The 58,758-nt window shown below is 45.7% G+C and overlaps 2 protein-coding genes across 2 annotated transcripts; one reads left to right on the top strand and one right to left on the bottom strand.

Moving 5' to 3' along the window:
- Positions 1 to 8,285: 8,285 nt before the first annotated feature.
- Positions 8,286 to 16,943, bottom strand: bhmt (betaine-homocysteine methyltransferase). Its single transcript, XM_066646590.1, has 8 exons — positions 16,827 to 16,943; positions 14,747 to 14,879; positions 13,877 to 13,989; positions 12,501 to 12,692; positions 11,475 to 11,622; positions 11,126 to 11,308; positions 10,093 to 10,321; positions 8,286 to 9,495 (listed from the first exon to the last, which is right to left on the bottom strand). The coding sequence occupies exons 1-8, from the start codon at positions 16,845 to 16,847 to the stop codon at positions 9,315 to 9,317; spliced, it is 1,200 nt and encodes a 399-aa protein (XP_066502687.1). The 5' UTR covers positions 16,848 to 16,943; the 3' UTR covers positions 8,286 to 9,314.
- Positions 16,944 to 24,734: 7,791 nt separating this feature from the next.
- dmgdh (dimethylglycine dehydrogenase) lies at positions 24,735 to 58,317 on the top strand. The gene is made up of 16 exons (XM_066646680.1): positions 24,735 to 24,904; positions 27,483 to 27,654; positions 30,990 to 31,088; positions 32,501 to 32,665; positions 33,553 to 33,757; positions 41,482 to 41,730; positions 41,960 to 42,158; positions 42,423 to 42,592; positions 50,101 to 50,254; positions 51,330 to 51,495; positions 51,982 to 52,112; positions 53,151 to 53,368; positions 54,391 to 54,548; positions 55,045 to 55,104; positions 55,900 to 56,034; positions 56,510 to 58,317. Exons 1-16 carry the CDS (start codon positions 24,783 to 24,785, stop codon positions 56,720 to 56,722), a joined length of 2,616 nt encoding a protein of 871 aa, XP_066502777.1. The 5' UTR covers positions 24,735 to 24,782; the 3' UTR covers positions 56,723 to 58,317.
- Positions 58,318 to 58,758: the final 441 nt, after the last annotated feature.

Raw genomic sequence — 58,758 nt, 5'->3', positions numbered from 1 at the left:
TAAACATCAAAACTGGAATGATCTGTTTAAAATAAATGCCTTGATTCCTAGCACAATGAATGTAGTACATTCCAGAAAATTATGCATTGTTTTTGTGGAATACAATTAAAAGCGTAATGTTTGTTTAGGGGCGGCACGGTGGCACAGCAGGTAGGTGTCGCAGTCACACAGCTCCAGGGGCCTGGAGGTTGTGGGTTCAATTCCCGCTCCGGGTGACTGTCTGTGCGGAGTGTGGTGTGTTCTACCTGTGTCTGCGTGGGTTTCCTCCGGGTGACTGTCTGTGAGGAGTGTGGTGTGTTCTACCTGTGTCTGCGTGGGTTTCCTCCGGGTGACTGTCTGTGAGGAGTGTGGTGTGTTCTCTCTGTGTCTGCGTGGGTTTCCTCCGGGTGACTGTCTGTGAGGAGTGTTCTCCCTGTGTCTGCGTGGGTTTCCTCCGGGTGACTGTCTGTGAGGAGTGTGGTGTGTTCTCCCTGTGTCTGCGTGGGTTTCCTCCGGGTGCTCCGGTTTCCTCCCACAGTCCAAAAAACACACGTTGGTAGGTGGATTGGGGACTCAAATGTGTCAGTGTGAATGTGTGAGTATGTGTGTTGCCTTGTGAAGGACTGGCGCCCCCTCCAGGGTGTGTTCCTGCCTTGCGCCCAGTGATTCCAGGTAGGCTCTGGACCCACTGCAATCCTGAATTGGATAAGCACTTACAGATAATGAATGAATGTATGTTTTGTTAATTTGCTTGAAGCTTTATTTAACTACATACTGAAATGCAAATGAAATGTTTCCAATGTTTTGACTAAACAACAGTATTTTGTAAATAGAAACTCATTTAGAAGTCTGTAAACATGCCAGAAAGTTGGGAATAATGTGTGTTTTCCTATGTGTTACTAGACTTCCCAGTAAAAGACATTGCCATGATGGCAGCATGTGTCTCTCTAAAATCCCAGTACACCCTGATGGTAACTATGTCTTTCTTTGACCATCACCTACCCCTCCTCTCACTCCTATTCTTTCTCCTACCCCTCCCCTGATTTCCATCCTCTCTCACCTTTTCCCTCCTTCCTGCCTCACACCTCCTCTTCGCACTTACCCCACCTCTCATTCTTATACACACAGCTTGTGTAATCCACATAGACCAGCACTATCAATGGACTGGGATGACGTGGGGCAGCTGTTTGATTCTTCTCTTCCTGATGTGCTTTAGGAGACCGATCTGGACTCAAGGCAGTCAAGTCAAGCACAAGCATTCTCTGTCTATGAAGCCATGATGTTGTAGCACATGCAGAACGAGGCCTGGCATTGTCTCTTTAAATATAACCATGGACTTTCCAGAAAAAGACGTCACCTTGATGGCAGCATATGTCTCTCTTAAATCCCGATATTCGCTTCCGCATCAAAGGTACCTTCGCACAAAAGCAGGTCACCTTTGCCGTGGGCACTGATGCACTCCTTATACCATGAGAGATGTTAACTTTTTTTTAACCTTTCACTGCCTGGATTATCCCTCTCATTGTTGGTAAGGAGAACCAAACTGAATCTGCTTTTCCTGGAAAAAAAGCTCAAACATAGACTTGTCTGACTACAGCACGTATTTCTACTCTTTTTTTGGGTTTATCTGAGATAAGCTCAGGCTCAGAGAACTCGGCAGCCTTTGATATATTGCTTTCTTGTTGCGTAATAGGATTTCAGATGAGGTTTAACCCTATAGTTAACCATTTTATTGGAACATGAGGAGCAGAAGACACAACCAACTTCCAAGACTGAAATTTATAAGAGAGGAAAATTGGGATCTACAAAAAATGGGCGTGTGTATCTTATTAAAACGATGGTTCACCACTAAATAGATGGTAAAATCCACTACGTACACTCACAATAATAGTAGAAATCACCTTTGATGGTGTCCGAATACTCCTGCTGGACACCTGTTGCTCCATATGGTTTATGAGAAAAGCAGACAGGAGGGGGTTGGTGGTGGTGGTGGTGGGGTCTCTCAGTGGGATAAGGGGGGGCTGTAACTTTAGCTGAAAACCTGATGCCCTCTTCTATCCTAAGACTGATTATATTACAATACCACAGTCAGCTTTGTCCTATAGAGAACAGATTGAACACCCATCATCCATTAGGTGTATTTTGCGATATCCTCTAGTTTTACTTCATTGCAGGAGTACCCCACTGGTCAGGAGTCCATATGAAGCCTATTACACACTTGTTAATAAAGGCCTATTTAACCCCAGTCTAAAGGCCTATTTAACCCCCACCTGAGAACAGCAAAAGTATCCACTCCCTACAGTAAGTGAATACAGACACAGGTGTTCAATTACACATTCAGCTGTAATCATCTTAGAAAAGCACTGACCAGTAAAATGGAACCGATACACCACACCTTCAAGGTATTTACAGTTGTGTGCAAAAGTTTTTAACTGATTTATTGAAAGTTAACAGGTTTATGTGCTCAATAAAATTTTCGTTCAGGACGAGGTGGCACTACTTACAGGGAGTAATCACCCCAGGTCACTGTCTGTGAGGAGTGTGGTGTGTTCTCCCTCTCTCTGTGCCCACAGGTGTGAGTGTGTGTGACTGGGTGAGTGAGTGTGACTGGGTGAGTGAGTGAGATATCCCACAGGTGTGAGTGTGTGTGACTGGGTGAATGTGTGTGACTGGGTGAGTGAGTGAGATATCCCACAGGTGTGAGTGTGTGTGACTGGGGGAGTGTGTGAGATATCCCACAGGTGTGAGTGTGTGTGACTGGGTGAGTGTGTGTGACTGGGTGAGTGTGTGAGATCACCCACAGGTGTGAGTGAGTGTGACTGGATGAGTGTGTGTGACTGGGGGAGTGTGTGAGATATCCCACAGGTGTGAGTGTGTGTGACTGGGTGAGTGAGTGTGTGGGATCACCCACAGGTGTGAGTGAGTGTGACTGGATGAGTGTGTGTGACTGGGTGAGTGTGTGAGATTGTCCACAGATGTGAGTGTGTGTGACTGGGTGAGTGTGTGACATCGTCTACAGAGGTGTGAGTGTGTGTGACTGGATGAGTGAGTGAGATATCCCACAGGTGTGAGTGAGTGTGACTGGATGAGTGTGTGTGACTGAGTGAGTGTATGAGATCGCCCACAGGTGTGAGTGAGTGTGTGAGATCGCTCACAGGTGTGTGTGTGTGTGTGACTGAGTGAGTGAATGTGACTGGGTGAGTGTGTGTGACTGGGTGAGTGTATGAGATCATCCACAGGTGAGTGTGTGTGACTGGGTGAGTGTGTGAGGTTGTACACAGGTGTGAGTGTGTGTGACTGGGTGAGTGAGTGTGACTGGGTGAGTGTGTGAGATTGTCCACAGATGTGAGTGAGTGTGACTGGGTGAGTGAGTGTGACTGGATGAGTGTGTGTGACTGGGTGAGTGTGTGACATCGTCTACAGAGGTGTGAGTGTGTGTGACTGGGTGAGTGAGTGAGATATCCCACAGGTGTGAGTGTGTGTGACTGGGTGAATGTGTGTGACTGGGTAAGTGAGTGTGACTGAGTGAGTGTATGAGATCGCCCACAGGTGTGAGTGTGTGTGACTGGGTGAGTGTGTGAGATTGCCCACATGTGTGAGTGTGTGTGACTGGGTGAGTGAGTGAGATATCCCACAGGTGTGAGTGTGTGTGATTGGGTGAGTGTATGAGACCATCCACAGGTGAGTGTGTGAGGTTGTACACAGGTGTGAGTGTGTGTGACTGGGTGAGTGTATGAGATCGCCCACAGGTGTGAGATCGACCACAGGTGTGAGTGTGTGTGACTGGGTGAGTGTGTGAGATCGCCCACAGGTGTGAGTGTGTGTGACTGGGTGAGTGTATGAGATCGCCCACAGGTGTGAGATCGACCACAGGTGTGAGTGTGTGTGACTGGGTGAGTGTGTGAGATCGCCCACAGGTGTGAGTGTGTGTGACTGGGTGAGTGTGTGAGATCGCCCACAGGTGTGAGTGTGTGTGACTGGGTAAGTGAGTGTGACTGGGTGAGTGTGTGAGATCACCCACAGGTGTGAGTGTTTGTGACTGGGTGAGTGAGTGTGACTGGGTGTGTGTGTGAGATTGTCCACAAGTGTGTGTGTGTGTGACTGGGTGAGTGTGTGAGATTGTCCACAGGTGTGAGTGTGTGTGACTGGGTGAGTGAGTGTGACTGGGTGTGTGTGTGAGATTGTCCACAGGTGTGAGTGTGTGTGACTGGGTGAGTGTGTGAGATCGTCTACAGAGGTGTGAGTGTGTGTGACTGGATGAGTGAGTGAGATATCCCACAGGTGTGAGTGTGTGTGACTGGGTGAGTGTGTGAGATCGCCCACAGGTGTGAGTGTGTGTGACTGGGTGAGTGTGTGAGATCACACACAGGTGTGAGTGTTTGTGACTGGGTAAGTGAGTGAGACTGGGTGTGTGTGTGAGATTGTCCACAAGTGTGAGTGTGTGTGACTGGGTGAGTGTGTGAGATTGTCCACAGGTGTGAGTGTGTGTGACTGGGTGAGTGTGTGAGATCACCCACAGGTGTGAGTGTGTGTGACTGGGTGTGTGTGTGAGATTGTCCACAGGTGTGAGTGTGTGTGACTGGGTGAGTGTGTGTGACTGGGTGAGTGTGAGATCGTCTACAGAGGTGTGAGTGTGTGTGACTGGATGAGTGAGTGAGATATCCCACAGGTGTGTGTGTGTGTGACTGGGTGAATGTGTGTGATTGGGTAAGTGAGTGTGACTGAGTGAGTGTATGAGATATGAGATATCCCACAGGTGTGAGTGTGTGTGACTGGGTGAGTGTATGAGATCATCCACAGGTGAGTGTGTGTGACTGGGTGAGTGAGTGAGTGAGTGAGATATCCCACAGGTGTGAGTGTGTGTGACTGGGTGAGTGTGTGAGATCACCCACAGGTGTGAGTGTTTGTGACTGGGTAAGTGAGTGAGACTGGGTGTGTGTGTGAGATTGTCCACAGGTGTGAGTGTGTGTGACTGGGCGAGTGTGTGAGATCGCCCACAGGTGTGAGTGTGTGTGACTGGGTGAGTGTGTGTGACTGGGTGAGTGTGTGAGATCACCCACAGGTGTGAGTGTTTGTGACTGGGTGAGTGAGTGTGACTGGGTGTGTGTGTGAGATTGTCCACAAGTGTGAGTGTGTGTGACTGGGTGAGTGTGTGAGATTGTCCACAGGTGTGAGTGTGTGTGACTGGGTGAGTGTGTGAGATCGTCTACAAAGGTGTGACTGTGTGTGACTGGATGAGTGAGTGAGATATCCCACAGGTGTGTGTGTGTGTGTGACTGGGTGAATGTGTGTGATTGGGTAAGTGAGTGTGACTGAGTGAGTGTATGAGATCGCCCACAGGTGTGAGTGAGTGTGTGAGATCGCCCACAGGTGTGTGTGTGTGTGTGAGATCGCCCACAGGTGTGAGTGTGTGGGTGACTGAGTGAGTGAATGTGACTGGGTGAGTGTGTTTGACTGGGTGAGTGTATGAGATCATCCACAGGTGAGTGTGTGTGACTGGGTGAGTGTGTGAGATCGCCCACAGGTGTGAGTGTGTGTGACTGGGTGAGTGAGTGTGACTGGATGAGTGTGTGTGACTGGGTGAGTGTGTGAGATTGTCCACAGATGTGAGTGTGTGTGACTGGATGATTGTGTGTGACTGGGTGAGTGTGTGACATCGTCTACAGAGGTGTGAGTGTGTGTGACTGGGTGAGTGAGTGAGATATCCCACAGGTGTGAGTGTGTGTGACTGGGTGAGTGTGTGAGATATCCCACAGGTGTGAGTGTGTGTGACTGGGTGAGTGTGTGAGATCGCCCACAGGTGTGTGTGTGTGTGACTGGGTGAGTGAGTGAGATATCCCACAGGTGTGAGTGAGTGTGACTGGGTGAATGTGTGAGATCACCCACAGGTGTGAGTGTGTGTGACTGGGTGAGTGAGTGTGACTGGGTGTGTGTGTGAGATTGTCCACAGGTGTGAATGTGTGTGATTGGATGAGTGTGTGAGATCGTCTACAGAGGTGTGAGTGTGTGTGACTGGATGAGTGAGTGAGATATCCCACAGGTTTGTGTGTGTGACTGGGTGAATGTGTGTGACTGGGTAAGTGAGTGTGACTGGGTGAGTGTGTGAGATCGCCCACAGGTGTGAGTGTGTGTGACTGGGTGAGTGAGTGAGATATCCCACAGGTGTGAGTGTGTGTGACTGGGTGAGTGAGTGAGATATCCCACAGGTGTGAGTGTGTGTGACTGGGTGAGTGAGTGAGATATCCCACAGGTGAGAGTGTGTGTGACTGGGTGAATGTGTGAGATCACCCACAGGTGTGAGTGTTTGTGACTGGGTGAGTGAGTGTGACTGGGTGTGTGTGTGAGATTGTCCACAGGTGTGAGTGTGTGTGACTGGATGAGTGTGTGAGATCGTCTACAGAGGTGTGAGTGTGTGTGACTGGATGAGTGAGTGAGATATCCCACAGGTTTGTGTGTGAGACTGGGTGAATGTGTGTGACTGGGTAAGTGAGTGTGACTGGGTGAGTGTGTGAGATTGCCCACAGGTGTGAGTGTGTGTGACTGGGTGAGTGAGTGTGACTGGGTGAGTGTGTGAGATTGCCCACAGGTGTGAGTGTGTGTGACTGGGTGAGTGAGTGAGATATCCCACAGGTGTGAGTGTGTGTGACTGGGTGAGTGAGTGAGATATCCCACAGGTGTGAGTGTGTGTGACTGGGTGAGTGAGTGAGATATCCCACAGGTGTGAGTGTGTGTGACTGGGTGAGTGAGTGAGATATCCCACAGGTGTGAGTGTGTGTGACTGGGTGAGTGAGGGAGATATCCCACAGGTGTGAGTGTGTGACTGGGTGAGTGTATGAGATCATCCACAGGTGAGTGTGTGTGACTGGGTGAGTGAGTGAGATATCCCACAGGTGAGAGTGTGTGTGACTGGGTGAGATATCCCACAGGTGTGAGTGTGTGTGACTGGGTGAGTGAGTGAGATATCCCACAGGTGTGAGTGTGTGTGACTGGGTGAGTGTATGAGATCATCCACAGGTGTGAGTGTGTGTGACTGGGTGAGTGAGTGAGATATCCCACAGGTGTGAGTTTGTGTGACTGGGTGAGTGTGTGAGATCGCCCGCAGGTGTGAGTGTGTGACTGGGTGAGATCGCCCGCAGGTGTGAGTGTGTGTGACTGGGTGAGTGTATGAGATCATCCACAGGTGAGTGTGTGTGACTGGGTGAGTGAGTGAGATATCCCACAGGTGAGAGTGTGTGTGACTGGGTGAGTGAGTGAGATATCCCACAGGTGTGAGTGTGTGTGACTGGGTGAGTGTATGAGATCATCCACAGGTGTGAGTGTGTGTGACTGGGTGAGTGTGTGAGATCGCCCGCAGGTGTGAGTGTGTGACTGGGTGAGATCGCCCGCAGGTGTGAGTGTGTGTGACTGGGTGAGATCGCCCGCAGGTGTGAGTGTGTGTGACTGGGTGAGATCGCCCGCAGGTGTGAGTGTGTGTGACTGGGTGAGTGTATGAGATCATCCACAGGTGAGTGTGTGTGACTGGGTGAGTGAGTGAGATATCCCACAGGTGAGAGTGTGTGTGACTGGGTGAGATATCCCACAGGTGTGAGTGTGTGTGACTGGGTGAGTGAGTGAGATATCCCACAGGTGTGAGTGTGTGTGACTGGGTGAGTGTATGAGATCATCCACAGGTGTGAGTGTGTGTGACTGGGTGAGTGAGTGAGATATCCCACAGGTGTGAGTTTGTGTGACTGGGTGAGTGTGTGAGATCGCCCGCAGGTGTGAGTGTGTGACTGGGTGAGATCGCCCGCAGGTGTGAGTGTGTGTGACTGGGTGAGTGTATGAGATCATCCACAGGTGAGTGTGTGTGACTGGGTGAGTGAGTGAGATATCCCACAGGTGAGAGTGTGTGTGACTGGGTGAGTGAGTGAGATATCCCACAGGTGTGAGTGTGTGTGACTGGGTGAGTGTATGAGATCATCCACAGGTGTGAGTGTGTGTGACTGGGTGAGTGTGTGAGATCGCCCGCAGGTGTGAGTGTGTGACTGGGTGAGATCGCCCGCAGGTGTGAGTGTGTGTGACTGGGTGAGATCGCCCGCAGGTGTGAGTGTGTGTGACTGGGTGAGATCGCCCGCAGGTGTGAGTGTGTGTGACTGGGTGAGTGTATGAGATCATCCACAGGTGAGTGTGTGTGACTGGGTGAGTGAGTGAGATATCCCACAGGTGTGTGTGACTGGGTGAGATTGCCCACTGGGTGCGTGTGTCCCAAATGGTGCCGAACAGAGAAAGAGATACTCAAAAACTGTAAGCAGGGTCACAGATGTTACATTCAGACACTTTACTGAGGCAAAAAAAAAAACAAAAAAAAAAAAACAACAAAAGGAATTCAGTCACTTTAATGGACATCACTGTCTTAAAGCTGGAGTGTTCAAAAAGCCTGGAATGTGGCCTGGCTCCATTTGTGTTGAACTACTCCTGAGTAAATCAGAGGTCTCCTCACTGACAGCTCATCTCCAGCAGTCCACTGATCTGTGGCGCCATCTACAGGCGAAGATGGACAACGTCAGCTTCACTACAGACTCCAGAGATGTCCAGAGTGTCAGCACTGTTCTATAAAACTGAGACCACAGAGCAGAGATACAATAGGAATACACCATAAGATCTGCTGTCACACACACACACGTTCAAGCTACTGCACTGCAGCATGTGCAGGTATAAACTTGCAGACATAAACATAGTACTCAGTAATGTGGCTTTAGTGTCTTATGTTTATGTGTCAGCAGTTACAATGAAACGTGTGCATATGGGTGCATTTCTACGGTTCAATGCTTGCTTGAGAGAGCTGAGAAAAACATACTGACAGTTTGTTTCTATAAGAAATGGTCCTGGGTAATGCCAACAAAAACACTATCTTTTTAATTATATATGACACGTAACTCCAAAACAAATGGAGCAGGGATGAGGAGAAAGGGCAGCCTTTCTTCAATTCTGTCCCTTTCCCTCTCATACGCCCCATAGCCTTGGTACTAAAGGGGAACTCTACTGAAATTTCAAAATTATTCACTCATTACGATGTAAGCAAAATGGCCATAGAGTGTTTTATGTGAAAAGCTCAGTTCTAAAGAAACACCTGAAGTGTAACTCTTACACTATTATACTGATAGGAACCAGACATCTAAAGGGTTAATGTCGACGTCACAATGTCAAGTCAGGAAATTTCTTCACAATCAACCATTTCACACCAATCCTCTCCCTATAACTTTGTTCCCACCTCAAACACCGAATTGCACAGAAATTTTGAAATATCAGTGGATTTCCCCTTTAAGGTTGAGTGTCGAGGCCTGGTTTGTGACTCTTCAGATCTTGGCGTCGGCCTTGGCGAAGAGTGGGTTCAGCTGGTCTTTGGTGGTGGCTTCTTTCTGCTGCATGAGTTCAGAGTGGCCCTTGGTGACTCCCCAGCCGTCCGGAGTGGACATGGAGGGGCAGAGAGGACGGCCAGAGGCTGGCTTCATCTTCTCCCAGTAATCACGACGAGCCCTGGACAACATGAGAGATCACGTCAGAGCTTTCTCAGACTTTCTCTAGGGAGCAGTGTTAATTTAACTATTCACCAGAGTGTTAAGTTTGTTTGTTATATTTTCTCAAGTTACCTTCCATTTGTAGTCAGGGGCAGTAAATAGTAGTAAATCTCCAACACATCATTTCTAAAAGCCTACCCAGAATCACTGGGTGCAAGGCAGGAACACACCCTGCAGGGGGCGCCAGTCCTTCACAGGGCGACACGCACTCACATACGCACCTACGTACACTTTTGAGTCGCCAATCCACCTACCAACCTGTGTTTGACCGTGGGAGGAAACCCACGCAGACACGGGGAGCACACACACCACACTCCTCACAGACAGTCACCCGGAGGAAACCCACGCAGACACAGGGAGAACACACCACACTCCTCACAGAGTGACCTAGAGCAGGGCTTGAACCCACTCCCTACAGGGGTTAAAAAGTTTGGGGTACCATCATTCACACCGTCCATTTGAGGCCTTAAGCCCAAAACACTTGGGAACTGCTGCTTCATGGTGTGACCACAGCACTCTGCCGTGGTGTTGTGCTGTGTGGTCCATTCTCACTCACCTGGCTCTGACCCAGGGTTTGGTGTGCATCTCCAGGCCGCTTCCCCAGAGGCCGTGCTTCTTCGAGGCCTCAGGTAGGAAGCCTCGCTCCTCAGCCAGTTCCTCTGCCACAGCACGGATGTGGTACGGCTCAAACCCACAGCAGCCACCAATGTAGCGGATCCCTGCTTTGAACGCCTCCCTGGCGTACTGATGCATGTCCCAGCGGGACAGAACCCTAGGCTCCAGAGCTGCAGGTGTATGTCGGAGGGGTGGATGGTTAGAGAGGATTACAGGATTAAAGGCAAGTTCAATTCTGTATTCAAAAAACACCCGAAATCGGTCTATTGTGTTTACAAAGCCCCAGTGTCTGTAAATGAGTCAAAAAACAAACAGTCTCAGTCCGGTATGCTAGTCTCTCTCTCTGACTCTGCCTTTGCTCATAGAGGCATCTGGAGTGTTTCAGACAATGGAGAGAACTCCAAACATTGAAAAGCACAAACTGAGATGAGGATGAGGACACTGACTTATTTTTGTTGTTACGGATCACTTAAGGTGGAAATGTCTCCAAACTCAGAAGACCGCTAACTGCATTAGCGACAGTGCTACAAAACTAAACAACTGGAGTTACAAATGAGTGGGAACTCAGACACGTACAAACAGTCATTATTTTTCCTCAAACACACTGTTCCACCTTAAAATGTGTGGGGCTTAGAACTGTGTTTCCCCGCAATCTCAAATGTTCCCCTTTTAAGTGTGTGTCGTTGAATGAAGGAGGGACATGGCAGACTGCTCACGTTTAGCAGTCTAAAGATTGGACACTAGGGGGAGCAATTATCCACTGCTTTTAGTTCTATTTACATTTGTCTGTTAGACATTGTTTGCTAGGGTTTTTCACTTTTGAGAAACAAAGTAGAACCACTGACCTGAGTCTGGAGCCTAGAGGAAAAATAATGAAAATAATGAATGTGCACATTGTCCAGACATGGAGTGTACAGTGTTGGGTGGTGCAGGCTTGTGTGGAGAAGTCTGTGTGTGTGTGGGTTTATTTGTACCAAAGGGAAACTCTGGCAGGTCGATGAAGCCCTGGCAGCCACAGTCCGGTGTGTGATAAGCCAGTGGCTGCACCATGAAATGAGCCTTAAGCCCTGCTTTCTCCACAGCAGCCTTCATCATCGCCACAGTCTTCACACAGGTCATCGGGTCAAAGTGGCAGTTCACTCCCACGATCTGAGCGCCTGGGGAAATCAAGAGGATGGGGAGGTGTGAAGCACAAGGAGAAGAAAAACTTGTGAACATGTGGCGTATGTAGGTGTGGTGTAGCCTCATAAATGACGACCAATGACTTGTCATTGACAACACAATGTGAACAACAGGTTGTGTGAGTGAGAGAAAGCGTCTTACCAGCCTTGACGAGCCTCACTGCACAGTCTCCAGGGCTGACTCCATGCATATCTCCCAAGGGGCCGATGCACATGGTCGCAGCCACAGGTTTCCCAGTGGTCTTCAGCACCTGGACGGCCCACTCTGCCTCCTCCACGTGCTCAAAATACTGCGGCAAACACCACAACAACACTTAATTACCCACACACCAGCTAGATTCACCACAAACACACACTGGAGCAACACTTAACTACAACTAACACACACACCAGCCTCCTCCACCTGCAGCAAACACCAGCAGGACACTCATCTACAGCCAGCCCCCTCCTCAACCTGCCTAAAACACTGCAGCAAGCACCAGGGAAATACGACTACAGCTAATGCACACACATTAACGAAGAAGATTCTGTTGTGCTAAGAGTGTCTTTGGGAAACAAAGACTCAGAAATAAATAATTTATTTTCTCATGTTCAATTTCAGACATTATAAAGAATGCCTTGGGAAAGGAAAAGAGAGACAAAGTCATGGAAAAACCATGTAGAATTAAGTGGTAGTAAGTTCAAGGGCTTGGGCCTTGAATATATATTACTTTTCAGTGTTGAAATGATGGAAGAAATGTTGATAATCAAAAAAAATGACACGGATGATGTGACAAAGTAAAGTAGCATCTTCATCTTCGTCATCATGCACGTAAACCATTTCAGGGGCGTGTCAATTGTATTCAAGTAGGTCAGGAGGTTTGGAAACAATGGGCTACCGATAACAAGAGGTTTGAACTATGGAGAGGGGCAAGGAGGAGCCAGGTGATGAGGTGATGACCAGAGGGAAGTGTAGCCATGGTGAGTTTGTCTGAGATGGTCAGATTTAACTTAGATAACAGTAATTGTGCATTTCTCTGCCAGTCCATATTTAATGCAATGTAATGTCTTTGCCACAGTACTACACCTATTAATGCACACATGCACTGAAATAATAACCCCTTCAATAAAGACTCAGTATGTTTAAAACAGTGTAAGAGTAAGAACCGGTGTGGTGACACTCCCTCACCTCAGCGATCAGAAAGTCCACGTCCTTCTTGACGAAGACGTCAATTTGCTTCTTGAAGATGGCCTTCACATCCGACTCACTCTTACAGCTCAGGTATGACGGGGTCTGAGAGACTCCTCCCGCCACCAGGGCGTCGCCCTCGTTCGCCACTTGCCTCGCCAGGTCACACGCCGCCTCGTTAACCTGCTCACCCTGGGGTCACAGAGGATAGAAGTAATTAGACACACACAACATAAACAGAAATGTTCATTAGAAGATTGTACATCACAACACACTACACCAGGGTCAGTTGTGTGTATACAGAAATATGACCTTCAGTGCAGTAACAGTGGTTAGAGACTTGGTTCTAGAAAGTTGCCAATTCAATCCCCAGGACCGACAGGAACATCCATGGCTGAAGTGTGTGTGTACCTGCGGCATAGTGGCACGGCAGGTAGTGTCTGTCACAGCTCAAGGGACGTGGAGGTTGTGGGTTCCCACTCTAGGTGGCTGTCTGTGAGGAGTGTGGTGTGTTCTCCCTGTGTCTGTGTGGGTTTCCTCTGGGTGACTGTCTGTGAGGAGTGTGGTGTGTTCTCCCTGTGTCTGCGTGGGTTTCCTCCGGGTGACTGTCTGTGAGGAGTGTGGTGTATTCTCCCTGTGTCTGCGTGGGTTTCCTCCGGGTGACTGTCTGTGAGGAGTGTGGTGTGTTCTCTGTGTCTGCGTGGGTTTCCTCCGGGTGACTGTCTGAGGAGTGTGGTGTGTTCTCCCTGTGTCTGCGTGGGTTTCCTCCGGGTGACTGTTTGTGAGGGGTGTAGTGTGTTCTCCCTGTGTGGTGTGTTCTCCGGTTTACTCACACGCTCCAAAAACACACGTTGGTAGGTGGATTGGCGGTCCATAGGTGTGAGTGAATGTGTTTGTGTGTTCCTGCCCTGCACTCAATGATTCCGGGTAGGCTCCGGCCCCACCGTGACCCTGAACTGGATAATCGCTTGCAGACAATGAACAAATGAATGAATTGTCATTATTTAAAAAGCTATGGTTTTCTTTATGATTTTTCCTTTTCCTTGTGATAAATGTTTGAGTCTATTTTTAGCATTTTTCAACAACTATATACACTATAATATTCAGGTTGTTTTTGTTGCTGTGCTTTAAGCACACAATGTAAATGACATGGCTGTTTTGTACTGTGCATCTTTCAAATTTTAAAGCAGCACTTTGTAACTTTAGGGATTTGGACCTCTCTGGTGAAAATGTGTTACTGCATGCATTGTAGGTTAATTTTCTCCCTGACTTAATATTACTGCCTTTTCCAAAAGTAATTTAGAGCTGCTTTAAAGTTGCTGTGTGAGAGCAGAGGGATGTTTCTTATAACAGTAGAAGTGTTGAACTTGTCTTACAGTGAAGCCCACAGTGTTGCCTCTGTTCTCAAGTTTGTCGTCGCTGGCGTAGAAGGTGAAGGTCTGCATGACATTTGAACCCGCCCTCAGGAATTCCCTGTGCAGCTGTCGCACTGAGATGAGATGTGTATGAGATAGAGAAAGAAAGAGAGACAGAGACAGAGAGAAATGAATCTCCTAACAGCTGTTGCTGAGCTAGTAATACAGTTTGTGCTGATCCACACAGATTTACAGACCTTACACCCAAGACTCTAGCGTAATTTTGCTGAGACTTCAAGATCCAGAATTACAGGAAACATCTAAAAATTTGTAGACACCCCTTATAATTGTTGACTTCCACTATTTTAAACTGCAACAAGTTGTGTACGCTCTGGAACACAGTATTAGTTTCCTTCAAAATGTGACACTCCATGACGTCTTTTTGAACTACCACCAATTACAGCTTACTGCAGCTCAACAACACACAGCCAAGAGCAGTACAGCTGATTTCATACAGAATTTACAGAAGTCACAGCCCTCCATATAAACATCATTTTTAAATGGGATTCATGAAGCAGTGTTTGCTACGGCAGACACGTAGGGTCATATAAAGTTCAAAGCTGTATGTCGCATTGCAGGTGAAGCCATATGCAGCCAATAGGTGACCAGCGAGAGTGTCTTCTTCTCAGTTCCCTCCACCATTGAAATGATCTAGTTTTAGTTTTATTTTCAGATTTCACACATTCAGATCTGTAGCAAAGTAAATATCTCTGTTTACTACACAGAAACTTTGTCCACCTAGGTTTCTCCAGGAACTAGGCTGAGAACCCAGATCTAGGGTTCAGAGAGAGCGTTATACTATTCACAGGCATGTCGTTTGTCCAGACTTACCCGCCTCGGGATGTTCTGCTGCAGCCTCAGGTGTCCAGGGCCCCGCTTTGACATATCCCCTCTTCTCCAGAGCAAAGACAAAGCCTCCATCTCCAATAACAATCTCTCCTGCATTCAGACGCTCCAGAACTCCCTGTAGAGAAACATTGAAAAAACAGAAACAATGTATTTTTTGTATTTTATGTGTGAAATAATAATAATGCTTATAGTCAGTGTCATAAAACTTTGCAGAAGAAGGACAGAATGTCAGACATCAAACTTGAAATTATGAAAATTAAAGCAGGAATAAGTTTTACCAACAAAAATTACAAATGGTGTTTCTCTAACGCGGAAACTGATGAATCAAAAAAACTAAAAAGTCCCTGAATAAAGCCATTTATGCTCCACAGAGTGTTCCTGCCTTGCGCCCAATAATTCCAGGTAGGTTCTGGACCCACTGCGACCCTAAACTGGATAAGCGCTTACAGAAAATGAATGAAAAAAAAAAAAAAATTCCCTAAGACCTCCAGGCCATTAGGTGTCAGCATTGATTTACTGGTTTAAAAAAAAAAAAAAAAACTCATACATCCTTATTTTAATCCCAATTTATTTTTTTCTCATTATCTTCCAGTGTTGCTATGGAGACAATTAGCTTATCCAGGGCTAGTGCTTTTGTGCTAATTGCTGGCAGCTAAGCTACGTTTGCAAAATAAAACTACAATAAAGGCCATGTTTGTACCTAATAATTTAAAGTGTAGACCTCACTCCTGAAAAATCTAATTACAGCAGCACAATTTAAGGTGTACTTCATTTTCTTAAGGTGGACTCCTGAAGTTTGTAATATCTTGGTGGAGCAGGATGTTTAACTAGCAATGCTAGTTCAACAAAGGAACTTTCTGGAACCCTGAGCATGCCTTGAATTAGACCTACTTTAAATTTATACATTTAAAAATATTTTTAATACCATTATAGTAAGTGTGTGAGAGTGTGTGAATATTTAAAATAACTGTAAACACCAAAAATGATGGGTACTTTATATTTAATAAAGGTACATAGACAGAGTTTACATTCGTTTCATTTACCTTATTATTCATCAATATAATGTCTGTTTCTTGACGTTAGAAAATCACTGGAGCAAATGGCTCTCTTCTATTTTATTGTAATTTTTTTATATTTTGCATATCGTTGTTGTCTGTTCATTCCCATATTCTTTTTGTTATGTTTTGCGGTGTAAGTCTCAATTTTAATGAATTTCCATCCAAAAATATTCTTGTAAATTATTGCATACGTAAGCTCCATACGGCCAAATGTTCATGAACACCCACTAATTCAACATTTCTGAATAAATATGTAGTATTTAATATTAACTGGTAATTTGTTCTGTCTGTGCTGCTGTTACCGCCCCTAATCTTCTTGGAAAGCTTTAAACTAAGGGTTAGAAATCATTGCTGTGATCATGACATCATCAGGTACAGATGCTGGATGACTAGTTCTCCCACTCATCCCAAAAGATACCAAATGGTGCTCCATCATTCTCAAGAAAACAGTTCAAATTCTTCTCAGTCGAGACTTTAAAACTCTCTTAGTGCCTCATTAGAAACCTGCTCTAGAGCATTCAATATCAAGTCATACTTAAATAAGGTCTAGTTTTGTGTGTAATATTCAGCATCTGCAGCCACTGTGAGTGCACCTTTATGTTGCTGAATGCTCTCATCATAGAGGTCCACAAACAGGGATGAGTTAGAGTGGAGTTAATCATCCAGCTGCCACAGAAATGTAGGTGTCCACATACTTTTGGCCGTGGAAAGCAGATGAGTAGATGGGCTCAACAAATAGAAACAGACAAATCCATGGAAGAACCACGGTGTGTGGCTCCAGTGTATACTGAAACAGACTTTAACACTAAAGTACTACACACACACATCTGAAAATGTCTGAAGCACATGCAAAACACACACAGTGCAGTGTGGAAGAAGCCCCAGGAGCTGGACATAAGTTCATGTTACAGTCTTACAAACACTAGTTCAGTTACAAACTCCAGTTCAACTCTCAGTATATAGTTAATTACTGGTTGAGAATATAATAAAATGCAGTGTGTTACCCGTTTAACTCCTGGTGCCATGTTCGCTGAAGTTTGGACTGGGTCTCACTGAACTTTCTGATCCAGCTTTGCTCTGCACTGAAGAGAGGAGCAGGTCTGCCTCTTCCCTAAGCTTTTATACCCTTCTGAAGGAGGGGAGGGAGAGAGTGAGGTCCTGAAGGGGAACATGGGAGGGGCTGAAGGGGGTGTGGCTCCCTTCTCTCTGAGTTATGTAAGCAATCCTCCTGCTTATAATTTAGTCCTTTTTTTTTTCTTTTATCTGTCTGAATGTTGTGTGTGTGTGTGTGTGTGTGTGTGTGTTTATTTAGAAATGCGCTGACCAGGGTTGTGCAAACTTTAGTACACAGTTGCAGCCTTCCTCACAGGAATGAAATGCTGCTTTTCTGATGTAGATCTTGTCCCCTCCGCAGATCAGAATCAGTTTTCCGAAAACGTCTCATTGGAAATGACACATTGTGTTGGTCAACTATTGTCAAATGTCCTGCTCGGCTGATTTTTGAAGTGAAAGCAGCTGAAACTACGGATACTGGAGGCCTGTGCTAGCATTTCTCCTGCGGTGTTGCTATCAGTGTGTGAAGAGTGGGAGAAGAGGGTTGCGTTGACAATCCAACACAATGGGCAGCACCTTGAACACATTTTATAAGTGTCAAGTCAAGAGAGTTTTATTGTCAATTCTGCATATGTTTAGGACGTACAAAGGATTGAAATTACGTTACTCTCCACTCCAAGATGCAGAGACATTTAACAAAAAACAGACTAAAATCAACTAAGCTAAGTATATAAATATATGAAAGTGAACAAACAGAAGACAAGTGCAGGACGTACGATACCAGCAGCTCACTGATAGACATACAGGGGTTGGACAATGAAACTGAAACACCTGTCATTGTAGTGTGGGAGGTTTCATGGCTAAATTGGAGCAGCCTGGTGGACAATCTTCATTAACTCCACACTGCACCAGTAAGAGCAGAGTGTGAAGGGTTAATTAGCAGAGGATAAGAGCACAGTTTTGCTCAAAATATCACAATGCACACAACATTATGGGCGACACACCAGAGTTCACCTGCACCTACAGAGAGCCACAGTATCCATGGTAACACCATGTTACCACATGTCACAACATTAGCACACCACCAAGAAGAACGAAACACATCCAACACATTCACTGTGGACGCAAGAGGACGCTGTCTGAGAGGGATGTTCGGGTGCTGACCCGGATTGTATCCAAAAAACATAAAACCACGGCTGCCCAAATCACGGCAGAATTAAATGTGCACCTCAACTCACCTGTTTTCACCAGAACTGTCCGTCGGGAGCTCCACAGGGTCAATACACACGGCCGGGCTGCTGTAGCCAAACCTTTGGTCACTCACGCCAATGTTAAACGTCGGTTTCAATGGTGCAAGGAGCGCAAATCTTGGGCTGTGGACAATGTGAAACATGTATTGTTCTCTGATGAGTCCACCTTTACTGTTTTCCCCACATCCGGGAGAGTTACAGTGTGGAGAAGCCACAAAGAAGCTTACCACCCAGACTGTTGCATGCCCAGAGTGAAGCATGGGGGTGGATCAGTGATGGTTTGGGCTGCCGTATCATGGCATTCTTTTGGTCCAATACTTGTGCTAGATGGGTGCGTCACTGCCAAGGACTACCGAACTATTCTGGAGGACCATGTGCATCCAACGGTTCAAACACTGTGTCCTGAAGGCGGTGCCGTGTATCAGGACGACAATGCACCAATACACACAGCGAGACTGGTGAAAGACTGGTTTGATGAACATGAAAGTGAAGTTGAACATCTCCCATGGCCTGCACAGTCACCAGATCTAAATATTAATAATTTGATATTATAATAATAACTAAATAATAATTTGAGCCACTTTGGGGTGTTTTGGAGGAGCGAGTCAGGACACGTTTTCCTCCACCAGCATCACGTAGAGACCTGGCCACTATCCTGCAAGAAGAATGGCTTCAAATCCCTCTGACCACTGTGCAGGACTTGTGTATGTCATTCCCAAGACGAACTGACGCTGTATTGGCCACAAAAGGAGGCCCTACACCTTACTAATAAATTACTGTGGTCTAAAACCAGGTGTTTCACTTCCATTGTCCAACCCCTGTACATGAGACAATGGGACACTAATTGAAGACAATAACCTGATTTGGAGGTAGGATACTGGATGTACAAGGCAGAGTAGACAATAGTGCAAGATAATCGTATAACAATTAAGTGGTCAGAAACTTGTAAATAGCTCATGAAAGAATAAAGTTACGTTAAAACCAAGCACACCATTGTTTTTCTTGTTAACTTCCCAATAATGTGTCACATGATCCTCTTCCCATTGAAAAATCAAAAGTTGGATCCAAAATGGCTGACTTCAAAATGGGCACCATGGTCACCACCCATCTTGAAAAGTTTCCCCCCTCCCATATACTAATGTGCCACAAACAGGAAGTTAATATCACCAACCATTCCCATTGTATTAAGGTGTATCCATATAAATGGCCCACCCTGTACTTCTTCTAATTTCAAGCAGCATGGAGGTCACTGTCTGTGGAGAGTGTGGTGTGTTCTTCCTGAGTCTGTGTGGGTTTCCTCCAGGTGCGCTGGTGTCCTCCCATGGTCCAAACACACATGTCAGTAGGTGGACTGACTGTGTCCAATAGTCCACAGATGTGAGTGTGTGAAATTGTTTACAGGTGTTTGAATGACTGTGTCCGTGTGTGATTCCTTGTGATGAACTGGTGCCCACTGCCATGAACTAGATGAAGTAGCTGCAATAGATGACTGAATGAATAAATGTTAAATTCATTCATTATTTTATTCATTGTCAGCAACACTTATGCAGTTCAGGGTGGCGGTGGGTCCGGAGCCTACCCAGACACAGGGAGAACACACCACACTCCTCACAGACAGTCACCCGGAGGAAACCCACACAGACACAAGGAGAAAACAGCACACTCCTCACAGACAGTCACCCGGAGGAAACCCACACAGACACAAGGAGAAAACAGCACACTCCTCACAGACAGTCACCCGGAGGAAACCCACCCAGACACAGAGAGAACACACCACACTCCTCACAGACAGTCACCCGGAGGAAACCCACCCAGACACAGAGAGAACACACCACACTCCTCACAGACAGTCACCCGGAGGAAACCCACACAGACACAGAGAGAACACACCACAGGATTCAGTGTTTAATATGTGAACTGTCACTGTTGTGACATGGTTGACTGTACTCTTCAAAACCAGCAGTGACCTCCACCACTCTACACTCTCAGACACACTGTCATTGTGTGGGTACCTCACCTTCACCTTCATCTTCAGTACCTTTGGTAAGGGAACATAACTGCACCGTATTTTAAATTTGTGTTGATTTCATACGCCCCACTTAATCTCCAGGACTTGTATTATGTTGTTTTATTTGACACACTTCTATAATGAAAGATAACTGATATCCGCCTCTCTGTCTGGAGAAGAGAATGTAATGCACCTTTAGTCTCAGAGAGCAGTGTATTTATAACATTTAACTCTTCAGACATTCGCCACCACTTCGACAGTTCAGACGTGGTATGTTTCTATAGAACGAAGCATTTAATATGGGCCTACACACGCCCACTTTCTTTACATCTTCATGCTCTATTTCTCCACATACTTTCAGAGTAATCACATTCGTGATGTTTGGGAGTCTATGAGGTTGTTTGTCTTTTCGTGTTGTTCTCAGATTCGGCCGCTGCCTGATAATCCAATCAATAAATCTGTCCCAAAGGTCATCAGGAGGTGCTTTCGTTCACAACATTTTACCCTCTTGCATAATAAATGATAAAAGCTTTTTCCAAAAGCAGTGGTGATCAGCTGCAGATCTCTGAACCTGCATTTTAAACTGCAGCGTTAAGGCTATTTATAAATCCCTTTCATTGATTTCATTTCCAGTCAAAAGATAAAACATTTCATTTATGCTTCAACAGCCTTAAATTATCACTTACCTGTGCTTACTGTTATCTTACTTTTGATCACTTATTATATCACTTTTACAGATGGATTAAAGAAATGCGGTAACAGTGTCACCACAGGGAGTGTCACTGCCACAGCTCCAGGGTCTCGGGGTCCTGGGCTTGATCCTCGTCCACAGTCACTGTCTGTGAGGAGTGTGGTGTGTTCTCCCTGTGTCGGCATGGGTTTCCTCCGGATGACTATCTGTGAAGAGTGTGGTGTGTTCTCCCTGTGTCTGTGTGGGTTTCCTCCGGGTGACTGTCTGTGAGGAGTGTGGTGTGTTCTCCCTGTGTATGTGTGGGTTTCCTCCGTGTGACTGTCTGTGAGGAGTATGGTGTGTTCTCCCTGTGTCTGCGTGGGTTTCCTCCGGGTGACTGTCTGTGAGGAGTGTGGTGTGTTCTCCCTGTGTCTGTGTGGGTTTCCTCCGGGTGACTGTCTGCGAAGAGTGTGGTGTGTTCTCCCTGTGTCTGCGTGGGTTTCCTCCGGGTGACTCTCTGCGAAGAGTGTGGTGTGTTCTCTCTGTGTCTGCGTGGGTTTTCTCCGGGTGACTCTCTGCGAAGAGTGTGGTGTGTTCTCCCTGTGTCTGCGTGGGTTTCCTCCGGGTGACTGTCTGCGAAGAGTGTGGTGTGTTCTCTCTGTGTCTGCGTGGGTTTCCTCCGGGTGACTGTCTGTGAGGAGTGTGGTGTGTTCTCCCTGTGTCGGCGTGGGTTTCCTCCGGATGACTATCTGTGAAGAGTGTGGTGTGTTCTCCCTGTGTCTGAGTGGGTTTCCTCCGGATGACTATCTGTGAAGAGTGTGGTGTGTTCTCCCTGTGTCTGTGTTGGTTTCCTCCAGGTGACTGTCTGTGAGGAGTGTGGTGTGTTCTCCCTGTGTCCGCGTGGGTTTCCTCCGGGTGACTGTCTGTGAGGAGTGTGGTGTGTTCTCCCTGTGTCTGCGTGGGTTTCCTCCGGGTGACTGACTGTGAGGAGTGTGGTGTGTTCTCCCTGTGTCTGTGTAGGTATCCTCCGGGTGCTCTGGTTTCCTCGCACAGTCCGAAATCACCATATTGGTAGGTGGATAAGCTGTGTGCAACTGTCCACAAGTATGTGTGTGTGTGTGTGTGTGTGTGTGTGTGTGTGTGTGACTGGGTGATGGTGTTTAATGCCCTGTCATGGACTAGGTGCCTCAAGATTCTGGTTCGGATCTGGACCCTGGACAGAGCAGCTGACTGCATGGTCTTGTTTCACTGTGTATGGGATGGTGGGCTCCAGATCCCCAAAAAATATGGTCACAGTTGCTTGATTGTGCATACACAGCTTGTATAATCTCTACAGAAAAACATGAAAATAGTTGGGATGCTGTGGAGAAGCTGCACATGAGGTCACCATGCCCAGTGCGCGAGTCTGGGCTAAAGGGTTGTAAAGCCTCTGAATATTGTGCTGTTGGACAGTGAAACTGTTATTTGGACTGATACAATTCCATTCAGTACATCTGGGATGAGATGGAGTGATGTTTTTGATCCATAACTAATCATCTACCGTCAGCACCTGACCTCACAAATGCTCTAAAGGTTGACCATCATTAGCAAAGTGAGGACAAAATCCCTGTTAATAAATTGTGGGATGAGTAGTTGTCCGTACACATTTGGCCAAGCATTGTAGTTCATGAATGACTGACCCGAGCTCCTACAGCATGTGCCTTTCGAGCCAAGGGAGAGTTTGTACCACTGTTCGTGATTGAAGTAGTTGAACACACTTATGAATGCGAGAGGTGTAGCTTTAGTGTTGATGAGGCTCTCAGTCTTTAAAAACACACGGCAGGACATCGACTCACCTTCAAGTCAGAGTCATTTGTGCCTTGGTCAGCAGAGAGTAATCATTACAAACACAGCTGTCTGTGAGGGGCACACACACAATAAAAGCTTTCAGGTTAAACTTCAGCCGCACAGAAAGAACTGTCAGAACGCGTAGGTTTCTCATCAAATGAATGTGCTCGCAATGAAGTGTCCACATCTTCACAACAGCTACACAGCTCCAAAGCTAGTTCTGAAGTTGCATGCACAGAGAAATGCAAACCATTTATAATCTTTTCAACAAAGTCATTAGTTGTTAAAATGAGGTCATTCTGAGAGAGCGTGAGTGGGGTCGACAGCTCCATAACTCCCCTACACACACACACACACACCCCTGTCCTGCAGCAGCCTGTTCAAACTGGATCCCACACACTCCCACACCATCAGCCCCTTTACCCAGCTCTGGTTACTTGTTACATTCAGAAGAAGAACATACATTTAAAGAAGAGACATGGCACTGAGATCAGTTACGGCTCCCATCTGTGCTCAACCGAGTAAAAAAAAAACAGCCTTCACTCTTCAGTCACTCACTGATGGCTCAGGAAACCTCACACAGATTCTCCTAGAATTCCCCAAGAGAGACAGTCTGAGAAGAAACGGAGAAACGGAGACACGTCTGTCCAGACGTACAGCATCAGAACTGAGCGGGTTCTGAGCGCTGGTGAGAAATGCTGGAGCTGTCTGTAGTTCAGATGCAGACAAATAGGAATGTTATTATCTCAGCATTGGGCTCAGCATGAGAGATCACTGAGATCTCCACTAATGCTCAAGAAGGGACACAGGGAGATTCCTGGGCTTTTTCTCTCAGGAGAAACATCTGAGCATCAGGATCCAGCTAAACTCTCCAGCAGCTCTCCAAATGATGTGGGTTTTGTTCAGTGGTTATTATCTACAGTGATATATTCTAGAGAATCTGAGATAATAAGGAGACACTACAGCATATAGATAGATAGATAGATAGATAGATAGATAGATAGATAGATAGATAGATAGAGAGAAAGAGAGAGAGAGAAATAGAGATATAAATGGATTTGGCACCAAGTGCAACTGCTGTGAGGAGTGTGGTGTGTTCTCCCTGTGTCTGCGTGGGTTTCCTCCGGGTGACTGTCTGTGAGGAGTGTGGTGTGTTCTCCCTGTGTCTGCGTGGGTTTCCTCCGGGTGACTGTCTGTGAGGAGTGTGGTGTGTTCTCCCTGTGTCCGCGTGGGTTTCCTCCCACAGTCCAAAAACACATGTTGGTAGGTGGATTAGCGACTCCAAAGTGTCCGTAGGTCCGTGTGTGTCGCCCTGTGAAGGACTGGCGCCCCCTCCAGGGTTTGTTCCCGCCTTGCAGCCAGTGATTCTGGGTAGGCTCCGGATCCACCGCGACCCTGAACTGGATAAGTGTTACAGACAGTGGATGAATGTGTTTCTGCTACATTTTCATTAGTGATCTGTCTGTTCGTTTGTTTTAGTGACTTTTATTTTTATTTTTACATTTCATAGGTTATTAATAATTTAAGCACGTTTTAATCTGTTTTAGAGCTCAGTTTGGCAGCTCAGAAAGAAGAGTGACAAAAATGACACATAGCTTGTATACTCAGTATACTTTAAATGTAACTTAATATAATTTAAATTGCACATAAATACTGATATAGTACAAATGGGTGGTTCCAAAAGGAAATAAATACATCATTTCATCGGCACAATTTAAGTATATATATTTTCTCAAGGGTAGAATAGAAATAAACATAAAATATAAAGAACAGAAGGAAAATAACAAATAAATGGTGAAAAAGAAGTGAAAAAGCAAAAGCAGTATTCACTCGACAGAGTCTGTGAAGAACTGGGTCACGGTCATTTAAGCGTTAACTCAACCCCGAAGTCTGGACACCACTGTTTTAAAGTGTAACCCTGTGTTTCCCACCTGTTTTAAGGTAACTCAAGTTTCCTCCGCTCTGATTGGCAGGTGCTCGCATTTAAATACTTTGATTGGGCAGAACCACCAGCCAATCACAGCAAAATGGGCGGGGCCTTTGACGGAAAGCGGGTGGACGATCCAGCCTGCGTGTGGAGGCGTGTCTGAGTAGCTCAGGAGAGGAGTGTGGTGTTTGGAAGTTGGAGGAGAAAGGACCAGACCTTAGAAACATGTCCAGACTTTTAAACACAGTTAACACGAGGTTAAGGAGAGAGCTGAGCTTCTGGGGGAGACTGGGGAAGGCCACAGAGAGGACAGTGAGCTTCACAGTCCAGAGGAACACACAGGAGAGGTGAGGACAACACAGAGGCTATGGGAGTGAAGCTTGAGCTTGTCTTTGTTTGTCAGCTGCTCTTTATGCAAACATCTCTATGTCCAGGATTTTTAGAAATGTATCTACATGCACGTCCAAAAACAACTACCTGTGTACAACTTTTAAAGGGTGTATTGCATTACTCCAGGTCTTAACTGCTCCTTGGTGTATTTACACATCTCTGTCTGGGTCAGCGCCTAATTTGCATTGTTAACTGATAAAGCATCTTCTGAAGTGCAGGATCTCTGTGCTATCGTCACATGCTGCGTTGCAGAACAGCAGCTCCTCAACGTCTGATTGATTTATTGATGAATTAATAAGCTGAAGTATCTATATAAGGACTTATAACGACTTCCACAAACCTGATGACGGTTTGAGATGACCAATCAATATGAAATAATTAAAGGTCACTGACCTCTGTCACGCATTTTCTCTAATGATTCTTCTTCACATAATAAAACAGTCATTATACTGACACCCAGTGTCCTGGTTGTGTTAGGAATTCTAGACCAAACGAGTTTTAAACATGGCCACCTGTCTGTGTGATAGATAGATAGATTGATTGATTCAAATTCATAATTAGCATAATGCTAAGACAGGTGCAATAAACATGAATGTAGGAATATAAATTATAATATTATATTTTATAATATTTTATAATATAATTATAAAATATAAATGTGAATATGTCAAGCCAATATATATAAAGTAGAAATATATTTTGCATAACATTCATTCATTCATTGTCTGTAACCCTTATCCAATTCAGGGTTGTGGTGGGTCCGGAGTCTACCCAGAATCACTGGGCACAAGGCAGGAACACACCCTGGAGGGGGTGCCACTCCTTCACAGGGTGACACACACACACACACACACACACACACACTTTTTGAGTTGCCAATCCACCTACCAACGTGTGTTTTTTTTGGAACATGGGAGGAAACCTGAGCACCCGGAGGAAACCCACGCAGACACAGGGAGAACACACCACACTCCTCACAGACAGTCACCCGGAGGAAACCCACGCAGACACAGGGAGAACACACCACACTCCTCACAGACAGTCACCCGGAGGAAACCCCCGCAGACACAGGGAGAACACACCACACTCCTCACAGACAGTCACCCGGAGGAAACCCCCGCAGACACAGGGAGAACACACCACACTCCTCACAGACAGTCACCCGGAGGAAACCCACGCAGACACAGGGAGAACACACCACACTCCTCACAGACAGTCACCCGGAGTGGGACTCGAACTCACAACCTCCAGGACCCTGGAACTGTGTGACTGCGACACTAAACTATAAATATATTATAAATAATGTGAATAATGAGACATTATACATATGTAAATGATGAGCATAGCCTTTAACTTCACAGGGAGCGGTCATTCAAATTTACAGTCCACGGGGAGCCAGACCCACCCACTCGTCTGTGAGACTTTTATTAAGACATGGACACAGTTTGAGGGCTTTTTCGCTGATACCTTTAAAGCAAAACTCTAAAACCCACCACGTCTTTGCCGATCAACTGCATCTGAGGTCAGCAGTAAACAATGCTAATTTGATTTGCTACCAAACTATTCCTTTAATGAAGCTGCCAGCAGGTTCCTGGGAGGTTTGCAGGATTGTGATGGCAAGGCTGTAAGTATGTGCATGGTAATGAACAATTGTGAGACCTTGACAGTCAGTGACAGTGATTGGACGAGAGCTTGAGTTGAGCATTTACTTTTAGCCAAACTATTCCTTTAAATGAATACTCAGTGAAGATGTAGCAAACTGTGCATCTCATATTTGAGTGTCAAATTCTTTATAGTACGTGAACGAACCAGTATATGTTCCACAGAGCGGGTAGCACACACGGTGGTGGCCATGTTTAAAACATGTTGGGTCTAGAATGCCTGACACAAGGTGTCACACTAGGTGTCAGTATAATGACTGTTTTATTATGTGAAGAAGAATCATTAGAGAAAATGCGTGAGGGCACCTTTAAGCATGGTCCGGCGTTGCTGTGGTCAGGGAAATGTGTCATTGTGGCAGAGGTCAGTGACCTTTTAATTATTTAATATTGATTGGTCATCTCAAACCATCATCAGATTTATGGAAGCCGTTATAAGTCCTTATATAGGTACTTCAGCTTATTAATTCATCAATAAATCAATCAAACGTTGAGGAGCTTTTGTTCTGCAACACAATAGCACAGAGATCCTGCACTTCAGAAGACCCAGTGTTTCAAATAAGATGCAATGCACCTTAAAAAACTCATTATTCACCTACCGTAGGTAGCCAATGGTTGAAATGGTTGTACACACCTTGGACAGGACAACAGTCCATCACAGGGCATCACACACTTACCCAGTCACTCACTCACACACACACACACCTGTGGAGAGTTTCACACACACAGTCACTCACACACAATGATTATCCATTTGTGAGTGTTCTGGATCTCTCTCTCTTTCTCTCTGTATATATATATATTTATATTTTTCTTTATCTCTTCTATCTTCTATCATCTTCCCTTCTCTCTCTCTCTCTCTCTCTCTCTCTCTCAGGGATGGAGGTGTGGGAGTGCTGAGAAAGAGGCTGAAGGACTCTGCTGAGACGCTGATAATCGGAGGAGGATGTGTGGGTGTGAGTTTGGCGTATCATTTGGCCAAAGCGGGTCAGAAGGACGTGGTTCTTCTGGAGAAGTCAGAACTGACGGCTGGATCCACATGGCACGCTGTAGGTTTAACGCAGAGACTTAAAGATCCTCATTCTTAAAGAGCTAGATTGAAATAACTTGTGCATTGTTCACGCTGCAGGATGTGAACAGATCTGATGTCTTTCTTAACACTGCTCTTCGGATTGCGTTTCGTCTGCTCTGCTCTGCTCTGCTCAAAGGAAGAATGGGCTGTGAGCTGTCTGTCTGATCAAGGCCTTATGGAATGAAATCAGGCCTTTTCCTATTGGATTAAAAGCACCATCAAAACAGATCTACAAATGGCACAAAGGCAACAGTGCAGTTCACATGTCTTTAGGTTGTTGTCTCATCCAGAGCGACAGTTTACAAATATAAACACTGCATGTGGTAATAAGTCACTCAGGTGGTTTGATTCAACTTAATATTTTCAAGATCAAAATCTCTATTTTACATACATTCACGTGTTAAACACTTTAAGACAACGTCTGCACTACTTCAGTTCTACAGTGCGTGAAGATGTAAATCCTTATTGAATTTCACTTAGATAAAACTGACCAGTTGTTTTTGCATGTTTTGCATGAACAGGTGAGAGTGTCAGGGTTAACCAGTGAGGGAGAGAGAGAGAGAGGAGGGTGCTAGGGGAGGATTCAAAGAGAGAGAGAGAGAGTGAAAGTTTGACCCAGTTATTACTTCTTGGAAAACATTCCTCTCCCCTTCTGTGGACAGAAACTCTACCCTCGGAGCAGAAAACACCCACTGTTGTGTTACGCAATCTGACGGCAGGTTTATTGGCTGGTTAAATGTTTGCATCTATATTTCACAATTGGTGCCGTTCCTGTGAGTTTAGTGCAATTTCATTTCTTTGACCGTGATCATAGCCCAGCCTTGATTCACCAGCTTCTTAATCAGATTCACCCTTCCGCCCGGTAGGCACCAAAATGTGGCTGCTGCACCATCTGTGATGGACTGAAGGCACCAAAATGGAACATTTTCCAACATTTAATGTGGAAATCTTAATAATTTCAGCCATGTTTTAAGTTGTTACTCTGTCAAATCAAGTCTTGCAGTCTATGGTTGACCTGAAGTCACACTCTTCACCAGAGTCTGACCAAACAGCTACAGCTCTAATATGATCTTACAGGCGTTAGGACCCACTGGTCTTCTTTTGTTTCTAGTAGCAGTAATAGTAGTAGTAGTAGTAGTAGTAGTCGCACTACTAGTAGTAGTAGTAGTAGCAGTAATAGTAGCAATAGTAGTAGCAGCAGTAGTAGTAGCATTAGTCGCAATAGTAGTAGTAGTAGCAGTAGTAGTAGTAGTCACTATAGTAGTAGTAGTAGCAATAGTCGCAATAGTAGTAGTAGTAGTAGCAATAGCAGTAGTAACAATAGTAGTAGTAGTAGTTGCAATGGTAATAGTAGCAGTAGTAGTAGCAGTAGTAGCATTAGTCGCAATAGTAGTAGTAGCAGTAGCAGTAGTAGGAGTAGCAGTAGTAGGAGTAGCAGTAGTAGGAGTAGTAGTAGTAGCAATAGTAGTAGTAGCAATAGTAGTAGTAGTAGTAGTAGCATTAGTCACAATAACAATAAGCAACAGCAGTAGTAGCAATAGCAGTAGTAGTATTAGTCGCAATGGCAATAGTAGTAATAGTAGTAGTAGCAGTAGTAGTAGTAGTAGCAATAGTAGCAGTAATAGTTGTAGTAGTAGCATTAATCATTAGTCGCAATAGTAGCAGTAGCAATAGTAGTAGTAGCAATAGCAGCAGTAGTAGTAGCAATAGCAGTAGTAGCAATAGCAGTAGTAGTGGTATTAGCAATAGCAATAGCAGTAGTAGCAATAGCAGTAGTAGCAATAGTAGTAGTAGTAGTAGCAGTAGTAGCAATAGCAGTAGTAACAATAGTAGTAGTAGTAGTAGTTGCAATGGTAGTAGTAGCAGTAATAGTAGCAGTAGTAGTAGCAGTAGTAGCATTAATCGCAATAGTAGTAGTAGGAGTAGCAGTAGTAGGAGTAGCAGTAGTAGGAGTAGTAGTAGTAGCAATAGTAGTAGTAGCAATAGTAGTAGTAGCAATAGCAGCAGTAGTAGTAGCAATAGCAGTAGTAGTGGTATTAGCAATAGCAGTAGTAGTGGTATTAGCAATAGCAGTAGTAGCAATAGCAATAGTAGTGGTATTAGCAATAGTAGCAATAGCAGTAGTAGCAGCAATAGTAGCAGCAATTGCAGTAGCAGTAGTAGTAGTAGCAATAGCAGTAGTAGTAGTAATAGTAGCAGTAATAGTAGCAGTAGTACCAGTAGTAGCAATAGTAGTAGCAGTAGTAGTAGTAGCATTAGTCGCAATAGTAGTAGTAGCACTAATAGCAGTAGCAATAGTAGTAGTAGTAGTAGTAGCAGCATTAGTCGCAATAGTAGTAGTAGCAATAGTAGTAGTAATAGCAGTAATAGTAGCAGTAGTAGTAGTAGCATTAGTCGCAATAGTAGTAGTAGTAGCAATAGTAGTAGTAGTAGTAGAAGCATTAGTCGCAGTAGTAGTAGTAGTAGCATTAGTTGCAATAGTAATAGTAGCAGTAGCAGTAGTATTAGCAATAGTAGTAGTAGCAGTAATAGTAGTAGTAGTAGTAGCAATAGTAGTAGCAGTTGTAGTAGTAGTAGCAGTAGTATTAGTAGTAGCAGTATCATTAGTTGCAATAGTAATAGTAATAGTAGTAGTAGCAGTAGTAGTAGCAGTAATATTAGTAGTAGCAGTAGTAGCATTAGTAGTAGTGGTAGTAGTAGTAGTAGCAGTAGTAATAGCATTAGTCGCAATAGTAGTAGTAGTAGCAATAGTAGCAATAGCAGTAGTACTAGTAGTAGTAGCAGTAATAGTAGTAGCAGTAGCAGCAGCAGAAGTAGTAGCAGTAGTAGTAGCAATAGTAGCAGTAATAGTAGTAGTAGCAGTAGTAGCAATAGTAGTAGCAGTAGTAGTAGTAGTAGCAGAAGTAGTAGTAGCATTAGTCGTAGCAGTAGTAGTAGCATTAGTCGCAATAGTAGTAGTAGTAGTAGCAATAGCAGTAGTACTAATAGTAGTAGTAGTAGTAGTAGTAGTAGCAATAGTAGCAGTAGCAGCAGCAGAAGTAGTAGTAGTAGTAGCAGTAGCAACAGTAGTAGTAGTAGCAGTAGTAGCAATAGTAGTAGTAGCAGCAGCATTCATCAGCAAATTAGGTCAGTAATGTTGTAGAAAGTTTAAGCATGGCCCCTGTTGTTTTTAATTGTGATTTAATTGTTCCATCATGAGAACAGTTGCTGCTAATTCCATCCAGGATATTAACGATAGGGTGGGTAGGGTCTATAATAATACTGTAATCATAAAGTTGATGATGATGTTGTTGTTGTTGATTCCCTCCCCAGGCTGGCCTGACCACGTACTATCACCCAGGCATCAACCTGAAGAAGATTCACTACCATAGCATTAAGCTTTATGAGCAACTCGAGGCTGAGACCGGTCAGGTAATACATTCAGGAGTTAATATGAATTATACTGTGTCTCTGTTCAGTTAATTGAGGTTTATAGTACAATTGTGTGATGACTCACCTTTATTCACAAGTCAAGAAAGTGTTTTGGGAAGAGACTGACTGTGAATCTGAACTATAGTGTAAGAAGATTCCTTTCTGCTGATCAGCTGTTAGATGTTAGAAATGGAATAGTGAAGGCAGGAAATTACTGAAGGACTATAAACAGTACATAGTACCGTGTGCAGTTTGTATAAAATGATATAAAATGACAATAAATAAAATTGTCTGGATGTGTTAAATCAACAGCACGCTTGATTTAAGTATTTATTAACTGGTAAAACTAGCTAAAGGATGATAACTTCAAATACTATTGGACTGTCAGAAGGAGAGATGTGGAAAGGGTTAAACCCACACATTCACACACACAATACCACGCTTAATGGAATAATGTTATTGGATTTTATTCTAATATTAGGGCTTTTTTTGGAGAAAATAAACATTTACTGCTCAAATAACTTTTTAATAACAGTTTTCTCTGGTTTCTAAATAGAATATAAATATTTGCCCGGAGCAGATAAAAATACTGGTGTTTTTTTATTCATGTCCTTTCTTTTAGTGCTAATTATTTATTCATTCATTGATTCATTCATTCATTGTCTGTAACCGCTTATCCAGTTCTGGGTCATGGAATAAACCCACGCGGACACAGGGACAACACACCACACTCCTCACAGACAGTCACCTGGAGGAAACCCACGCAGACACAGGGAGAACACACCACACTCCTCACAGACAGTCACCCGGAGGAAACCCACGCAGACACAGGGAGAACACACCACACTCCTCACAGACAGTAACCCGGAGGAAACCCACACAGACACAGGGAGAACACACCACACTCCTCACAGACAGTCACCCGGAGGAAACCCCCGCAGACACAGGGAGAACACACCACACTCCTCACAGACAGTCACCCGGAGGAAACCCACACAGACACAGGGAGAACACACCACACTCCTCACAGACAGTCACCCGGAGGAAACCCACGCGGACACAGGGAGAACACACCACACTCCTCACAGACAGTCACCCGGAGGAAACCCACGCGGACACAGAGAGAACACACCACACTCCTCACAGACAGTCACCCGGAGGAAACCCACGCGGACACAGAGAGAACACACCACACTCCTCACAGACAGTCACACCACACTCCTCACAGACAGTCACCCGGACCATGTCCCTGGAGCTGTGTGCCACCAGTTGCCACCGTGCCGATCTTAGTTCTAGCTTAATTGTAGAAAACTTGTTATAGAAGTGTTGATATGTTTTGATATGCTTCCACCTGAACCTAAAGTGTCTCACAAGGTAAGGTCTGAATCTAAATGTCAATGTTGTTGATACAGGCGGTGGGCTTCCACCAGCCGGGCAGTGTGAGGATCGCCTCAACTCCGGCCAGAGTGGACGAGATGAAGTACCAGATGACCCGCACTCACTGGCACCCGACACAACAGTTCCTCATCGGACCAGAGACAGTCCACCAGCTCTTCCCCCTGCTCAACATAGACAAGGTCAGATCCAGGATAGAGCCTTAAAACACTCACTCACATGTGAAAAGAGGTCACTATGGTGGTACCATCAAGTGCACATTTCAGCACTAGTTGGTCAGGGAACATAATTGGACCATACTCTGTAACAATTGTAGATTTCAAAATCGTGTTGGTTTCATACGCTCTATTTCATCTCCGCTCCACCAAGGTGTTTATTTTTTCCAAATCCAGATCCCATTTTGCTCCAAGAAGAGGTGACAGTCAGTTGTAAAGGCGGCTTTAAGCAGAGAGAATTATTTTTAACCTTTGAGGACTGATTAACCCAGGCGCAGTCCTTCACTGTAAATGTTTTATAGGCTTGGCCTTGGCCAGGGAGGCGCACGTGTGTGTTTTCCCTGTGTGAACCTTTGCAGCGTTTATGTCAGAACCTGTGAAATAAGAGCTGTGAAATGAAATAACTTTTAAAAATCCTCCAAGCAGCTTTTGTGTTGTCCGAACCACTTCTGCAACTCCAAACTGTTGCCTTAAGAGAGAAAATCCAGCTGTTGGGCACATCCCAGTTCCAGGGGCAAACATATTAAAGTAAAGATTATAAATGACAGTGGAAATACAGGATTGATAAAAGGGCTCTTTGTTATTTCTGCTCATCACAGAGAGTGACACACTTCAATAATTTTGAAAAAAATTTGCTTTGTATTTGATGGGAAAGGGTTTCGAGCTGTTTTTACTTTGACTTGACTTCCTCATACACAGCCTGCTTTGGGATATCTACTAAAAAATTAATAACTTTTAATAATGCTTGTTGGCAGCACATTAAATAAATGAAGTGTGGTCTCTAACTTTTGCACAGTACAGGAAAATGAGTTTGTGTTTTATATGTTAACACTGCATCCCTCTCTCTGTCTCAGGTGCTGGCAGGGCTCTACACTCCTGGTGATGGCCACATTGACCCCTACTCTCTCACCATGGCTCTTGCTGCAGGAGCTCGTATGTTCGGTGCTCAGATCTACAGCCCCGCTCCTGTTACAGCTCTTTCTCCCACAGCCGACGGGAAGTGGGATGTCCAGACGCCTCATGGGACCATCCGGGCTAACCGCATCGTCAACACCGCAGGTCAGTTCAGACATATCAGCCATCAGAATTTTCAGTTCCACCTTAAATGGTTCTGCTGCTATACACTGGTTTCTAGGTTTTTTATAGAATTTTCAATTCCACCTTAAATGATTCTGCTGCTATACACTGGTTTCTAGGTTTTTTATAGAATTTTCAATTCCACCTTAAATGATTCTGCTGCTATACACTGGTTTCTAGGTTTTTTATAGAATTTTTTTATGTTAAATGCAATCCACACACGTCATTACTTTCCCAAACTAACATGAAAAATATGTTCCAAAATTAAAGGGAAAACTACTGTTACATTGTTTTCATGTTGCTTGGCCTCTTTATTGAAAAACAATGCATGCTGAATTTAAAAATATACAAAAATTACATGCTGAATTATTGTCGAAATTGAATACAGTCACCTCCAAAAACTGTATTGATTTACATCATGAGATACTTCAAAAATAAACGTCTCAATGCAATACACGTGATTTAATGATGATTTAATGTTGCTCTGTCTCTTACCAGAATAAATAATGTGTTGATTTCCATTTAAAGAATAAAATGCTGAATTCGTTTCAGAATTGAACTCAAACCACTGAAAAATACACCCCAACTGTACTGTATTCCACGGTGTGGCGCGGTGAACGTACATTTCAGCTGAGAGCAGTGCTCTATTCGTGCCACAATTGAAAAGCAATCACTGTCCAATCACAGTCCTCTACCGAAGTTGGGGTGTGGTTCTTCAAGGGTTCTAGACTGTGGAACATGGGTGCCAGTAGTATTTAGCGCAGACTGAATTGATGTTCATGTTCTTTTCTGACGTTATGACTGTATATTGTACCGATATCTGTACAGAACTCTTTCGTGTTTCTACCTGGTGATGGAAATTCAAATTTGTTTTTGTAAAGGCAGCAGCTCCTTGTGGCTTTGCTTAATCTTTACCTCATCAAAGAAATTTGCTGCTCTGAGCAATTACCCCAGACCTCCCTGGTTACAGCTTAGCCCTTAATCATTAATCTCTAGTGACAGGCCTGAGTGAGATTATGAATTCATACACTGAACGATCACTGGATTAGGAACAGCTACCTACTAGTCGATGGAGCTGAAACAATATACAGTGAGTGTAGATACAAGGTAGGTGTTCCTAATCCAGTGATAGTTCAGTATAATGACATACGCCCCATGGTTCATGTAACACATACACAGTCCAGGGTCAAACACGAAGTGACCGGAGAACAGGCTGCAGACACAGATGCAAACAAACAGACAAAGGTCAGTAAATGGAGGAACTGAAAAATCAACATTAACCCTGAGAGACCCCACTGCAGCCTGGATCATGCATTGATCAGCCATAACATTAGGACCGCCTGCTTTTTTCTGCATTCACTGTCCATTCTCTCTGCTCCACTGACCACACAGAAGCACTATGTAGATCTGTAGTTACACACTGTTGCTCTGCATACTTTATTATCTGCCATCCACCTTGTTACTCACTGGTCAGGAGGCCCACCGAGGTATGATTGCGGTGGTGGATCATGTTAGTGACACTGACATGATGGTGGTATGTTAGTGAGTGTTTTTAATAGAGTAATACAAATTAAATGCGCATGCTTTATACGTATGTTTTTAGTAGCTGACCCTGTTGGGCATTAACAGGTAAACCTGAGAGAAGGGCCACCTGATGTCAAACTGAAGTGGTGTGTTCTCTCTGTGTCTGCATGGGTTTTCTCCAGGTGACTGTCTGTGAGGAGTGTGTTGTGTTCTCCCTGTGTCTGCGTGGGTTTCCTCCGGGTGACTGTCTGTGAGGAGTGTGGTGTGTTCTCCCTGTGTCTGCATGGGTTTCCTCTGGGTGACTGTCTGTGAGGAGTGTGGTGTGTTCTCCCTGTGTCTGCATGGGTTTCCTCCGGGTGACTGTCTGTGAGGAGTGTGGTGTGTTCTCCCTGTGTCTGCATGGGTTTCCTCCGGGTGACTGTCTGTGAGGAGTGTGTTGTGTTCTCCCTGTGTCTGCGTGGGTTTCCTCCGGGTGACTGTCTGTGAGGAGTGTGGTGTGTTCTCCCTGTGTCTGCGTGGGTTTCCTCCTGGTGCTCCGGTTTCCTCCTGCGGTCCTAAAACACGTTGGTAGGTGGATTGGAGAATCAAAAGTGTCCTGTGAAGTACTGGCGCCCCCTCCAGGGTGTATTCCCACCTTGCGCCCAATGTTTCCAGGTAGGCTCTGGACCCACCGTGACCCTGAACTGGATAAGCGCTTACAGACAATGAATTAATTAATTAATCACTTATAGTGAGCATCTGAAACCCAGCCAACTACATAAAATGAAATAAGGAAGTCTTCTGTCATGTGCCTATGTCTGAAAACATGGGATAAAACCAGCTGTTCTGATTCTACTCTACTTCTGATGTCAAATACAGAGACTTTAGGATCGCTCCACCCCCTCATCTGAATCTGTCCAATCACAGAGCTGAGAGCGCAAAACAGACACAATGAGCGCAAAACGGCTAGAAACCAGAGCTTCTGCTCCTCGTTCCTCACTGCTATCTATGAGCAGTGTGATCACAGTTAGTGACAGTGCTCTCTGGAATCATAGTAAATTCCACCTTAAATCATCTGATACCATGAAAGTAATCACAGAGCCAAAATGCTACAAAATTAAACAGCTCAGGTTACAAATGAGTTTCTGTGGAAATTCATACAGTGAATAAAAACGTACAGACAAGTTAAACCACATTAAAAGCTGCAGATCTTCTGAATGTAAACAAAGGCGAGAGAACAGCAGTTCCCCAGAATCATTGACATTACCTTTAAAGACACCTCATTTAATTTAACACTAATACCAGATTTGAAAGTCAAGGGCATTATCAAGTCGTTTGTCTCATCTTTGCTGCTGTAACAGCCTCTACTCTTTAGGGAGGGTTTAAAACTAGAGGGCAGGGTATAGCTGTGAGGATTTGGTTGTATTCAGTCTTACCAGAACTTCAATGAAGACATGTTCAGGTGTTGGATGATTAGTTAAAACTCATTCAAAGATATTGGATGGAGCTCCTTCACTCCAGAGAACTTTCCTGGTCTGAAAGTCTTGATTATTATGTGGGGTATGAGGGTCATGGGGCTTTTGTCGGTGCTAACCCAATTCTGCTGTGGCATAACAAACTCCAGCCAAAGTTTTTTGCACACGTTCACATTCCTTTCCCTCTCTCGTTCAAGTCTTTTTTTTATGACACTCTGTAGAGAGTGGATGAGGTCAGGAGTGGCTTGGCTCTGCTGTTTCATAACCTCTGGCTCTCTGGATTCGTGCTGCCGCCTTCCTTCTCAGCCAATCAGCTCTCACCAGCAGCCAGTAGTGAACAGACATCGGCCAATAGCAGCTGCTCCCACACACCCTCCACATATTTTCTGCATGTTTTCCTTTCTTTACACTTTTCCCAGAAAAGAGCCGCACACAAGACTCAGCCGCCGGGATCTTTAACCCTTTCCTCTGCATGCTGGGTGCCTATCAGTTGCTTTTCCATGTTTTTTTTTTGTACTCTACTCTAGCCCTTGCACACTGCAGTGAGTACTGTAGCTTAATCAGTTCATTTCCAGTTTTGTCCTGCAGCTGAAACATAAAACGAGAGAAAACCCGGGGCCTGCCTCTCCTTCCGCCAATCACACGTCCCGTCAAACATCAAAGGTCAGGACCTCAGGAATGTCTGTTACATTGGGAAAGACAGATCTGGTTCAGCCTGAACCCCACTGACCCACAAAAACACCCTTTAGTCAACAAGCCGTCCCTCCTGCTGATATTAACCCTGTCCTCCCTCAGGTTCTGTGCTGATAGACACAGAGACGTCTGTAGCTCATTAAAGCTCCCAGAGCAGAGCTGAGACATGTGCACGTTCAAACGGGCCATACACCACTGGAGCTGGGTGTTCTCACTGTAGTTGGTTTCACGGAAGTGAACAATTGGAAATTCGGAAAAATGGCAGATAAGAATGGGACTTTTGAGGATCAGTGTGTTTTATTTATTTATTTATTTGTAGGTGCTTCATTTAGATCCTGTGTGTGTGTGTGTGTGTGTGTGTGCTCTTTACACACTCACTGTAGACCTCTCATCTCATCTAAATAGGATGTGTTAGAGCAGCTGCACATGAGCCTAAGGTCACTCTGCAATCATGTTTCTCCTGTAGGGCTTTAAGACCTCCAAGTGTTGTGTGTGTGTCTGTGTGCGCTGTGGAGCAGTGAAACTGTGTTTACCTTCCATTACCTTTGGGATTAGCCCCCCCTTAAACACCCCACTAATGCCTTGAAAATAACACCTCCACCTCCACACTTCAAATTACGTAAATAAAATAAAATGAAGATACAAGGTTTTGCTCCAGCCACCATTTAACATCCAGCTTTTTTTCTGAAATTCTACAAGATTTTGTTCCCTGTTTGCTGCTCCAGCCTAAGCTTAAGGCTTCAGACTAGATGCTGAAACATTGCTGGGAGGATTTGATGGCATTCAGCCATGGGAACATTAGTGAGGTCAGGGACTTGGTCCATGTTTAAGTTAGTTTGGATGTGTATGTAAGTGGACGTCAGAGACATACCTCTCTCTCTCTTTCTCTCTCTCTCTCTCTCTCTTTCTTTCTTTTTCTTTCTCTCTCTCTCTTTCTTTCTTTTTCTTTCTCTCTCTTTCTTTCTTTCTTTTTCTTTCTCTCTCTCTCTCCTCTCTCTCTTTCTTTCTTTCTTTTTCTTTCTCTCTCTCTCTCTCGCTTTCTTTCTTTCTCTCTCTCTCTTTCTCTCTCTCTCTCTCTCTTTTTCTCTCTTTCTTTCTCTCTCTCTTTCTTTCTCTCTCTCTCTCTCTAGCTCTCTCTCTCTCTCTCTCTCTCTCTCTCTGTGTGGAGTACAGAGGCATACAGAGCCCCTCAGTGCGGAGGTTGAAGCAGGTCATAGTGTTATATAACCTTAATATTGTAGCCCTAATTCAGCTAGATCTGAACTATATGTGTTCCTTTAGACTTTAATCTGGTCTGCTTTTAGTCTTCTGCCAAACACAACACATGCCTTCTCTAAACTTATTTCTCCCTCATTTCTACACAGAGCAGATCATTGTCCAATATCCCCCACACTTCTCTGGATGAAGGAGCACAGGTTTTATTACTAATAATGTTACACAAATCTCTGTGGAAGTTAAATTTCTTTTGTTTAAGCAGTTGACATCCGCAGGTTGTTGTTTGTTCTTTTTTTGCTGGACCCCTGAGCAGGGCAATTTACAAGAGGCTTTTGCTGTTTGAGCCTGACTCTAACTCCAGGGTTAGCTTTCAGAGAGCACAAGGCATGACTCATTCTCATGAACTGATTCTTTGCATAGTGTTAGTTGAATTCATTCATTCATTATCTGTAACCCTTATCCAGTTCAGGGTCACGGTGGGTGCAGTGCCTACCTGGAATCATTGGGCGCAAGGCGGGAATACACCCTGGAGGGGGCGCCAGTCCTTCACAGGGCAACACACACACACACACACACACTCTCATGCCTACGGACACTTTTGAGTCACCAATCCACCCACCAACGTGTATTTTTGGACTGTAGGAGGAAACCGGAGCACCCGGAGGAACCCACGCAGACACAGGTAGAACACACCACACTTCTCACAGACAGTCACCCGGAGGAAACCCACGCAGACACAGGGAGAACACACCACACTCCTCACAGACAGTCACCCGGAGGAAACCCATGCAGACACAGGGAGAACACACCACACTCCTCACAGACAGTCACCCGGAGGAAACCCACGCAGACACAGAGAGAACACACCACACTCCTCACAGACAGTCACCCGGAGGAAACCCACGCAGACACAGGGAGAACACACCACACTCCTCACAGACAGTCACCCGGAGGAAACCCACGCAGACACAGAGAGAACACACCACACTCCTCACAGACAGTCACCCAGAGCGGAACTCAAATCCGCAACTTCCAGGACCCTAGAGCAGTGTGACTGTGACACTTCCTGCTACGTCACCATGCCGCCCTCATTCATTCATTTCTTCAGCTTCAACTTTTCTGGGAAGGCTTTACACCATTGGAACATTGCTAGGATGATTTGATGGCATTCAGCCACATAAATTACTGGGGTTGTATGATTAATTCTGGACCATATACTACTTCAACTCATCCCAAAGCTGTTTGATGAGGCTCTATCACTTCAGAGAATACAGTTCCACTGCTTTATGTCTTCCTAACCCATGCTCGGCACTGAGGATTTCCACTTAGGCTCATGTGTAGCTGCTCTAGCACATTTTATTTCTATAGACCAAGCCCTTATTATAGAGATTATACAAGGAGTAGGAGATTTGACCCTCATTGTTCCCAGTGGGTTCCCCCTGAAGTAGAGGAGTTTACTCCTTCTTGCTCTCGTGGGAGGCGGTCGCATTTTCTCCCTCTCCGCTCCTTATCTCTCCTGCTCGCGTCTCTGGTCTTGTCTTGTCTACCCGGGGTCTCTCTAACGCCGCTCTTCGAATTACAATTAGAAATGGAATTGATCAGCTGGTCTCTCAACGCTATTGACACCATCTTCTCAAGAAGAAGTTTGGGCACGGGGGAGCCCTCCTGTCCTGATGGAACGACGCTGGCTGGATATGCCATGGATGGATGGGAGAAGTGGCGCGTGGTATGTCCGGCGCCTCTCTCCATTGAGGACATAGAAGATGTATACCTATTTGGATTTATGATCATGGGATTTCTGCTGATTGGATTAGGTGGTGCCCTGGTTTATCGGAAAATTAGAAGAGTTGAGTCAGTTGTAAACAGCCCAAAGAAACTGACCAACATTATTGATGGGATGGGCAGAGCCGTTGGCGCACAGACTGGGACTGTGAGTAGAAGCTTGGATTCCATCAAGGAGCAACTAACGGCTTTGAACGCCAAGATCGATCGTCTGGAAGACCAGTGAAAAATTGGAACTTTGAATCAGAGGGACTATAGCAAAAAATTCAGCTCACATCTCTGATTCTAACAAGCTGAACTTTATCTGTTTTGGCTGCCCCTGCTATCAGTGGCCTTGGCTGCTGATAGTCTCAACTCCTCCAGAAGGAACGGTCGTCATGGAGATCTGCTGCACCTCCCTTGTCTGAGCTGGGGCTCAAGGACACGTGACCGCTACTACATCTGGACATTTTCACGAACTGATCCTGGTCCCCCCCCATTCCCCGTTGAACACGCCTCCTACTGCTTTTTGTCTACGTCACTGAAACTACATGTGTGTATTGCTTTGTGTGCTAAAGGTGTTGTTTTTTTTCAAGATCACACACTGTGCTTCTTAGGCACAGTTTGGGACCTTCATTTTTTTTACCACCACTTCCCCAATGTTAATCTAGCTGTTTCTTCTAACTATACGATGGCGCGGGTAACCTGCTGCGGTCGCGTCTGTTGCACACACCTAACCCCTGTTTATGTGAGTGTACAGACGGAAGCTAATTTCGCTACAATGTTGTACTTGTATAACTTTGTATGTGACAATAAAGATCTATCTATCTATCTATCTATCTATCTATCTACTCCTTATACATGTGTTTTGGACTGTGTATTAAGCTGTGGAGCAGTGGAACTGTGTTCTGTGGAGTGATGGTACTACTTCCAGTGCATTTGTGATAAGTTACAGTGGCATTTGTGATCCAGGACTAATCCTCCAACATCGAGCCCTAACATCCATCTATACTGATATTTCACAGCTTCTTCTCTAACTGTGATCTGATTCGCCGGCAGGATTCTGGGCTCGAGAGCTGGGGCAGATGATTGGCTTCGAGCACCCCACCATCCCCGTCCATCACCAGTACGTGGTCACAGCCACGGTTCCTGAGGTCAAAGCCTTGGAGAAGGAGCTGCCGGTCATCCGTGACCTGGAGGGGTCATACTACCTCAGACAGGAGAGAGACGGCCTGCTGTTCGGACCTTACGAGAGGGAGGAGAAGATGGTGCTGCAGGACTCCTGGGTCAGAGACGGGGTTCCTCCAGGTGCAGAAGGAAACCTTTATCACAGCCACTTATTTTGACGTGCAGTGTAAATATGTAAAGAGCATTTTTAAAAATTATCAGTGGAATGTCCATTTATGAGGTTAATTTAAGTAAATATTAAGCACTAATTAACTGCATATTTACTAAGGATTATGGCTTGTGTGTGTGTGTGTTTGTGTGTGTGTATGTGTTTGTGTGTGTGTGTGTGCCTATGCCATCGTTTTAAAAGGTTTTGGGAAGGAGCTGTTTGAATCTGATCTGGACCGAATCATGGAGCATGTGGAGATGGCGATGGACATGGTTCCCGTCCTCAAGCACGCAGACATCATCAACATTGTATCTGGACCAATCACATACACTCCAGACCTGCTGCCCATGGTCGGACCGCACCAGGGAGTCCGCAACTACTGGACAGCCATCGGCTTTGGGTAAACAGTCCATACACACTCTACACGGGGTGTATGATCCTAGGCAAGGCAAGGTTTTAATAGAGCAACTATCTTACACAATGGTAATTCAAATCCTTTACAGAGACAAGAGGGACAGTAACTTCATAAAGAATAAGAATTAAAAGCAATAAATGTAGTGAAGGGCGGCACTGTGGCGCAGCAGGTAGTGTCTCAGTCACACAGCTCCAGGGACCTGGGGCCAAGCCTGCAGTATGCGACTGACTGATATTGTTGTTATTGCAGGTATGGTATAATTCATGCTGGTGGTGTGGGGAAGTTCCTCAGCGATTGGATTGTGAGTGGTGAGCCCCCTTATGATCTGATTGAATGCGACCCCAACCGCTATGGGAAGTGGACCACTGTGCCATACTTGTGCGCCAAGGCCAGAGAGTCGTACGGCTTCAATAACGTTGGTAAGAAACCAACTGTTTACAACAAATGGGTTTGACAGCACAGTGATGCTCGGCCGCTGCGTGTGGGGAGTGGGGTGTTTCCTCCGGATGCTCCTGTTTCCTCCCGTAGTCCAAACACACATCAGGTGTGTGTGTGTGTTAGTGACTGGGTGAGTGTGTGAAACTGTTCAGAGGAGTGAGTGACTGGGTGAGTGTGTGTGAAACTGCCCAGAGGTGTGAGTGACTGGGTGAGTGTGTGAAACTGTCCAGAGGTGTGAGTGACTGGGTGAGTGATTGGGTGAGTGTGTGAAACTGCCCAGAGGTTTGAGTGACAGAGTGAGTGTGTGAAACTGTCCAGAGGTGTGAGTGACTGGGTGAGTGTGTGAAACTGTCCAGAGATATGAGTGACTGGGTGAGTGATTGGGAGAGTGTGTGAAACTGTCCAGAGGTTTGAGTGACAGAGTGAGTGTGTGAAACTGCCCAGAGGTGTGAGTGACTGTGTGAGTGTGTGAAACTGTCCAGAGGTTTGAGTGACTGGGTGAGTGTGTGAAACTGTCCAAAGGTGTGAGTGACTGGGTGAGTGTGTGAAACTGTCCAGAAGTGTGAGTGACTGGGTGAGTGTGTGAAACTGTCCAAAGGTGTGAGTGACTGGGTGAGTGTGTGAAACTGTCCAGAGGTTTGAGTGACTGGGTGAGTGTGTGAAACTGTCCAGAGATGTGAGTGACTGGGTGAGTGATTAGGTGAGTGTGTGAAACTGTCCAGAGGTGTGAGTGTGTGTGAAACTGTCCAGAGGTTTGAGTGAAAGAGTGAGTGTGTGAAACTGTTCAGAGGTGTGAGTGACTGGGTGAGTGATTGGGTGAGTGTGTGTGAAACTGCCCAGAGGTGTGAGTGACTGGGTGAGTGATTTGGTGAGTGTGTGTGAAACTGCCCAGAGGTGTGAGTGACTGGGTGAGTGTGTGAAACTGTCTAGAGGTTTGAGTGACAGAGTGAGTGTGTGAAAGTGTTCAGAGATGTGAGTGACTGGGTGAGTGATTGGGTGAGTGTGTGTGAAACTGCCCAGAGGTGTGAGTGACTGGGTGAGTGTGTGAAACTGTCCAGAGGTGTGAGTGACTGGGTGAGTGTGTGAAACTGTCCAGAGGTTTGAGTCACAGAGTGAGTGTGTGAAACTGTTCAGAGGTGTGAGTGACTGGGTGAGTGTGTGAAACTGTCCAGAGGTTTGAGTGACTGGGTGAGTGTGTGAAACTTTCCAGAGGTTTGAGTGACAGAGTGAGTGTGTGAAACTGTCCAGAGGTGTGAGTGACTGGGTGAGTGTGTGAAACTGTCCAGAGGTGTGAGTGACTGGGTGAGTGATTGGGTGAGTGTGTGTGAAACTGCCCAGAGGTTTGAGTGACAGAGTGAGTGTGTGAAACTGTCCAGAGGTGTGAGTGTGTGAAACTGTCCAGAGATGTGAGTGACTGGGTGAGTGATTGGGTGAGTGTGTGAAACTGCCCAGAGGTTTGAGTGACAGAGTGAGTGTGTGAAACTGTCCAGAGAGGTGAGTGACTGGGTGAGTGACTGGGTGGGTGATTGGGTGAGTGTGTGTTGAACTGCCCAGAGGTGTGAGTGACTAGGTGAGTGTGTGAAACTGTCCAGAGATGTGAGTGACTGGGTGAGTGATTGGGTGAGTGTGTGAAACTGCCCAGAGGTTTGAGTGACAGAGTGAGTGTGTAAAACTGTCCAGAGAGGTGAGTGACTGGGTGAGTGACTGGGTGAGTGACTGGGTGGGTGATTGGGTGAGTGTGTGTTAAACTGCCCAGAGGTGTGAGTGACAGGGTGAGTGTGTGAAACTGTCCAGAGGTGTGAGTGACTGGGTGAGTGTGTGAAACTGCCCAGAGGTGTGAGTGACTGGGTGAGTGTGTGAAACTGTCCAGAGATGTGAGTGACTGGGTGAGTGATTGGGTGAGTGTGTGAAACTGCCAGGACGTTTGAGTGACAGAGTTAGTGTGTGAAACTGTCCAGAGGTGTGAGTGTGTGTGAAACTGCCAGGAGGTTTGAGTGACAGAGTGAGTGTGTGAAACTGTCCAGAGGTGTGAGTGACAGGGTGAGTGTGTGAAACTGTCCAGAGGTTTGAGTGACAGAGTGAGTGTGTGAAACTGTCCAGAGGTTTGAGTGACAGAGTGAGTGTGTGAAACTGTCCAGAGGTGTGAGTGACTGGGTGAGTGTGTGAAACTGTCCAAAGGTGTGAGTGACTGGGTGAGTGTGTGAAACTGTCCAGAGGTTTGAGTGACTGGGTGAGTGTGTGAAACTGTCCAGAGGTTTGAGTGACAGAGTGAGTGTGTGAAACTGCCCAGAGGTTTGAGTGACAGAGTGAGTGTGTGAAACTGTCCAGAGGTGTGAGTGACAGGGTGAGTGTGTGAAACTGTCCAGAGGTTTGAGTGACAGAGTGAGTGTGTGAAACTGTCCAGAGGTGTGAGTGACAGGGTGAGTGTGTGAAACTGCCCAGAGGTGTGAGTGACTGGGTGAGTGTGTGAAACTGCCCAGAGGTGTGAGTGACTGTGTGAGTGTGTGAAACTGTCCAGAGGTTTGAGTGACAGAGTGAGTGTGTGAAACTGTCCAGAGGTGTGAGTGACTGGGTGAGTGTGTGAAACTGTCCAAAGGTGTGAGTGACTGGGTGAGTGTGTGAAACTGTCCAGAGGTTTGAGTGACTGGGTGAGTGTGTGAAACTGTCCAGAGATGTGAGTGACTGGGTGAGTGATTAGGTGAGTGTGTGAAACTGTCCAGAGGTGTGAGTGTGTGTGAAACTGTCCAGAGGTTTGAGTGAAAGAGTGAGTGTGTGAAACTGTTCAGAGGTGTGAGTGACTGGGTGAGTGATTGGGTGAGTGTGTGTGAAACTGCCCAGAGGTGTGAGTGACTGGGTGAGTGATTTGGTGAGTGTGTGTGAAACTGCCCAGAGGTGTGAGTGACTGGGTGAGTGTGTAAAACTGTCCAGAGATGTGAGTGACTAGGTGAGTGATTGGGTGAGTGTGTGTGAAACTGCCCAGAGGTGTGAGTGACTGGGTGAGTGTGTGAAACTGTCCAGAGGTGTGAGTGACTGGGTGAGTGTGTGAAACTGTCCAGAGGTTTGAGTCACAGAGTGAGTGTGTGAAACTGTTCAGAGGTGTGAGTGACTGGGTGAGTGTGTGAAACTGTCCAGAGGTGTGAGTGACTGGGTGAGTGATTGGGTGAGTGTGTGTGAAACTGCCCAGAGGTTTGAGTGACAGAGTGAGTGTGTGAAACTGTCCAGAGGTGTGAGTGACTGGGTGAGTGTGTGAAACTGTCCAGAGATGTGAGTGACTGGGTGAGTGATTGGGTGAGTGTGTGAAACTGCCCAGAGGTTTGAGTGACAGAGTGAGTGTGTGAAACTGTCCAGAGAGGTGAGTGACTGGGTGAGTGACTGGGTGGGTGATTGGGTGAGTGTGTGTTAAACTGCCCAGAGGTGTGAGTGACTAGGTGAGTGTGTGAAACTGTCCAGAGATGTGAGTGACTGGGTGAGTGATTGGGTGAGTGTGTGAAACTGCCCAGAGGTTTGAGTGACAGAGTGAGTGTGTGAAACTGTCCAGAGGTGTGAGTGACTGTGTGAGTGTGTGAAACTGTCCAGAGATATGAGTGACTGGGTGAGTGATTGGGAGAGTGTGTGAAACTGTCCAGAGGTTTGAGTGACAGAGTGAGTGTGTGAAACTGCCCAGAGGTGTGAGTGACTGTGTGAGTGTGTGAAACTGTCCAGAGGTTTGAGTGACTGGGTGAGTGTGTGAAACTGTCCAAAGGTGTGAGTGACTGGGTGAGTGTGTGAAACTGCCCAGAGGTGTGAGTGACTGTGTGAGTGTGTGAAACTGTCCAGAGGTGTGAGTGACTGGGTGAGTGTGTGAAACTGTCCAAAGGTGTGAGTGACTGGGTGAGTGTGTGAAACTGTCCAGAGGTGTGAGCGACTGGGTGAGTGATTGGGTGAGTGTGTGTGAAACTGCCCAGAGGTTTGAGTGACAGAGTGAGTGTGTGAAACTGTCCAGAGGTGTGAGTGACTGGGTGAGTGTGTGAAACTGTCCAGAGATGTGAGTGACTGGGTGAGTGATTGGGTGAGTGTGTGAAACTGCCCAGAGGTTTGAGTGACAGAGTGAGTGTGTGAAACTGTCCAGAGAGGTGAGTGACTGGGTGGGTGATTGGGTGAGTGTGTGTTAAACTGCCCAGAGGTGTGAGTGACTAGGTGAGTGTGTGAAACTGTCCAGAGATGTGAGTGACTGGGTGAGTGTGTGTGAAACTGCCCAGAGGTTTGAGTGACAGAGTGAGTGTGTGAAACTGTCCAGAGGTTTGAGTGACAGAGTGAGTGTGTGAAACTGCCCAGAGGTTTGAGTGACAGAGTGAGTGTGTGAAACTGTCCAGAGGTTTGAGTGACAGAGTGAGTGTGTGAAACTGCCCAGAGGTTTGAGTGACAGAGTGAGTGTGTGAAACTGTCCAGAGAGGTGAGTGACTGGGTGAGTGACTGGGTGAGTGACTGGGTGGGTGATTGGGTGAGTGTGTGTTAAACTGCCCAGAGGTGTGAGTGACTGGGTGAGTGTGTGAAACTGTCCAGAGGTGTGAGTGACTGGGTGAGTGTGTGAAACTGCCCAGAGGTGTGAGTGACTGGGTGAGTGTGTGAAACTGTCCAGAGATGTGAGTGTGTGTGAAACTGCCAGGAGGTTTGAGTGACAGAGTGAGTGTGTGAAACTGTCCAGAGGTGTGAGTGACAGGGTGAGTGTGTGAAACTGTCTAGAGGTGTGAGTGTGTGTGAAACTGTCCAGAGGTTTGAGTGACAGAGTGAGTGTGTGAAACTGTTCAGAGGTTTGAGTGAAAGAGTGAGTGTGTGAAACTGTTCAGAGATGTGAGTGACAGGGTGAGTGATTGGGTGAGTGTGTGTGAAACTGCCCAGAGGTGTGAGTGACTGGGTGAGTGTGTGAAACTGCCCAGAGGTGTGTGTGACTGTGTGAGTGTGTGAAACTGTCCAGAGGTTTGAGTGACAGAGTGAGTGTGTGAAACTGTCCAGAGGTGTGAGTGACTGGGTGAGTGTGTGAAACTGTCCAAAGGTGTGAGTGACTGGGTGAGTGTGTGAAACTGTCCAGAGGTTTGAGTGACTGGGTGAGTGTGTGAAACTGTCCAGAGATGTGAGTGACTGGGTGAGTGATTAGGTGAGTGTGTGAAACTGTCCAGAGGTGTGAGTGTGTGTGAAACTGTCCAGAGGTTTGAGTGAAAGAGTGAGTGTGTGAAACTGTTCAGAGGTGTGAGTGACTGGGTGAGTGATTGGGTGAGTGTGTGTTAAACTGCCCAGAGGTGTGAGTGACTGGGTGAGTGTGTAAAACTGTCCAGAGGTGTGAGTGACTGGGTGAGTGTGTGAAACTGCCCAGAGGTGTGAGTGACTGGGTGAGTGTGTGAAACTGTCCAGAGATGTGAGTGACTGGGTGAGTGATTGGGTGAGTGTGTGAAACTGCCAGGACGTTTGAGTGACAGAGTGAGTGTGTGAAACTGTCCAGAGGTGTGAGTGTGTGTGAAACTGCCAGGAGGTTTGAGTGACAGAGTGAGTGTGTGAAACTGTCCAGAGGTGTGAGTGACAGGGTGAGTGTGTGAAACTGTCTAGAGGTGTGAGTGTGTGTGAAACTGTCCAGAGGTTTGAGTGACAGAGTGAGTGTGTGAAACTGTTCAGAGGTTTGAGTGAAAGAGTTAGTGTGTGAAACTGTTCAGAGGTTTGAGTGACAGAGTGAGTGTGTGAAAGTGTTCAGAGATGTGAGTGACTGGGTGAGTGATTGGGTGAGTGTGTGTGAAACTGCCCAGAGGTGTGAGTGACTGGGTGAGTGTGTGAAACTGTCCAGAGGTGTGAGTGACTGGGTGAGTGTGTGAAACTGTCCAGAGGTTTGAGTCACAGAGTGAGTGTGTGAAACTGTTCAGAGGTGTGAGTGACTGGGTGAGTGTGTGAAACTGTCCAGAGGTTTGAGTGACTGGGTGAGTGTGTGAAACTTTCCAGAGGTTTGAGTGACAGAGTGAGTGTGTGAAACTGTCCAGAGGTGTGAGTGACTGGGTGAGTGTGTGAAACTGTCCAGAGGTGTGAGTGACTGGGTGAGTGATTGGGTGAGTGTGTGTGAAACTGCCCAGAGGTTTGAGTGACAGAGTGAGTGTGTGAAACTGTCCAGAGGTGTGAGTGACTGGGTGAGTGTGTGAAACTGTCCAGAGATGTGAGTGACTGGGTGAGTGATTGGGTGAGTGTGTGAAACTGCCCAGAGGTTTGAGTGACAGAGTGAGTGTGTGAAACTGTCCAGAGAGGTGAGTGACTGGGCGAGTGACTGGGTGGGTGATTGGGTGAGTGTGTGTTAAACTGCCCAGAGGTGTGAGTGACTAGGTGAGTGTATGAAACTGTCCAGAGATGTGAGTGACTGGGTGAGTGATTGGGTGAGTGTGTGAAACTGCCCAGAGGTTTGAGTGACAGAGTGAGTGTGTGAAACTGTCCAGAGAGGTGAGTGACTGGGTGAGTGACTGGGTGGGTGATTGGGTGAGTGTGTGTTAAACTGCCCAGAGGTGTGAGTGACTGGGTGAGTGTGTAAAACTGTCCAGAGGTGTGAGTGACTGGGTGAGTGTGTGAAACTGCCCAGAGGTGTGAGTGACTGGGTGAGTGTGTGAAACTGTCCAGAGATGTGAGTGACTGGGTGAGTGATTGGGTGAGTGTGTGAAACTGCCAGGACGTTTGAGTGACAGAGTGAGTGTGTGAAACTGTCCAGAGGTGTGAGTGTGTGTGAAACTGCCAGGAGGTTTGAGTGACAGAGTGAGTGTGTGAAACTGTCCAGAGGTGTGAGTGACAGGGTGAGTGTGTGAAACTGTCTAGAGGTGTGAGTGTGTGTGAAACTGTCCAGAGGTTTGAGTGACAGAGTGAGTGTGTGAAACTGTTCAGAGGTTTGAGTGAAAGAGTGAGTGTGTGAAACTGTTCAGAGATGTGAGTGACAGGGTGAGTGATTGGGTGAGTGTGTGTGAAACTGCCCAGAGGTGTGAGTGACTGGGTGAGTGTGTGAAACTGCCCAGAGGTGTGAGTGACTGTGTGAGTGTGTGAAACTGTTCAGAGGTTTGAGTGAAAGAGTGAGTGTGTGAAACTGTTCAGAGATGTGAGTGACAGGGTGAGTGATTGGGTGAGTGTGTGTGAAACTGCCCAGAGGTGTGAGTGACTGGGTGAGTGTGTGAAACTGCCCAGAGGTGTGAGTGACTGTGTGAGTGTGTGAAACTGTCCAGAGGTTTGAGTGACAGAGTGAGTGTGTGAAACTGTTCAGAGGTTTGAGTGAAAGAGTGAGTGTGTGAAACTGCCCAGAGGTGTGAGTGACTGGGTGAGTGTGTGAAACTGCCCAGAGGTGTGTAAGTGAGTGACTTTGCCATTTAATGGCCATTTTAATGATTGAATGAATGAACAATGAATCTGTAACTATATCAAATTATTTAGTAGTATGTTTTGGTGATGATAAATACACTACTAAATTCTCTCTCTCTCTCTCTCTCTCTCTCTCTCTCAGTGGGTTACCCTAAAGAGGAGCGTTTTGCTGGACGTCCCACCAGCAGAGTGAGTGGACTGTATGATCTTCTGAAGGAGAAATGCTCCATGGGATTCCACGCCGGCTGGGAGCAGCCCCACTACTTTCACAAACCTGGAGACGAAGTGGGCTACCGGTAAAATACACATCCAGCACAGAGGAAGGGTCCTTGGGCAAAAGGAAACTCTACAACACGGGACATTCTGTATAACTACAGTACCTGCAGATGAACATGAATATGGTAACAGGGAAGAGCTGGAATGGTGTTAACGATCCACAACTATTCCCCCAACATCACACCTGACCTCACTGTTTATGAGACTCACACAGAAACGAAATCCTCACAGCTGTGTTTCAGCATATACGCCCACCAAAAAGATACTGGGGCTTCTTTTGAGTGTGTGTGTGTGTGTGTGTGTGTGTGAGAGAGAGAGAGAACTCCTTAGTTTTCTAGGAAATTAAGTGCAAGCTGGCAGACTCTGTTTTGCTCCCCTGCTGCAAAGAACTCTCTGTCTCTCTCTCTCTCTCTCTCACTCACTCACTCACTCACTCACTCACTCACTCTCTCTTTCTCTCTCTCTCTCTCTTTCTCTCTCTCTCACACACACACACACACACACAACCTGTTTTTCTCACTCCATCTCCCTTTTTCTTTTTATCTCCCCGTTTCTCTCACTGTTTCTTCCTCTCTGCTTCTCTTTGTTTCCTTCACTATATATACATCCATTTTTCTCTTATAGTCTTGTTTTCTCTCTTTCTCTGACACTCTGTGTGTGTGTGTGTGTGTGTGTGTGTGTAGCAGGGTTTCTCGGCTTGTTGTGTTTGGTGCTGAAACCGCTGTAGGTTTGAAGCTCCACACTTAGTCGCTGTGATCTGCTGCAAAGTCTAATAATCACACTCCATTCACTCACAATTTAGATGTCAGAACATTCCAGCTGTGAGGATTTGATTGCATTCAGCAGTGAGAGCATTACTAATGTTAGCTCCTGCTGTTGGATGGTTGTTTCAGGATCACAAACACCACTCAGACACACCCCAAAGGTACCGCATGGCACTTCGTGATCACAGAGAACGCAGTTCCACTGTTCCATATATTTACACCCCTCTGGTTTACACTAGAAAGACTGCCTGGACACTTCTGCACATAGTGCAGCCTCCTCCACGGAACCCATCCTTTCCTCATTTGAGGCATTTGATCCTCTTTGTTTTAGGCCCAGTTTTAAAAGGACAAACTGGTTTGGGCCGGTGGGACGCGAGTGTAAACTGGTGATGGAGAAAGTGGGAGTCATTGACCTGTCTCCTTTTGGGAAGTTCATAGTCAAAGGGAAGGATTCGCACGTGCTGCTGGACCGACTGTTCGCCAACACCCTGCCCAAGGTGAGAGAAAGGAGAGGCAGATGGGCCTTTTCCAAGCAATGTACAGATGTTAGATTTACCCTGACACGCAACACCCCCAACCAACAAAGCCCTAATGGAAATGACGAGAAAGAAAACGTCAATTTTAAATGTTGCTACAACAAAAACAGTCCCATAGGAAACAAACAGGCACACATCCCCGAGGGGCCTCAACAGCAGCTCCCGTTTTCAGACCGTCTCTGAGGCAGGGACTAGGAGAGATATACTTTCCCAGTTCCTATGAATAGATCAGGGCCACAGGCTTGGGTTTAGAAGCTGAAACCAGTTGTGGTTAGCGTCTTGTTTTCTCCTATGGTTCTTACTATAGCATGTGTTTATTCATAATCACTGCCTTCAGAGTTGTGGCTGTTGTTGTTTGAACAAGTCTCGGTTTAGACTCCTGAAATGAGCCGAAGCAGGTTTAGATTTTGGTTTCCTAATGTTTCTCTGATTGTTCCCTGCTGTCAGGTGGGTCTGACCAACATCAGTCACATGTTGACCCGGAGGGGGTGTGTTTATGCTGAGGTCACCATTACCCAGCTGGCACCTGGGGAGTTCTTGCTCATCACTGGCTCGGGATCAGAACTGCACGATCTTAGGTTAGTCTCGTGTGTGTGTGTGTGTGTGTGTGTGTGTGTGTGGACATGTGCATGTTTATTTAACCTTTTAATGTTTTATAAATCCAAACTTAAAACACTTTATCTCAGGATAGTAACTTTTTATTATTATTATTATTATTATTAATATTATTGATATTTATGTTTTACATCAAAACAAACATGGCATTGTACAACTTTACAGTAAATTACAGGAGAAGAGTAAATCATAATTGAAACCAAATATACACTAACCCTTACCCTTTAAGATTGAATGATAAATGAAGTCCCTTCAATATGAGTGTGTAAACAGATTCACACACACACACACACACCCAGTTGGTGCTTCTTGGCCTGTGGTTGTAAATAGAGTGAGTCGCGTGTTCCAGTGTGTGTCAACAAGACCCTATTTTAGATCTCCGGAGTGTGAAGCCTGGACTAGCTGTTTTTCTAGCTTTCCTCCTCCCTTCCACCAATCAGAAAACAGCACGCTGCACACCATTCTGCTCAGATGTTAACTCCATACTTGAGCTTAGGCTGACCCCTAGTGGACAGACCTAAGAACATTTAAGTCCAGTGGAGTGTTGCTTAGTTAATGATTCATTATCAGATATCAGAACAGTGCAAGTAGTCTCTCTCTCTCTCTCTCACTCTGTCTGTCTCACTCTGTGTCTCTCTCTCTCTGTGTCTCTCTCTCACTCTGTCTCTCGCTCTCTCTGTCTCTCGCTCTCTCTCTCTTTCTCTGTCTGTCTCTCTTTCTCTCTGTCTCTCGCTCTCTCTCTTTCTCTGTCTGTCTGTCTCTCTCTCTCTCTCTGTCTCTTTCTCTGTCTGTCTCTCGCTCTCTCTCTGTCTCTCGCTCTCTCTGTCTCTCGCTCTCTCTCTGTCTGTCTCTCTCGCTCTCGTTCTTGCTCTTTCTCGCTCTCTCTCTCTCACTCTCTCTCCCCTTCTCTCTCTGTCTCTCACTCTCTCTCTTGCACGCTCTTTCTCTCTCTTTTTCTCTCTCTCTCTTGCTCTCTCTGTCTCTCTCTCTCTCTCTCTCAGGTGGATAGAGACAGAGGCAGCGGATGGAGGGTATGATGTGGAGATCTCCAATATCACGGACAGTATCGGGGTCTTGGGAGTGGCTGGTCCAAACTCACGTAAAGTTCTTCAGAAACTGACCAATGAGGACCTGAGCGACAGCGCCTTTAAATTCCTTCACTGTAAATCTATCAGTCTCGCCGGCATCCAGCTCAGGGCCATACGCATATCTTACACAGGTATGGGCATGGGGGTTTCTCACCCATGTGATGGCCTACTTCCTCACACTGCTGCCTTCTGGGAAAAGCATGTAGAAAATATAGGAATATTCTGTAACATACAGCTTAACTTTATTAGTATGTGCAGTTGTATCATGGGGACATCATTGGTCTGCTTGTGCTACCATGGACCCCCGCACTGAATTCTGAGGAACTCCTGACACTCGGACACCCCCAAGCTGGAGATTCAAGAACCTCCAACTCAGAGGAACCGCTCATACTCGCAGAGTGGGATACAGACTGAGTTGGTTCAACATTGGGAACCAGAGCAAAGCAAGCTGTCAGTTTGGTGGTCTCTCAGAACTGTGTTTCCTTGTTGTGCAGGTTATGAGGCATTCCCCTTCCTTAAAGGAACACAGTGTAATATTTTTACCTTATAATTACACCTTCAAAATCACTATAATGCTTCACTGACCTGTAATTGAGCCTCTGTTATTGCTACTCAGGGCTCAGTATTGAAATTCTGGAGGAAGGTAGGAACCGTCGCCCTCCCCCCTCCCCCGTGGTTTCAGGGCAGTGCTGAAACTGTAAATTACACTCTTCAACAGTAGAGGGAGCCCAGGAGCTAAAATACCAAATCCTACCTAGCGCTGCTTTAAGGTAAAGAGATGTCCATCGTCAGGGGTTCCCAACTCTTGAGTATCTGAGTCCTGGGGGTTGGGTCTGTGATAGGGCAGTCTCTGATGTCCGGTGATAACCTGGTAACACTCTGATCATTCATAAAGCTTCATGTGGTTATGACCACTACATAAGCCTTTCATCACAACTGACATAAGCATCTATATTTTTGTTATATCTTTATTGTTGTGGAATGTTGTTGTTCACATGTGTCAGACATCACACAGGCTGCTTTAGAAAAAAGTATTCTAAAGTATTACCAATGCTGGGTTTTAAATAACACCCCAGGCTTTTTCGGTTGTGCAGAATGTGTGCAGAATGAGGATTAATCATGACTCTATCTCTGTCCTTGTGTGTGCTCTAAGGGGAGCTGGGCTGGGAGCTGTATGTGGACATGCCGCAGTTGTCTGAGGTGTATGAGGCCGTGATGAAGGCTGGTCAGGAGGAGGGCATTGATAACTTCGGCACCTACGCCATGTCTTCTCTCAGACTGGAGAAAGGCTTCAGGGGCTGGGGGGCTGAGGTCAGACACACACACACACACACACACACACAGCGAGAACTGACTATATATGAAACTGTCCCAGATGTTGCCAGGTAAATTTGTTTGAAAATGACCTATATTTGGGATCACGTTTATGATGCAATAATAAATTAGATTGAAATATTACAATAACATGTATTTAAGACGTTTTGAGTATTTTGGGATCGAAAGAATGATATGACACTGCAATTCAAATAATGTTTACAGTGTGCTGCCCCGGGATTGGACCTTCACAAGTGTAAATGTCCAGATGTTCAGTGATTTAAAGCCATAATTTCATAATCATATACAGCTCTGTTCATTATTCCAGCCACATCGATCACTGAGTATATCTACAATCATTCAGCTTGGCTATATTCGATTGAAACTATATTTCAAACCTTTGAGGAGTGGTGCGGACACTATGCACAGCCACATCAAGGACTGACATTAATTTTGCTGAATCTGACCTTTCTCAACATGTGGTTGTCTGTAGATGAACTGTGACACCAATCCTCTGGAGGCTGGTCTGGATTACTTCATCAAACTTAACAAGGTAGCTGTCTTTTTAATGCTTGTTTTCTATTGTTACCATATTATACAGCAGGGCGACACTGTGGTGCAGCAGGTTAGGGTCGCAGTCACACAGCTCGAGGGACCTGGAGGTTGTGGGTTCGAGTCCCGCTCCGGGTGGCTGTCTGTGAGGAGTGTGGTGTGTTCCCCCTGTGTCTGCGTGGGTTTCCTCCGGGTGACTGTCTGTGAGGAGTGTGGTGTGTTCTCCCTGTGTCCGCGTGGGTTTCCTCTCGGTGACTGTCTGTGAGGAGTGTGGTGTGTTCTCCCTGTGTCTGTGTGGGTTTCCTCTTGGTGACTGTCTGTGAGGAGTGTGGTGTGTTCTCCCTGTGTCTGCGTGGGTTTCCTCCGGGTAACTGTCTGTGAGGAGTGTGGTGTGTTCTGCCTGTGTCTGCGTGGGTTTCCTCCGGGTGACTGTCTGTGAGGAGTGTGGTGTGTTCTCCCTGTGTCTGCGTGGGTAAGACTGGCTCCTCCTCCAGGGTGTGTTCCCGCCTTGTGCTCAATGATTCCAGGTAGACTCTGGACCCACCACAACCCTGAACTGGAGAAGGGTTACAGACAATGAATGAATCATTAATATTATATATTTATAGCGTCATTGTTACAACAAAAGTGTAGTAAGGGTCAAATCTGTGTGACCTGACAATTTTGCAGCTTTAATATTAAGACTAAAGACCAAAATTTCAGATTCTTATTCTGTCAAATTCAGTAATAATTTAAAAATCCACTCAGTGTTTTAAGGCACCCTGTGTGTGTGTGTGTGTGTGTGTGTCTGTGTCAGTCTGCAGATTTCATAGGGAAGAAGGCTCTACAGGAGATCAAGGCTCAGGGACTAAAGAGAAAACTGGCATACCTCACTGTGTACACGGACGACATCGACCCCGAGGGCAATGAGACCATCTGGCACGAGGGCAAGGTAAAGTCTATCATTTAGCCTTAACCATTCTCACTATGAGGTCCACCACATGTCCAACGATTTGAGGCCACCACCTGTAATTTTAAGATGAGCCCATTGTAGACACAGTATAATCTCCATAGAAAAATATTGACTTTCAGAATGAGATGCTCCTGAAGCAGCTGCATGATCCTTAGGTCAGTGTGCCCAATGCCAAGAGTTGGCTAGAGGGATATAGAGCTGTGGAACAATGGAGCTGCATCCTCTCGATCAATGGAGCTCCATCCTGTAGTTCTGGGATGATTTGTGGTGTGATCCAGAACTGATAATGCAGTATCAGTACTACATCTCATCTCAGGTTTAAATGGCTGAATGCAACAAAATCCCCACAGCAATGTCCCAGAAGAGTTTTTAGGAGTGCTTATTGTATCTGACGGTGTGTAGTCTGAGTTTATTGGACTAGAAATCCAAACTGGATGTTGTTTTCTCTCGACAGGTCGTGGGAAACACAACCTCTGGAGCCTACAGCTACTCCACTCAGCAGAGTCTGGCCTTCGGTTACCTACCCATCCAGCTGGCCACCATCGGTCAGAAGGTGGATATAGAGCTCCTGGGAAAGAAATATCCAGCCACAGTGGTCCAGGAGCCTCTGGTCCTCACTGAACCCACCAGAACCCGCCTTCAAAAGAAATCCAAAAGTACAGTGTGAATTATATAGGAAACGGGTTTGTAAGAACTGGACATTGGGTGGTGTATGTGGTCGGTCTCGGGGGGAGATGTGTGTTTGGGAAAGTTTGTGTATTTCACTGACATCGAATGACTGTCATTTTGTATAAAGTAAAAATATAAATTACTTCAACCATGAGATTGATTTAAAGGCATACACTCTGGACATAAGTTTGCGGACAGCTTCTTATTCAACATTTCTTCTAAGTGCATCACCCTTTGCTGCAGTAGCAGTGTAATAAAAGCTTTACACTAGATGTTGGAGGTTTTGCTGTGAGGATTTGATGGGATTCTGCCAGGGGAACATCAGTGAGGTCAGGTGGTGATGTTGGATAAATGACCATTCCAACTCATCCATACTCTTTTGGATGGAACGCCACCACTTTAAAGAACAAGGCTCCACAGCCCAGTGCTGGTGGGTTTTCTATTTCGCCTTGAGCATGGTGACGTTAGGCTCTAGACCATCTGCTCCCAAGCATCACTTTTTGTTTCACACTGTAAAATTGAAGGTGTGCACATTAAAGTAGAAGAAATCACTCATTAGGGTTCTACAAACTTTTGGACATACGTTGTGTCATCGAATAGGGAACTATTAGTGCTATAGTTAAAGACTATTGAGAATGAAAAGGTTGCAGATTTTATCTGTAAAACAAAAATGCATCATTTTTCTGAATCAAAGCAGCATTACATTCTACATCATATTTACAGCTGTAGTGTTAAAGGGAACATATTCCCCTCAGGGAACACAGGGTCTGTGACATGATTTGGTCAAAACACCACAGCAGTGTTCTCCCCCTGTCTATTTCAGCACCTGTTCCTTTAAATGATAACGAGCCGCTCGCTGTTCACCCCGACCCCGAGCGCACAGCAGTGAGGAGCGAGGAGCAGAAGCTCTGGTTTTTAGCCGTTTTCGCTCGGTTTTCTTTCTCTTGCTCTTATTTCTCTGTGCTCGTTGTGTCTGTTTTGCTCTGATTAACCTCGTTAACACAAGGACTCATGGTCAGGGGGCAGGGGGCAGGGCAATGTCCTCTTTAATATAAGCATAGTTTTTTCATATAAGATCAGGGGCTACCAGTTAAACAGAAACTAACAGTGATTGTCCTGTGAAACTAAATGTAAGGACACATGTGAATTTTCTTTTATTCCAACACACTAATGTCTTAAATGTATATTGTATATTCAAAGTATTCATCTCACCAATTCTGGAGTGTTTTGAAGGGGTTTGGGAACAATTCTATGTTTTAAATTTAAGTTTTTGTGGTTTAACATGATCAGATCATGGATGAGTTTGCTTAAAATTCTACTTTTTTTTTTAATGTGTGCCTTTTATAGGCAATAAACACATTTTTAACCTGGTTTACCGCATCAAACTCATTATGCCATGGTGCTCATTATCACTCACACACACACACACTGACCTCTGCCTTGGACAAGCAATTTTGCTGTGAATGGAAAGCACATTGTTGTCACAATATAAACTGAAATATTTCAGTAAATGTGTCATTTTTACTTCATTGTGTATCATTTACTGCTCAATAATTTCTAGAATAAACTTACCGTATATGTCCTTAATTGTTCACAACCCTGAAATTTATAAGCGGAAAAGATGATGATGATATATGCCCTTAACACTTCTTTTTCCTTTGACCTTTTATAGACTTAATACTCTTCCTTTGGGATGTATTCCATATGGATGTCTTATAATAATTCATTTAAAATAAATTATGATGATTTTGTAATGGTATTAATTTAAGATTAAGGGGCAATATTTATACAAATGGCCGATTGGCACACACTCACACAATATTAATCTATTTAAATTATTTATAAAAATAATACATGTAAGTGTATTTTGACGTGCAGGGTGGTACAGTGGTTCGGTAAATAGTGTGGCATATCATTGTCTGCGAGGAGTGTGGTGTGTTCTCCTTGTGTCTGCGTGGGTCTCCTCCAGGTTGTGTAAAACTGTCCACAGGTGAGCATAAATGAGTCTGTGAAAATATCCAGAGATAGTTAAAT

This window comes from Hoplias malabaricus, chromosome 15, assembly GCF_029633855.1.
Source record: "Hoplias malabaricus isolate fHopMal1 chromosome 15, fHopMal1.hap1, whole genome shotgun sequence".
In the NCBI taxonomy this organism is placed as follows: domain Eukaryota; kingdom Metazoa; phylum Chordata; class Actinopteri; order Characiformes; family Erythrinidae; genus Hoplias; species Hoplias malabaricus.
Note: the sequence above shows the minus strand (reverse complement) of the source record. Positions and strands in the feature narration are given on the sequence as shown.

Coding starts and splice junctions, on each gene's coding strand:
- bhmt (XM_066646590.1), bottom strand. CDS start 16,847: ATGGCACCAGGAGTTAAACGG. Junction 11,309..11,474: donor AGTGAGGCTCGTCAAGGCTG/GTAAGACGCTTT, acceptor TGATTTCCCCAG/GCGCTCAGATCGTGGGAGTG. Junction 10,322..11,125: donor CCTGCCAGAGTTTCCCTTTG/GTACAAATAAAC, acceptor ATACACCTGCAG/CTCTGGAGCCTAGGGTTCTG.
- dmgdh (XM_066646680.1), top strand. CDS start 24,783: ATGTCCAGACTTTTAAACACAGTTAACACGAGGTTAAGGAGAGAGCTG. Junction 24,905..27,482: donor CAGAGGAACACACAGGAGAG/GTGAGGACAACA, acceptor TCTCTCTCTCAG/GGATGGAGGTGTGGGAGTGC. Junction 54,549..55,044: donor TCAGGGGCTGGGGGGCTGAG/GTCAGACACACA, acceptor GGTTGTCTGTAG/ATGAACTGTGACACCAATCC.